Source organism: Mytilus galloprovincialis, chromosome 1, assembly GCF_965363235.1.
Source record: "Mytilus galloprovincialis chromosome 1, xbMytGall1.hap1.1, whole genome shotgun sequence".
Lineage (NCBI taxonomy): Eukaryota > Metazoa > Mollusca > Bivalvia > Mytilida > Mytilidae > Mytilus > Mytilus galloprovincialis.
Genome location: NC_134838.1, coordinates 6,477,952 through 6,538,899, shown reverse-complemented (window position 1 = coordinate 6,538,899; position 60,948 = coordinate 6,477,952). Strand labels below are relative to the sequence as shown.

Sequence of the window (60,948 nt, the reverse complement as noted above, 5' to 3'; positions counted from 1 at the left end):
GACAACCTGTGAACAACAGGTGCAAACAAATGCAGCAGGTTTAATCGTTTTTAAGAGGTCCAACCTTCACCCTAACCTATGGAAGTGGTGTAACATTACAATATTGAAAGACACACTATAAAATATCAATTGAAATACGTATTAGCATATTTATGTTTGAGATATAGGCCATAACTGCAATTTACTCATATGTTCTGCAACGGCAGCCTTGTGTATTGTTGGAGCAAATCCCTGGTTATAACTTTTGAACGAGACAATATAAGGAATATTTAGCTCAGCATTTTCAGAGAAAAGTTTTTTTTTTTAAGTTTACGACGACGAACGACAAGTGATGATAAAAGTTCACGTAGACCTTATATGACAGGTGAGCTAAAAAGATAAAACCCAAGTAAATATAGCTTTTTTTTCTTTAATCGCTTTACATTATAGATCTGAATAGTATAGTGTTGGCCCTTATGTGGTCTCCTTCCCCGATTTATGATGCATAAATGCTATTTTTTAATACAGACCTACTAGATAAACTTGCGTAATGCTATGTTCTTGTATATATTTTCTAATTTATTTTCAGTCTCGTTTACTTACCTATAATCCAAGTTTATTACATTATACCTACTCTTGGTGAGGATTAGGATTTTAAATAGCATCTTATCTATGTTCTGAAATATGCAAAATGCATATATATAGCAATTCAGACAGTTGATTTTTGTGTATGTAAAATCTTCACCAAAACGAATTTTAAAGTAAAACTTAGAAAGAAAATAAAAATTTTGTAGCATTTTAAACAATTTCAAAATAAATTCTGAAACTGATTGTCAATATCAAGGGTAAACCGTGAACAAGAAGACTGTTTCCCCACTGTGGTATGAATATGATCAGGAGTAAATAAAGTACAAATGTAATAGAATCATCAGTTTTCCAATTTGGGGCTTATTGAATTCGAAATGGTTTTAAAATTGGTTTTCACTTACAAGTTTACAAGGTAAAAACTTGTAGTACGTGGTTGTTTCGAATATGTAAGATTGGTATGTGTCATCGGGTCGATTGAAAAGTTAACAAACTTATGTACCGAGATATTCGTCAGGTACAAACAGAGGTTTAAATGACATTTTTACCTACATTAAGATTTGGTCACATGGACTAGAGAAGGAAGTTTAAAAGTTGAATTTTAGACTCCTGATTAATGTTGATCGGATTAATTTAATGGAACAAATTCATTTAATTTTACATTTAAATCCACTAAATGTGAAGTATCCATCTGCAAATGTGTGATGTCGTACTCAATAGTCACTTATATCTCATCCGGAAGGGACAATTACAAGTGTACTAAAAGGACGTAGTTTAAACTGTATATATGATGAGGTCGGAAACTTTGATACAGAATAGTTTCTGATTTTTAGGATTATCAATAAAATATATCCTGTATATAGAGTTTCATTTGGAACAATACAACATGGACGAGGTAAGGATTTGAGTTTTTTTATTTTATATATCTGAACGACAATAATATCATAACACGGAAGTTATACTGTTTTACAATAGATAAGACGTGAAATTTGAGAGCTGATAGTTATTTATGAATAAATGTCAGACACGGTCACTTTAATGCGACATCATTAAATCATTTCCTAGGGCATGTATATATTACGAAAAAACGTATCATAGTGAGAACTGACGAAGTATTCAAATCAGTGTATAACTTTCTTCAGTCATCATTGACTTTATAACAGTAACAAGTCAAGCATTGTTAAACTTTCTCCCAATGTGGTTTTGCTCTACATTTAGAAAGCTTTAATTTATTGTCATAAAAGGGGGGTGTCGAAGATACCAAGGGAAACAATGCACGGTCTATGAAAAACAGCATGACGAAAAAAATACCAGCAAAAATCCACGAACAACTACAATAGAAAACTTTAAGTTTGAGAAACATTCTCAACCAAAAATTCAAGCGATGAACTCAGGTGACCCGAAAGAGGTAAGCAGTTTCAACGCCTTAAGTACCACGGGTGCCGTGTTGCTCATGGTAAAAACCCGGTGGTAAGTCAGTTACATTCGATGTTGTCATATACAAGGAAAAGAGAACAGGATTGCTATCGCGACAAGTAGAATATATAATATCCTTGATAATCTTTGATAACTAGTATCTTTGATTCAATATAATGGCATAACGGTTAACCTAAACATGGTGCAACTTTCACAAAGTTTGGCAGTTTACCATGAATAACCATAAATTCAATAGCGTCAATGCTGGCAGCAATCCTTGAATCCTCTCATTATGACAGGAAACGCACGTTCTGGATTCATGTATCAACTCGAAGATATTGGATACAGAAATTGCTGGAATGATGCTACATGAAATACATATGACCTACCAAATTAGACTACTTTAAGTACTATAGTATTTACCTGGTTTGTAATAACATAAGCAACACGACGGTTGTATAAATGTGAAGCAGGATCTGCTTACCCTTCCGGAGCACCTGAGATCACCCCCAGTTTATGGTGGGGTTCGTGTTGCTTAGTCTTTAGTTTTTCTTTGTTGTGGCTTGTGTATAATTATTTGTCTGTTTGTCTTTTTCTTTGTTAGCCATATGGCGTTGTCAGTTTATTTTCGATCTATGAGTTTGATTGTCCCTCTGGTATCTTTCGCCCTCTTGTCTTTATGAACTAACATGTTACAATCCGACTGAGTGTGTTGTTGTAGTACAACGCAGGGTTCAGTTTCCGTCCCGATTATGTAATGTTTCACTGGACGTTAACGGTCATCAATCACTATTATTATCTTACCGGACGAGACTGTGTATCTTTACATCCCAATCATCATTGGTTTAATGTCAGTGTCGGACGGAGAAAGTCAAGGTACTCATATTTTCATACCCCATTCTTTATTAATGTTGTATGCCTGGAATCTAAATTTCAATAGTGAATGTATCCATTTTCAGAATTGCTGTTTATAGTGTTGAAAGCCTCACTGTGACTGAGGTGGAGAACAGCAATAAACACTCTGTCCCATATATTTGTGGGCTTGTTTGTGCATGAACTGATTTTGTGTCATGGATGGATTCCCCATATCCTTTGTTTTTCTATTTTATAGATATATATTCGTGACCATAAAGATGTTACATTATTCGATTATGTTTTGACTGAATTCATTGTGATCTTAAGGATTTAATTTATATTAGTATTAACTTAATGTGATTTATTTTTTGCAAGGAAGACCTCTGCTTTAAATAGACAATATCCTCATAATTCGTCATCCGTTGGTTTTTTTTTCAACTAAAAGTTTGTACTTGTCTACTAAATAACGTTGATGACTGAAGTTTTCCGATATGAAGCAAGTGGATGTATGTATGTATTAACTTCCTCATACCTTAATATAGGAGTGATAAACGTCTGCTGCATCTTAAATAAAAACTTTACCATTACGTAAGACCTACATTTATAGATACACTTATCAAGATCTAGACATTTCAATGGTCCCAAAAAACGCTTGGTTAATAAGCTCAGCCTATCCCTTTTCTATATATATAGTTTTGTTCATTAATATAAAAAAGAAGATGTGGTATGCTTGCCAATGGGACACCTCTCCACAAGACACCGTACGGCCTTTAACAATGAGCAAAATCCATACCGCAAAGTAAGCTATAAAAGGACCCGAAATTAGAAATGTAAAACAACGAGAAAACTAGCGGTCTAATCATTGTGCAAAAATATGAACGAAAAAACAAATATGTAACACAGCAACAAACGATAACCACTGAATTACAGGCTCCTGACTTGGGACAAGCTCATACATATAGAATGTGGCGGGGTTAAACATGTCCGTGTTGGACGAATTCAAAAACTAGTAGAAAGAGGAAAAGCAAATTTTTGTGTAATAAACTTCTACAGCAGTTTTCAACCCAGATCCCTAGACCTTCACAAGAAGATTGTACTTATGTTGATGTGATGCACCTGCTATTAATAATTTCAGCAAAGTTTATGAAAACACGTTTTTTGTCATCAACTCCTTCTCCAATTTTCAACCCAGATCCCGGACACTTCACAAGAAGGTTGCACATTATATGTACATGTGCAATCTTCCTGTGAATAACAGGTACATAAAACATGTTGAAGTTGTGCACCTGCTATTAAGGATTTGTATGAAAAATATTTGCATTTCATATTTCAAACATGTAAAATGATTCAGTATAGCGCATTCTCCCTTGGTTAAGAAATATTCTGCGCTACCTGATCATTTGAGAGTTGGATATACATTTCTCAGTTAAATTTCCTTGATACGTTTAACTTACTTTCATACCTGTTCTTATCTATACGATTTTACAATATCAGTAATTTATACATAATGCCCCTCTATTCTTATTCTCTACAATCTTGTGGAAAAAAGAATATCAGAATGAATATGGGTATATATAGGAAAAAGGGCCTATTCCTTAAGCACCCGTTAGAATGGTCCATATTTAGAAGAAATAATAAACTTAATACGCTGCTGATTTTATATATATATGGTGAGTGTTCTTAAGTTTTCTTAAGCTTAACCTTATAAAAGCGCTACATCACTTTTGTTCTTTTCTTCCATTTTAAACGAACAATACACCGGATTTTTTTAAAAATCTACGGTGATCTTTCACATTTTATTTCACTCGCATATATAATCGTACAGGCTTTCCTCGAAAAAGTTTTATTTATAGTTAAGGGATTTTGTGAAAGCGTCCATCAAGAAACATTTCCGTATGTATATGTATATTTAACTATCTGACATGGTCGAATGAATCACTTCACACAAGGAAGTGTTTACTGTTGGAAATAACTAATGTATGATATTCTCAACCTTTTTGGACAACTCATATAAAGGCAAAATTTGTAAGTATTTTTATCGCAAACTTATTTTAAATCTTGTTCAAATACGTTTATTTCCGCCATCTAGTTATAAACACTTAATTTATATGTTTGTTTATTCCTCGGCTTCTTTTCAAAAAGACAAGAGAACAGTAAATCGCACCTAAATATTAAAACAAGTATGGGTAACATATTTTTGTATTCGACAAGTGTAGTATGACATTGTTAATTGACGAGTTAACACTTCTGTGTCAGGAAAAAAGATTCAGAACTACTTTTCTAATCATATGAAAGTGGTCACTGGACACCTTAAAAATGACAATAATACCACCATTTTGTGTATAAACAAATACTCATTTAGACTGGGGCAAGTTTACGGACATGTTAATATAATGTACATACATATATGATATTATATGTAACAAATAATTAAGTCATGTAAACAGGTAACCCGTATGTCAACCTGTCACTGAAATGTGTTAGTACTGAACTTTGAAAATCCAGTGAATGAAAAGGGCAAGAGATATCAAATAAATAAAACTGTAAACTATAGTTTGGCATTACGAATCATATTATATAAGGGGGGGGGGTGGGGATCCCATTTGCTTATTAAAAAGTGTTTTAGTCTTCAATTGAACAAGATACGGTAATTAGTTTTCCTGTTTGAATTGTTTTACATTTGTCATTTCGAAGACTTTTATAGCCAACTGCATGTATACGATGTGGGTTTTGCCTATTGTTGAAGGCCGTACGGCAACATTTGAATGCTAACCTAGCTACTTCGTCCGTTTGCCTCTTGTGCAGAGTTGTCTCATTGGCAACCATACCCCATCTTTTCATCTTTATGTAATTGTTGTGTTTCACATCATATATAAAAGGAAGCTAGTATCATCTTTATATGGTAATAGGTGTGTTTCACATCGTATTGAAAAGGAAGCTAGTATTATTTTACCTTCCTGTTACTACTGAACAATGTTGTCAGATCCACGCATTATTGTGTGTTATACTTAATGATATAATACAACTAAACGTGTGTGTAGTTCAAGGCAGCCAACCTTGAAAGTATCAAAACAATTATTGTTCTTAATCAATCTTTCCACTGTCTTCAAAATGTTTGATGTTAATTATTTTTTCGGTATTTCAAAAAATTACAAAGAGCATTGCTTGCAATGGCAACACTAGTTTTATTTGTTGTTGTTGTTGTTGTTAATGAAATAAGTTTCGCCTGGAAAGAGAGCAGTACACTGTTAATCAAACAGTTCAGTCCCCTTTGATGAAATAGATCCTCGTATATTACAGTTCAGTCCCCTTTGATGAAATAGATCCTCGTATATATTACAGTTCAGTCCCCTTTGATGAAATAGATCCTCGTATATATTACAGTTCAGTTCCCTTTGATGAAATAGATCCTCGTATATATTACAGTTCAGTCCCTTTTAATGAAATAGATCCTCGTATATATTACAGTTTTCATATATCTTTTGCTTTCTAAATTTAAAGTTTTGTTGAATGAAAATCCAACGCTTCCGACCATCAAATTTCAAAAGCGGGTGTTCAAAAGCATGTTGTTGTAAATGATAAAGTAATGGAAATATTAAGTCAATTTGGGTAAAAACTTATTTAAACAAAAAATAAACCTTAAAATTTAACAATATTCATATTCCACCCTGAGTAAAGCTGCTAATGATATCTGAAGATTGATAGAAGTTGATAGTGTAAGTTTTGCAGTGTTTCTAGAATACAAGAATTTCAAAGCCCTAAAAGAAACAAACAAGGCAGTAGACAAATATATCAAACAAATGTATTATAAAAGTCTGGAGAGATTTATCAAACTAAGAGCTTTTTTTTTAACTAAATTACCTTCTAACATATAAACAACTGTCTTAACTCCAAAACAATACTGGCTTTGTTTAATTTTGTTTCTTTGTACAAAATAAGACTTGAAGTTGATGAGTTGATTATTATTCTATAATAAAGCTTAACCGTCAAATTAAAAAGACACAATGCCCTTTTATGTGTGTTGTAAGTGCTTTGAATGACATAATCATTTTATTCATTAGATAAAAACTGAAATCAGATATAAGACATAGAGTAATTCATGGGCGAAAAAGAATGTTGAAGCCTACATTGATATTGGATTATAAACAGAAAAATTATACGTAATTAGTTATATAATCATACTAGTGGCTGTCTTAAACTTGCAGTTGTGAGAGTCATGTTTTGCTCCATGTTGAAGGCATGAGATCGGTCATTTTTTTCTTTCGACAGAGTTGGAGTCTTGACAAGTTTGACACGTTTAGTTGGAATATTATATGTTATGATTTTACTTTCATTGGTGTCTTTCATATTTTCATTTTGGTGCAAGACCTATATTAGATTGTTATGGTTCCCCCATAACAATCAAAGTGGTTTGCTCCTCTGTTTCTTATACAACTTGGAATATGTAATCTTCTGTTGAAACATAAATAAGGTTTGTTTGTATTTCATTTATTTGAAGAATTGACTGTAGAATGGTATTTGTTATACAAAACCATTATCAAATCTGGGTACTAAAGTAATTAAAATGAACAAACCCAAAAGGGGGTTGGGGGGTAAAAGGAAAATACTGACCTCCAAAATATATTAAAACAAGAATGTGTCCAAAGTACACGGATGCCCCACTCGCACTATCATTTTCCATGTTCAATGGACCATGAAATTGGATAAAAAATATAATTAGGCATTAAAATTAGAAAGATAATATCATAGGGAACATGTGTACTAAGTTTCAAGTTGATTGGACTTCAACTTCATCAAAAACTACCTTGACCAAAAACTTTAACCTGAAACATGCACTTTCATTTTCTATGTTCAGTGGACCGTGAAGTTGGGGTCAAAAGTTTAATTTGGCTTTATAATTAGAAAGATCATATCATAAGGAACATGTGTACTAAGTTTCAAGTTGATTGGACTTCAACTTCATCAAAAACTACCTTGACCAAAAACTTTAACCTGAAGCGGGACAGACGGACGAACAAACGGACAGACGGACGAACGAACGGACAGACGGTCGAACAGACGGACGAACGGACGAACGGACGCACAGACCAGAAAACATAATGCCCCTCTACTATCGTAGGTGGGGCATAAAAAGGTGAAGTTCATACAACTTACAAACTTATATAATGTAGTGCTCATACTTACTCAAACGGTTAAGGGGTCGCATCAAGTTGCACCCACGTAGCATTTTATTTCATTTGTTATACTAAGTGATGTATCTCCACATCAAAATTGTCCCAGTCAATGGATGAATTTAATGTGTCAATCAATGGCCACAGCCACACTGTTTTGAATTTCCTTCTATATAGAGAGGAAAATCGAATATGCTAAACGCACGGAAAGAAGAACTATTCAAACTCATTCAAAATAACGGACTGTACTTCTATCAGCTTTGAATGGAATATTAATTTAGATTTGCACGTTAATGAAACTCCTGGTCTATTAACTCATTATATATGGTCTCTCTTTTTTTCTCTTTATCTTATTTGTTAATTTTTGAATTGCATTCAAGTTAAATTCTAAATTTACCTAAAAAATATATTTCAATTTCACTATTAAATCAAATGCAACTTTGAAGCCGGAAGATAAGTTATACACTTGTTATATATTTGAACTAAATATTACATAGCTGTTCTTTTAAACTTATATATTTTGTTTATTTGTTTAGGATGATGATCAAGACATATATGACGATGGAACGAGTATAACAAACCGGCGGGCTGTAGGACGTATAAAGTCCATGACGTCCATGTTTGAACCAGCCATGCAAGGACCAAAACCTTCATTACCATCTAAACCAGCAGCCAAACCACCGACACCAATACGGTCGCCCGATACTAAACCGACTACCAATGGAGATTTCCCATTTAACAATAATAATATACCAAAGAAAACCATTGGTGCAATTGCAAATGAAAACAGAGATGTAAGTTCAATGGTGAAAAATAGTACTTCCGTGCCACAACTTAATTCAGAAATTGTGTCAAAATTCAACAGTATTAAAAACAAACCTGGAATAGACGATAAACCTAGTCCGAAGCCGCCATGGCAAAAACAGCCAGATGTGGGTATAAAACCGCTAGAAAACAAAAATATACCATCACAAGGACTAGCTAGTATTTTAAAAAAGTTTCAACAGGTTGATAGTGAAAATAGTGACGATAAAGCTGAGCCTGTGAAACCATCAATACCGGGAAAGATAGACATTACAAAGAAGGATGTGATCTCTGGAATGTTTCAACCAAAGTTGCCTTCTTCTCCTAAGTCTGACAATAAACCTCCACCAACACCGATAAAACATGATAGTAGTAAACAGCCTCCGCCTACGCCACGGAAACCTAGTACCACGAGTACAACAGACCCAGAGGTTATATCTCCGAGCAAACCAAAACCATTATCTGTTGCCAAACCATCTCCCTCTGCCGGAGGGGATCCTCAGTCTGAATTAATGCGTGCAATACAAAAAAGGAAAGAAAAAAGTGAGAACGAACAAACAGACACTGAACCTCAGTTGAGAAACATGAAACGAGGCAAATCTATCAAAAGAAAGTCATTCACAAGAAATTTAGATAACAAAAAGTTTTTTCTAGTTGAAATTTCAAGTTCAGATAGTCCCAATAGACCTCCTCCAAAGCCATCGAAGATACTGAATATAAATTTGGATACTATTGTTTTAGAATACAAAAAGAATTTTAAGAGGAAATTTATGTCTTCAGAAGAGGGTAAGTCTTTTTCTATGCTTTTGTAAGGAATATGTCCTTTATTATACAAATGAATGGATAAATGAATGAATAATTATAATGTGCTCATGAACTTAAAAATCAGAGAGAAGAAAATACATGTACAACAGTTCTGCATGTTTGAACATCTTACAAAAGAAGAAGCAACGTTTAGGGATTGACTTGAAAGGGATATTTTTGATAAATCGACAAAGAATTTTAGAACTTTTAAATTTGTAAAATTCGTTGATAAAACATTCGGTATTTGAATTTTTACCATTCATTTCATGACAAGACATAAAGAAGTGGTCTAATTCTTTCATTTCTTGCAGATTCATTAAGCTTTCCTGTTGCACTCAACAAGCTATGACTTTCTCACTTAAATGTACTCGAATATACATATGCTATTCTACAAGAGGAACACATTAGCCAAATATTCGTGAAAACGCTTGGCTCAAACTAAAAGAAATATAATTTAGATTATACGGGTTGTTCTCACAATAAGAGATATATGAAAAGAAGATGTGGTATGATTGCCAATGAGACAATACTCGCAAGTTAGCAACTAAAGGTTGTCGTATGGCCGTCAACAAAGAGAAAACTTGTACCGCAAAGCAAGCTATAAATGAACCTGAAATGACAAATATGAAACAATTTTATGTACAAAACCATAAACGAAAAAAAATATGATAAATATAGTAACAAACGACAACCGCTGAATTACAAGCACATATAAAATGTGGCGTGGTTAAACTAGTCTATAAGAATAAGAATATTTATTATTCCAATCAAGGGCCCTTGATGGGCAGCATAACATGTACACATTAAACAATACATCATGATTTGTAACAGATATAATAATGATTATAAAAGTAAGGAGATGTGGGAGACATAGTTAAAAGATACAATTGTACAGGTTGTTCTTGTATTAGCATATTTATTCTTACAGGCATAAAACTTCGTAGAATATTTTCATATTCAGATTATTCTTTGATGTAACAAATATGTTTACAAGATACTTGTATACACAGATGTATTTAGTTATTAAGTCTTCCGGATTATTGTAATCAATAATAACGTCGGATATTTGTCTCATTTGCAGTCATACCTCATCTCCTTAACTCTATAAACTACATACAATATGAAAATAGATACTTCCATTTTTAGATGGACATATTTTTCTGTATATCCCTTAAAGATGATGTAAGAAACAACTGCAGATGGTCTTTGGGTCACAAAATAATTCACAATAGTTAAAACCCATATATCTTGAACCTGTATATACCAAATTACACATACACAGTGGTCAAAACCGATGTTAGTGATACAAGTTTGTTTCAAAACAACATTTTTTCAATGAGAAGTATTCCATGCAACAAATGATAATTATTGTTTTTTTTGCATTTATGATCCTGCTCAAGAAATTGACCCGGCGTGACATTTCTGAAAATATCTAGACCGTTTTGCAGTTGACTGTTTGAGAAATAGACTTTTTACAAAAATGAAATGTACAATTCCTTAAATACAAAAATTTGGAACTCCATAAACTTTTAAACCATAAAATAAAAGTGATTACTTTATGACCGAAATTTGATTAACATAGATATAGGAAGATGTGGTATGAGTGCCAATGAGACAACTCTCCATCTAAGTAGCAATTTATAAAAGTAAACCATTATATAACTGGTTGGAAGTTTCGTGGATCCATGATGCTTGCACTAAAACATAAGAAATTAGAATAGAGACAGATAGAGTTTGATTTCTTTGATGGAAATTACTTTTTTAAACTATCGACCCAATAAAAGTTTCGTTGTCTTTAAATTTGCATTATAACATTATACATTCCAGAGTCTGAGCGACCTCAGTCCGGAGGTTTTGTCGAAATGGATGAAGAAATTTATGAAGAATTACCTGATGATGAAACCGGTGTAGATTTCCCTCCTCCTCCTCCTGAGATTACACGTCAACGTCAGTCAACGAATAGACCGGTGTCCATGATGTAAGTGCTTCAATGATTATTTATGCTTGTGTAATTTGCTACAGCCCCCTCCCCAACTGGCATGTCACGTTAGTCAACGAATAGAACCGCTTCAGTGCTTGGTATTGGATGACCGCAAGTTTAGTTGAATGGTGAATAAAAGACAGGTGGAATAATTATCCGCAAACACAATTTTTCCGGTACGTGTGCACATAGATGTTAATATTTTTTTTAATTGTATATGTGTGTGTTTTAAAAAATATGTTCATGAGTATTCATTGGAGAAATAAATTAATAACAAGCGATAAGGAATGTTGTTTTACACTCTATAATATCCGCGTATTTATACGAAATACGTTCAGTTATCAGTCAAAAGCACAAGGGACTTGTTCAAATATTTTATGTGGCAACATAACACCGGTATGACATCTCAGGTCACATCCGATGTAAAAACCGAATATCATTATAATTCATTAATTGTTGGTGTTTTAACGCCCCTTTTGGGTTATTTTGTGACGATCAGTTTTCATTGGTGGAGTGCAAGGAGATTCAGAAAAGTACCGATCTTCGATATGGGAGTTGACAATCCTAGTCTATTAAGATTGCAGTCGAGTGCACCCAAGCGGGGTTCGAACTCACAAGCTCAGTGTTGACTGGCTAGTGATTACTTTAGTATAACTGCATTTCTACTTAGATCACTTGACTACCGAGGCCCCAGTAGCATTAAGTATTTGCAACAATTAGCTCACAATATGAATACAATATAAATAAATAGACATAAGGCCGTTAGTTTTCTCGTTTGAATTGTTTTACATTGTCTTATCGGGGCCTTTTATAGCTCACTATGCGGTATGGGCTTTGCTCATTGTTGAAGGCCGTGCGGTGACCTATAGTTGTTTTAAAATGTCTGTGTTATTTTGGTCTTTTGTGGATAGTTGTCTCATTGGCAATCATACCACATCTTCTTTTTTATATTCACTTTATATCGAATTCTATGCATAAAAGTAAAACAATTTTTTAAGTTTGACCTTGACATCTCTATTGGTTCACTTATTGTGTGTGTCAACGGGAATGTTTGTGTTTGATATCTGGCTAAATCTTAGGCCAAGACATTATTTTTTTATTTAGAAAAAAAACAATTTCAATTAAGCTTATAGTAAATGTTCTATAACTAATGTGTTTGTCATAGTTGGTACTTGTAGTTTTTATGAATTGCAGACCTCCTATGACAGAAGACGAGGAATGTGATGAAGTCTATGATGATGGAATCAGTGCTCAAAGTGATGAAGCGCCTCCACCCGTTATTCCGGGTAGACCACCAAGGCGAGGAAATCTTCCTGGTTTGTACACTACATTATAGTTTAGGCAATATTAATTCTGCTCATTCAGGTCCTTTTTTGTTTCTTGTTAAAATGGTCATAAAGTGTTCATTTATTTCTATAACAATTACAAAACATTCAAGTAACCTGGACTTTGATTGGTTGATAGCCAGATTAAGTGTAATAGAGAATGAAAACGGAGAATGTGTCCGAAAGATAGCAACATGGCCATACAGCAGAACACAGTCCAGGGCCACCAAATAAATGTGTCTAAGTGAATTTTTTATTTTTTTTTCTCATGTCAGATGAATTTCGCCCACTACTTAACTAAATATCCCTCGTGAACATTATATATCTGTTCAGAATTACAGATTTCAAATAATAAATATCTAAATAGTTGAACATTAATTACAAATGGGTGTTTTATGCAGAACTTCCATGCGTTCCAATACAAGGTATAGTATTAATTTAATTGCTGCATGGTTCGTTATTGACAGTTCTCTTGTTTAACCTATCAAAGTAGTTGTTATAACAGCATGTGTTCTAGCCGACATTCTGATAATAAAAAAAAACCCGCAGCCTTAAACAATTGATGTCATTTACATTTATCTCTAGCTAAATATGCTATCATCTTTTGAATAGTTTTCTTACTTTTACTGTTAGTTTTTATAGTGCAATTTGATTCCACTCTGATATGCTTCATTGGTCATTTTCTAAAAAGTAACACATTGCAGAAGTTTCGTCGCTTTTGATTTCTATCGGGGATGGGGGTTTTCTCCTCTAGATATTGATCTTTAGGTCTGATTCTTATAAATATTGTTATGATTTATTCTGAATGTTATTTTTTACATGCTTAATCTGTAGTGATCTAAGCGTACTAATCCATGTATGATACACCTACTATACATGTTGTGTACAAGTTATCATTTTGTACAAATTATAATTTGTACAAAGAAATTGTACACATTATAATTTGTATTTTGACTTTAAAGTGCCTGTACACATTATAATTTGTACAAAATAAGGCTTAATTCCACTTATATCTTGTACAATACTTTACATACAATAAATTTCAAATCAAATGATAAAAAATAATTTCAATTTTAATTACGAATCAATATGAAACACACTGATAACTCTATTTACAATATTATATAATAATATATAATGCCTTATTTGTTGGAGCAGGTGAGCGAACCTTGAATTACACAATACATTCTGTTTTTTTCATTTACACTTCGAATTGTTACAACTGCCTTTACATTTGCAAGAGAAATATAAACCCTGTCCACCAGTTTATGAAATTTTTTCACAGCTTCCATCAGGGAAAGTTGTAAATCTGGAATTTGTGTAACCGACAAAGAAGAGTCACTAATTGATTCTAGTTGGTTTCTTCTTAAGACTCCCGATAAGTTACCAGCTATTGTCCCTACACGATAGCCAAAATTTCCTACTTCTACAACAACACCTTGTATATTCCTCGGATAGGTCGGTGCTCGGTCATATTGTGGTATTAGGATATTAACATTGTCTCCAACAGATAACTTGCTCAGTTTCTGTTTTGTATTTCTTGTAAGGACATCTGCTTGGATTTGTTGACCAGACAGTCCGCGTTTTCTTGCACGAATGATTGGGGTTTCGACTTACTCTGATACAACTCCAATAGTTGTACTAGTTGATCCAGACTCTTTAGGTTCTCTTTCTGATTCCACCGATTCAGCATCTGTGTTTTAATTTCATTGTTCTACTCTGAAACCTCTTTAAACACTTTCTCCAAATCTTCCTCAGTTTCAAGATTTGGCAAAAGTTCCTCGGGCAAAGAAGATGAAGATAAACCTATTTATGGGTCAGAACCAAACAGAGCATAATAAGGCAATTGATCAATTACTCTGTGATATGATCTATTTTTCTGAAATTGCACGAAGCGCAAACCTTCAGACCACTGTTGTGTGTCATTGTCATTCATCCATGATTTGAGCATTTCTTCAATGTTTGCATTTGCTCTTTCTACAGACCCTTGACTTTGGGGATCTCTTGGTCGCCCATGAACTATTACTAATTCTGACCATACAGATTTCAGTTCAGTCATTATATGTGTAGTGAACTCTCTCTCATTATCGCTTTGGAGGATATGGGGTACACCAAAGAGAAGAAAAATGTCAAGTTATTGATACGCAACTTCAACAGCTCTCTTAGATTTCAGAGCTCTAAGCACCCTAAATTTGGAAAGATGATCTTGATAGTGAATTATCCATTTAGATTTATCGTCGGGGACAGATTGAAAGTCTACAAGGTCAACCTGCCCTCTACAGTTGAAGTAAGCAGAAATTATATAGTGGGTATCAACACTTTTTTATCACAATATCCATATGATAAATTATTGTACAAGTTATAAGTGAAATTTAGCCTTATTTTGTACAAATTGTAATTTGTACAAGCACTTTTTGTACAAATTATAATTTGTACAAAGTCAAAATACAAATTATAATTTGTACAAAGTCAAAATACAAATTTTGTACAAAATGATAACTTGTACACAACATATATACTACGTTCCTTGCAACTATTAAATTACTAACAGTACCCCATAGATAGTAGACTTTTCTTTATTATTATCTACATGAATGTTTCGTACTGTTGAGAAATCAGCATGGCATACAGGGTAAAAAAAAGTCATAGATAAGAGTAAAATATATTTCATGTTCAGAAATAGACAATAAATCATTTAAGTAATTGATACTTACACAAATTAAACAAATATGTTTCTAAGAGATATAATAAATAAAAATTGAAAATATTATTTGATTGTATAATGTACGCATTGCTTTATTGCTGTTTGACTCAAGTGGATTATATTTCATCATATTGAACAACATATAAACTTCGAATTATTCCGTAAGGGGACAATATATACATAACGGGACATGGAGTTAAAGGATAATGATAAGCTCTTTTCATGTTGCTTGCCAAGTCGACAGGAAGAGCGCACAATATGTGGACCAAACATAACAAACATGGTGTCAATATAATATGTTGATGATATAAAAAAAAAAAGATGTGGTATGATTGCCAATGAGACAACTATCCACAAAAGACCAAAATGACACAGACATTAGCAACTATAGGGGACCGTACGGCCTCAACAATGAGCAAAACCCATACCGCAAAGTCAGCTATAAAAGGCCCCGATATGACAATGTAAAACAATTCAAACGAGAGCACTAACGGCCTTATTTATGTAAAAAAAAAAAATGAACGAAAAACAAATATGTAACACATAAACAAACGACAACCACTGAATTGCAGCTCCTGATGTCAGTTTCAATGTTTATCACTTTCATTTCAATTTTTTTAATTTCTATTGTCGATATGATGATTTGAAGTTTTATCGAACAGCCTTAAAAATGTCTCCAATAAAATTCTAAAACGTCTTAGTTTTAGATAAAAAAAAAAAAGTGTTTTTAAAAACCGGAAGGAGGGTTACATAACATTCAGATACCATTGTTCTCAGGACAAGAACGAATTTTAAAATTTTATATTTAAATAAGGATTTGTAACGTTTACTCTCTTTACAATTGCACTGATTCGACTAAACTAGTTATAAACATATCCCACGCATTAAACGAACTCCACCACTCCTTCGACAAAGCTTTTACTTGAGGACAGGAGAAGAACAGCTGGATTAATTTTTTTGCCCTTTGAAAATGAAGGCCTTTAACTAAAAACTCATCATAGAAACCAGGATGTAAACTTAATATTTGTGTGTTGATAATTTTTTATGAAAAGGTCAATTTTAAAAGTTACTCTTCATTGTAAAAAAAAGTGTAGATATCTTTCTAAACATCTTTTGTGAGAAAAGTTTAAAAATCTATCGTACATTGCTTTAAAAAAAAAAGAGGGACGAAAGATACCAGAGGGACAGTCAAACTCATAAATTGAAAACGCCATGGCCAAAAATTAAAAGAAAAAAAAAACAGTGATGGCGTCCGTAAAATTACGAAGGGATGATTTCAACTTCAGCATTTGGAACTCTTGCTTTTAGAGCTTCCTTGTGAGCAGCAATCCTATATTCGACAAATGCTGAACATTTTCCGAGTAAAAGATAAACTGCTAGATTGGGCACTTGTACCCGGCATCAAATCTTTTTTTATCTATGTTAAAATCGTCCTGTTTAAGATTTTCAAATCAATAATTTGTTTTATATATATTAAGGAAATATTAAAACCTGTCAGACTTTAAAGTTGAATACATATCATATTACTGAATATGCATATTAAAACTTACTGCACACGGACTTATCACCGACGTCATGATGTTAGACCTGACGGTGATTTCACCCGGACTTATCACCGACGTCATGATGTTAGACCTGACGGTGATTTCACCCGGACTTATCACCGACGTCATGATGTTTGACCAATAGTTTATAAATTTGACCCCGCACAAGATACTGTTGAAAAAAGAAAAGTATAGGTTTTTACAAAAAAAAACCATTCCCACAATTACAATCCATTAAACCGATTATCAGCTTTTTTATAATGGTTTCAACTGATATTTTGCAGTATAATGAACTGTTTAGTTTATGTATTTGTAGAGGAGCCTTTACCTGAGCCACCCGTTCAGCCACCTTCAACGGTTAGTACTCTCAAATAGTTGTGTTATAATTCATAATGTTGGAATAAATTACATTCTTTGTCCATGTAGTATCATTTCCAAGAGCGTACACGAAAGCACTTTAAACGGTTAATGTTTCATGTTCTCAACAAAAACCTGAATCTATAAATTAAAGTATCCACACTGTATGTATTGGCCTCCTGAATTTATTATTACCAAGGAAACATAGCAAGTTTCCATTAAATTCTGTAAATGTTTAATAGCATTTCTGATTTGTTGACATGTACACTAACACCGTTAACGAGTTCATTGTCAATTAATTTGACAAAGCACGTATTAATGGACCAAAAAGTTCAACACCAATCTTTTCAAGCACACACATCAAATTGTATTTCTTGATGTTCTTGAGTATTCATTTAGTCCTTATCAAATTGCGTTCTTTGACGATCGTTTTGTTTCCATCTATAAGTATGATTATCGGCTCTAAATGTAGGTACCATACAATTGGATTAAAGAAAAGAAAATCCGTTTAATCAAGGATCTGTAGAGAAAGACTACAAATCATTGGTTCAATATAACAGTATTTCGATGACTTTGGATGTAACAATATTGCTGTATTTTTTTAATTTCATACTTTGTAATTAAACTTACAAAAATAAACTTGTAAAATAAATGTTGAAAGAAATCAAAGATGTACCATGATGTTATATTTTAATTTGTGAGTTGAAAGTATTTGTTTGTATTTCAGTGATTGCTTTTGGTGTTTTATTAAAAATAAATATAAGAATATACATGAAGTTAATTTCACGTTGTTTTTCAGGAACTGCAAACACTTTTAATACTATCTAATGTTGATAAAGCATAAATTTGATATGTTTGTACATTATAATTTTCAGTCTAATGTTATAGCAGACGATCCAGAATCTGATGGCGAACTGTACGAGCCACTTGACGACATTATCAAGTACGTTGTTCTACTTTTAATTTGCATGGACAAATAATGTTTAAGTTTGTTCTAATGTAGCTTGAAATATTGATAGAGCTGTATATAAAATTGAGACTTCTAAAACAATAATATGAAATGCATGGAGCTCGTAAAACTAATTTTACTTTTTGTAGTGAGGTGGCCAAATTGGAGGAGAAAGCAAATAATAATACAGTTTCCACTGATAATGATAAAACAGAACAATTATCAGAAAAGGAAAGAAAGAAAAAAGAAAAAGAAGAAAAGGTATTGTTCTTTTCAGTTATTATGCACATCATTATTGTTCTTAGGATTTAAAGTAAAATGTGGAAATTCTGTTTTGACATATGACCATATATCTTCAGCTTACAACTCAGTCATCATGTATTGTAAAGACCTTCTAATTGTTTCTCAATATCCTCAATAGACAGTTGTTACATAATAACGTTTTTTACTTTTTTTATGCAAAAATGGAAATAACTGTTTTAACACAAATTATATATTATTTCATAACAAATTAGAAAATTCATTTTAACAACGGAATTGAAATAATTGTCATATGAATAGATTAACAAATTTTACAAGGTAAAAAAGGTTAAGTGAAAATGTGAGTACTACAGACATTGACAAGTAATTGCTTTTAATAATTATGATGTTGGTTTTTTTTATAGAAAAAACAAGAAGAGGAAAGAAAAAAACAAGAGAAAAGAGCAAAAGAATTAAAAAGTAAATTCAAGGTAAATATAACAAGTAAAAATAAATAAGTACACTTTCATTTTCAGAATAAAGTTAACCGTTTTAAATCATGGATTATATATGATTATATGATTATATTTGCTCTCCAATCTTTGTAAATCCGTTAATACACTTCCAAAAAGGCAACCATACAATGTCAGTAGTAGAATAGTGCAAAACAAAAATCAAACAAAGAAAAGATACAGAATATGTAAAATATAGTAATTGATTTTAAAAAAAAATGCTGTTTTTGAAATATTTAATTATCCAAAAAATTATATTGTTTTTTCACTGGGAATCCAATGATCACTTTATAATATCTATCTAAATTAAACTTGGTTATTTGTCTTCATTTAGATCGAGCTAAGCGAGCTTGAAGAATGTAGTACTAAGGGAGCAATTAAAGAAGATGCCAAAGGCAAGGGAAAAGACTTAGCAGTCACTAAAGACCAAAGAGTTATAATTATATGTATGGATAAAAGAAACCCAAAAGGAAGATGGCTAGTCAAATTAGAGGAAAATGAAGGTAGTATGAAACTTCTCATGGAGACCTTTTTTTCATCAAGCACAAATATTAATTAAATTGAATTATTTTATGTTAAATGTTACACTTTTTTCTTGAAATGAACTGTTGTTATGATTGTTTTCGGAATAATATGTTTTAAAACGAACTTAAATTAGGTAATTTTATTTGTGAGTTCTAGTTTTATGGTTTTCCCCTTAAGTTGTGTATTAAAATTGGTATATGTATATGTAGGATTTAATAATGTCCTCCATGAAAAAATGTCCACCGGACACATTTTGACAATATTTACTTATTTAAATGTGTCCTGGACACAATTTCCTATGAAAACATGTCCTTAGGTATGAAAAAGTGTCCATGCACATGGACATTATTCACTACCATAATATTGTCCAGGTGGACATTTTTTTCACAGGACATTGTGTCCGCCAGGGCACTTTTTGATATGATTAAAGTATTAAATGATTCCATTGCCTTGTGATTACTGGACGCATTGTAACTTTAATTACGAACTTGAATTAATTGTTACTTTGACATAAAAATTGTCTCATTGGCACTCATACCATCCTTATCTTCATATCTATATTTTTTAATATAATTATATACATGTTAGATGCTGTTCTATTTTATTTTCCTTTGAAGACACAATTAAATAACATTCACTACGAAAATTTGTTCAGCAGATGGACCATATTTCATAACTGTTGCTGTAAAATGCTGTCCACTTAGGAGACAATATTTCATGGCAATGGACATTATTTATTTTCTATTGCCTTCTTATTGTTATTCTTTCATTGTCATAACCATTTGTTGGGAATTTCTTAGAACTTAAATTTCTCTATATTCACTTCCATCCATTATTTATTTGTTTACAATAGACAATAGACAATAGACAATAGACAATATTTTATTCGCACAAACACATTTACATTAAATGGTTATGGCATACAAAATTAAGACAATAAACTGACAATAGTTAAATTGTATATTGATCAATATACAAATTACATTTGTATATTGATCAATTTCTCACCAATCCTTCATATTTTAATTAAAATTTAAGTATAATAAAACTTTGTAATGACCTTTGTATTACTTCCCTTAGAGGACACAATTTAATAGCAACTACTATGAAAATTTGTCCTGTGAGTGGACACTATTTCATATTGTTAGCAGTAAAAATTTGTCCTTTTGAGGGACACCATTCCATGGCAATGGACATTATTAAATACCAAATTTCAATGAAAAAGTGTCCATGTGGACACTTTTTCATAGGACACTATTATGTCTTACATATACAATAGTGTAAGAGATAATCGTTGTATAACAATAACTGTATCAGGAAAGCAAAAGTCATAATATGAAACGTATTTGTTTTCAAAATGATTTTATGAACAGATATTATGTCTTTGTAGATACAATTGGTTATGTGTATTGTAACAATGTTTATTCTATTCTGTCTCTATTGTAGATACAATTGGCTATGTGGATTCTAACAATGTAGAGGTAGACAACAATCTCATTCGTAGTGTAAGCTTTGCTTTTGCTTAACTCATTTATTCTAATTTCTATTATCTCATTGAATCAGACGAATAGCACGCCCATCAAACCTTGAACAAAAATTTTTCTGTGTGCAACATCCACATAGTCAATTTCATTTAAGTGTAAGATAGCGAAAAATATTTAATTACATAATGAACACTTTAATAAAATTACAAAAATAACAGATAAAAACCATTGTCCGAATGTTGAAATGTCTTTGTAGTGTGGAACCTCTGCGAGTATCGGACTGATGGGTGTCTCGGATTCTCGGGGCTGTCCCGTCTATATATATTTATAAACATATTTAAATTCAAATTATCTTGCATTTAATGGAAACAAGAAAACAGTGAAGTTTTCATGATTTTGCTACTAGTTTTTTTCTACTTGTATTGTTTGCTCATTCATTATAGCACAAGTCAGGCTAGTCATCTTAAAATAAACAAGTCAGGCTAGTCATCTTAAAATAGACAAGTCAGGCTAGTCATCTTAAAATAAACAAGTCAGGCTAGTCATCTTATAATAGACAAGTCAGGCTAGTCATCTTACAATAGACAAGTCAGGCTAGTCATCTTAAAATAAACAAGTCTGGCTAGTCATCTTAAAATAGACAAGTCAGGCTAGTCATCTTAAAATAAACAAGTCAGGCTAGTCATCTTAAAATAGACAAGTCAGGCTAGTCATCTTAAAATAGACGAGTCAGGCTAGTCATCTTAAATTAAACAAGTCAGGCTAGTCATCTTAAAATAGACAAGTCAGGCTAGTCATCTTAAAATAGACAAGTCAGGCTAGTCATCTTAAAATAAACAAGTCAATACTATAAAGTTTAAATAGAATTTCTTTTTTAAGTTAAAAAATAATTTATATAGTGAATATGTTTATAGAACTGATGAAATAATAGTTTAGTGTAATTAATAGTATTGTGCTGTACATAATACCAATCAGTCATATTCTATTATAGAACCACACTTTAAAAGTAACTTATGTATCAGTTTGAATGCATTTCTTTTAAAACACTCATGAAAGCTATGAGCAGATGACAAACAATTCATTGGTCACCAACTCATTTTCTAACACCTCACACGATTTCAGAAACATCAGAATTGTTGCAGTACGATTTTCTCTGGTTTTTGGTAATGTAACTTATTGTAGGCCATTGTACAATAATGCCTTATCAAATAAATAACGCCTTGGTTTGGAATTTACGTTAAGCTTATCAAGCTCACTAGAGCTAACTGGAAAATACAAATATGGTCACCTGGACATCTCCAATTAGACAGTAAAGCAGATACTATGAATACAAAGTAGTGTTAGTCGGAATGAGGCATAGAGAGGGTATCGCGCTATCGGCATATTTTATAAACCCATAGCAAATCTTTGAGGAGTCCGTATGTGGCTCCTGTTCATAGTCATAATTTTCATACATATCAAGTATATTTAAATAATATTTATACTTTTATTATTAAAAAAATTTGGGAAGTGTTTCACGATTTTTTTGGGGAAAAGATGAATTTACGAAGAATCTGGTGCCATCTCATACTTTCGGTTAGACCTGCTGAGTTATTTATTTTCAATACAGTGCCAGTCAGGTAATTTATTTTCAAACTACCACATAACAAACCATTTATTTTTGTGATTATCATGGCTGAGTTATCTATTTTTTCAAAATCCCCCCCCCCCCCCCAGAATATCAAATGGTCGTCTCCTTATTGGTGGTTGCTATTAATATCTAAACACTTATACAGTATAATTCTCACGTTTAAATGACAAGTAGCACAACTTATTGTTAATTTTCCTTTCCATGATGCGAATACTCTGTTTGGTCCTTATGAAGTGGTCATTTCTCATTTGGTTGGACATTCGAGTGTTTGTAGTGATGTAACCAATTTCATTTCAGTGACCTAATACTTTCAACACCAAAACACTTTTTCACAACAAGGATCGTATATTTTAAAATAAAATGTTCATGATTTTTGTTTTATCCCAAACATAGGTATTATATACATGTATTAACTTGGAGGCGTTATTCCGATTGCAGGAACTTGATTACAATACGAAAAACAATGTATTTTAAACCAAGCTGTTCATGGTAAAACTCTTTATAAGGCAAACCTTGATAACATTTATCCTTTTGATATATTGTATTTGCGTTATAGACGTTTGCTAAAGATTATATATATATATATAATTACATATATACTAGTGTTGTGTAACCATCGTGTTTTGTTTATTTAATTATTACTTTCAGTTTTAAACGCGATTACAAGTTTCATTTATTTTCTGTACACAAATTTAATTATAACATTGCACATGATCATATTTTCTGCAATGTACATGGCGTTTATTGTATTATTACGTTCACAACCGTTTTTATGTTATTTTCGTCATGAGGGAAAAAGGGGCTGCTCAATACTTAATTTTGATGGACTTCTTTTTTTCCTCTTTCGGCTATAATGTTTCTTTTTTAAAAATCGTTTTCTCGTTTTAAATTCGCCCTTTGCATCCTTTTTGCCTTTTTGAAAGGTGAAAAAAAAACCTTTAGTTTGTGTCCGGAAGTAGTAACTCAGTAAGTATTTTTTGTCCTGAACTTCTAAATGTTTTATTTGTTTGGAGGTTTTGTTGACTGTTTTGTTTATACCAGATTTGATCGATTTATCAAGCGTCTTTTCTTAACCGGCTTTAAGCGTGCGTTGGTTTGTTTCCTTTGCTGTTATATGATCGAGGGTTGGGTTCTTAAAACACTGGTTTTACCAAGCCATATGATGGTGCATCTGTCCCACAATATGGATGTTAATGGATTCATCAATTTCACTTTCTTTTTGTCAAGTCATTCGGATTTCTTTTGACAATTTTTAATCAGAATATAAGAAAGTGCGCATTCCATAAACTGTAAAAGAGCACAGTTATTAGTTCATCAGAAAAAATGACCTATTAATATATTTCCCATTATGTTTTACCAATTCTTTATATATAAGGTTGAGAAACCATACACACCAATTCTATATATATATAAGGTTGAGAAACCATACATATTGATTCTTTATATATAAGTTTGAGAAACCATACACACAAGTTCTAATCTAATGGACTGTTCCTTTTTCTAGGTGATGCTTACTTCCCAGAAGCCACAAACCGAGTAAGTATTGTAGTACTAGACCTTTTTTTATTATCATATTTAGGAGTAATACCACAATTGAAGTTCCTCTATTAGTCATGTTAATGTTATACTTTTTAAAAAATTGTGCAGAATCTGTCTTTGTTTCAAATATCCTTTTATCCTGTCCATTACTGCAGACAAAATCTCACATAAAGTTTCATTGCTTTCAAGTTAATAACCATCTTGTTGACCTTCTTTTTCTTCTTTAGATGCTAAAGTAATCATGAATGTAACCTCAAGTTTCCAAAATATTTTATGAAAACACCAAAAAAAAATGAATGATGCTTTGAAACACTCGAAATATACGCTGATGAATCAGAATTGTTTTTCTGCAATGAAATACAGGGTTAAAATCTTACAACTGTCAAATTCAAGTGAATATATTTTTTCGACTCTTTTTCGGAAATGACGTACTATGATTGATTTGGTGGCATTACACATATAAAGAATCTTTGAATAAAAGAATCTTTGAATACAAAAAGGAATTGTTTTTTGTTAAGAGATGTTTTGAAAGACTAGTAAAGAGATTGCAATAAATAACATTTGTTTGTCTAAAGAAGAAAACCATATTGTTTGTTATAAATTTTAGCTTTGCCGAGGATGGTGAAGACTATGAGGTACCAGAACAAGATGGTAATATATCTATTTTTTTTTAGATATGAAAACTTTTCTATTGTTCATCAAAATACTTTTGGTATATTTTCAACTCGCTGTTGTTGTTATTACCATTGTTTTAATTCAATGAGAATCGTCATGAACATGCATGGAATATTTGCCTCTGGACGTTAACAAAACATCGATCAATCAATTAATTCAATAGTGAAGAATGTAACATATTAAAGATTACTGTTATTGACATAGGGGATATGTAAAATGTTGGAAACAAACATAAATGTTGTACATGAATTGTGTATTTCACATGTATGGTATGGTTTTATGTGTATATAACATTTATACACATTTATTTATACTATAAATAAAAGTTCTTTCTTTTCGTAAACTTAGTATTTTATAAAATACAAAAGAGGTAGGCAGAATTTTATTCTTTATCTATTTCTAAACACATTGATGTAGATACTAATTTGGGAGGCTGCATGTTGTCTCAGTTTTTTTGCCGATGTCACATGTTTGTATTGTTTAATTTTTGTTATTTGGTAACAATTCCAGTGTATGAATTTTTAATAACAATTCCAGTGTTTGAAGTTATTTAGTAACAATTTCAGTGTATGAATTTTTAATGACAATTCCAGTGTTTGAAGTTATTTAGTAACAACTCCAGTGTTTGGAGTTATTTAGTAACAATTCCAGTGTTTGGAGTTATTTAGCAACAATTCCAGTGTTTAAATTTACACTAACAAATTTCTTACGGTACCTTGCATATTTGCTTTACTCCTTTAAAACTAAATCCATAACCTGTTTTATTCTCTTTCAAATAATGAAGGGATGATAACTAGTCTATCAAAACTCAACTGTATGAATATTCGTTCTTTTAACAATAATAATTTAAATACTAATTCTACTTATGAGCTAGGAAATTAAAACCTTTAATTCCGATGAACAGCTTAGCTCAACCTTCGTCATGAACACTTACAACCAAAATGTAGCCCAGAATTTAATATAGGTATGTCAAATATACAAAATTTAACATCTACGGTCAAGTTTGTCTGACTTACAACCTGAATTTTTTGTAAAATATACAAAACCTACAAGCTTGGAATTTACATACCTGTTTGCTTGCAAAATCATGGTCACTGCCGGATCTCGATGTGTGATATTCACTCAATATCTGTTTTCTTTTTCAGAAGTTTACGCCGAGGCTTTATAAAGACACATTAGTAAAGAGAAGTCTAGGAGTCATCCACACTATAATGATCTTACCAAACCTTGTGTTGTTTTCTTCATATTTTAAATGAAAGAAAATGTTCCTTTCATTTTAAATGATAAACTTCTTTAGGGACGACATCAAAAGATCGATGTAGGATAAAAAAAACTTAAATCAAATAGTTTGGGGGGGGGGGGGTAAATTCTACAAGTTTTGTATATCTAAAATCGATTTTTACATATATCCCTATTGGTAAATCAATTTTTCCTACATTAAGTTAAGAGGGGGTGGGGTGTCAGTGAAAAAACTATGTGAATTAAGTTTTTTATCCTACATTGAACTTTTGATGTCGTCCCTTAATATGCCAATATGTTTCTTTCAAAGAATTTGTAATTTCAATGCCTACAAATGATTGTGTGAATCAGTTCATCATTGATATAAAAATTACTACTTATAATTACAATGCTTACAATGACTGTGTGATTCAGTTCATCATTGATATAAAAATTACTACTTAAACTATTAAATCGATGGCAAGCATCATCATCTAGGAAATTTATATTTTTGACATAATAGACTTTTTGGGATAAGTGGAATATTTATCTGAAATGTGCCATAATTTCTTTTTTCTTAAAAGGTGCTTTTTTGTGATGTCATTAGATACAAAGCTAGGTTGTAAATTTCATTAATGTTGCAAACTGCTAGTTGTTAGAATAAAATACACATTGGTCTTCATGAAGAAAAGCAGTGTGTAATCAAAGCAACACAAATTTCCACATATATCATACAAATGACGAAAAGTGAAAATATTTTTTGATTTAACAATATTCACATTATCGTCAAAAGAAATGCATGTTTTTACACTCATTGTGTTTTTTACACTCATTGTGTATTTGAGTATATGAACTATCTCATAAAATGTATATTTAATCTCAATATTTATTTTTTTATTAACAGTAGTAATATGTAATTATATGCAATTGTGTATTTAATAATGTACATTGTAGATTGATAAGGAACGAGTAATAAGTATGGTTGTAGTACAGTGAAAAGACTTTATATTTAATCAGATTTTCAAAATCCCAATTAATATATTGCTGAGACACACAAGAAAATTGAAATAGCTTTTAGAAACATATTTAAACTGATTTTTAAAAAAGATTTACAAGTGTTGCCTTCTACTTTCCAATGGATACCTTAAAAGTATTATATGTTTGTCTTTTTTCATTAAAACAAAAAAAAACGTTTCTCTTTCTAATTTAAATATAGATCTCTGATTTCGTTATCCTTATATTTTTCGAAAGATCTTAATTTTAATTAGATATCAGTTTTCAGACGGACCATTTCATATAAATTTTACTATGCTATTTGGTTTAAAACTTAAAACAACTGCACACAAAAACGTACACCTAGATACATATATAGATGATGTTAATTGTCAACTTTCCTTGGTCTCATTTCTTATAATTCCAGAATGACAGTTGTTCAGAAAGAAGTTTAATATTTCCAGTAGTTGGAACATTAATTTTCTTTATTTCTTTAAGGGATCCCGGATATTCTAATAATGTCATTTTGCTCAGAATTGAAATTAAAAACATTGTTGCATTATAACTCAATATCTTAACTTGTATTATTAAGTCTGTAAATAATGCTTATCTAAAGAAATAAAGTACAATTTAACAAATGCTCATCAAAGAAAATGAAAGATTGTGATAAGTTTAGTCTAGTAAATTGCTTCATTATAAAATGCTAGTATATATGCCTTGCTATGTTACTACATTCCAAATTACAAGTGTGTTATTTTATTTTTTTAGATAAAACATGCAAAATGTTTTTTATATGTTGTTCTTTGTTTGTTAGTAAATATTTTCGAGATACATCAAATATTTCAATTAGATTTGATTCCTGTATATCGTGTGTGTTACATTTTAATGTTGTTTCGTTGTTCTCCTCTTATATTTAATGCGTTTCTCTCAGTTTTAGTTTGTTACCCCGATTTTGCTTTTTGTCCATAGATTTATGAGTTTTGAACAGCGGTATACTACTGTTGCCTTTATTTAGAAACAAACACAATAGGCTCGAAATAGAAGTTAATCTTAAACTCCCTTAAAGTCCAATAATTCTTGGTTAACTCCTTATGTTGCCTGAAAATCATTTAACTACAGTTAAATATGATACGGATAAAAAAAAAGGATGCCACATGTAGAGCAGGATCTGCTTACCCTTTCGGAGCACCTGAGATCACCTCCAGTTTTTGGTGGGGTTTGTGTTGCTTAGTCTAGTTTTCTAAGTTATGTGTTGTGTACTGTTATTTGAATGTCTGCTTGTCTTTTTATTTTTTAGCCATGGCGTTTTCAGTTTAATTTTGAACTTTTTTAGATTTGGTGCAACTGTTTTGAGTTTTCAGTTAACAATATTCTTCAACTTGGTTGTTGATTTCATCATCCAACTGTTGATTCAACGCTTCCTGTGCTCACTGAGTCTTGACGTATCATTTTATAATTAGAACGTTTTAGGAGGTTTAAAAGCCTTGTTACTTTGAAGATGTTTTAGATACCCATTTATCATTGTACATCGCCGGATGTGTTTATACAGTGAACGACATAAGGGTGCCACATTTGGAGCAGGATCTGCTTACCCCACCTCAGATCAACCCCAGTTTTGGTGGGGTTCGTGTTGCTCAGTCTTTAGTTTTCTATGTAGTTTTTTTGTAAACTTTTCGTCGGCATTCGTTTTTTTTTCAATGGCCTTCTTTGTTCATCTCTCCTGGTGATTTTTGAATGCCCTTTTGGTATCTTCCGTTTTTGTGTTAGATAAGTTTGTATATGTGTTCGCGTCAACAGTTGCGACACATCCCCGAAAAATATCAGGAAGTTTTAATTTAAAGAAAAAAGTTTTCAAGGTGTTTAGATGAATTACTTCCCTAAGGGAATACAAGGTAGAAGCAACTTAGATAATTACATGCTGTATAGATTTATGCAAAATGAAGTCATATTTGCATTGAAAAACATTATATTTTACTTCGATTTATGATTTGAATCATGATCACCACATTATCAGGCTGATGTGCATTTACTCGGCGATGGAACTAGTTTTTAACTTTTTTCTTATGTGCGTCATTGAATAGTACAGTTTCGTTTTCCCCCTAAGAATTGCATATGGAACACTTTTTTAAAACTTGTGCATTTAAATAGATTTTTTTGTTTAATCGAACCTATAATAAGCTATAGAGGAAAGGAAACAGTAATGCCATGTGAAATGTGTGTGTTTATTTTATAGTATACAATAGAAGAAATTGGTATTGAAGAATTCTTGCAAAAGGATATATAAACTACCTTTTGTTTATACTTCATGATTACGATTTTAATTTACAGATATTAATTTATTTAGGATAGAATATGCAGAAACATGCCCATTGTATATTGAAAAGTTTTAAAGCGGAAATATTAACAAATTGTATTCATTTTGTGTGCAAAACACACAACGGAAAGACAAGAATAACTTCATGTTTTTTATTATGTTTCAATTTTTTTATTGATATGCACTGTGATATAAGATATGGTCACAAATGTCATATTTCTAATGATAATTTTGATGAGTTTGTTATATCAGATTAAATAAGTTTTGTTTTAACCTTAGGGTTGTCATTTAAACGACATTTTTTAACATTGCCACATCAGCGGGAGGTTTGGCTAGCAATAAAACTATGTTAATTTTTTAAAATGGCCTGAACATAGTCAGGTATATGGCAGTTGTTATCAAATATTGTTACCTTGGTCGCAATGAATTACATTGATTTCCCAGTGAAATAAAAACCGATAATTTCACATGTGAAATAAACGTGGTTATTTCCCTCTCTGACGTCATACAACAATGGGCGTTGTCAAGACGTCGACGCGAATCAAAACAAATTGTGAATGCGTAGAAAAAAAGATATAGTTCCTTTCATGTTTTTACTTTAATTTCTTTAAAAAAGCCATTTGCCAATGTAATAAAAAGAATAACTAATTAGAGAATTCAAATATCGAAAAATATTCAACTCGTGACCGAAAAACACTGATAATTAACTCATGCGCTACTCGCATTCGTGAATTAATGTGTTGTTCGGTCACTCGTTGAATATTTTTCTCTATTTGAATTCTTCGATTAGTTATTCTATAAGTCCCTTTCTATGTATGTTAGCCTTTGTTTTTTTTGCAGTCAAGTGTTTCTGTTGTTTCGTTGTTTTCCTCTTATTATTATCTTGTGTTATTAAAATTTGCTGTTACAAAATGATAGGTATTATTATAAATTAAGGAATGTATCTCCCTCATGCAAAGCTCTGATTCCTTCCACGGATTTGGCTATACTTTTCGACCTTTTGGATTATAGCTCTTCATCTTTTATATAAGCTTTGGATTTCAAATATTATGGCCACGAGCATCACTGAAGAGACATGTAGTGTCGAATGTGCATCTGGTGCAAGAAAATTGGTACCGTTAATTTTATTACTACCACTGGGTCGATGCCTCTGCTGGTGGATTATTAGTCCCGAGGGTATCACAAGCTCAGTAGCCAGTACTTCGGTACTGGCATGAAAATACGGATTTTTTTGTGCTATTAAAATTTGCTGTTACAAAACGATAGAAATTATTATAAATTAAGGAATGTATCTCCCTCATGCAAAGCTCTGATTCCTTCCACGGATTTGGCTATACTTTTTGGATCTTTTGGATTATAGCTCTTCATCTTTTACATAAGCTTTGGATTTCAAATATTTTGGCCACGAATGGTACCGTTAATTTTATTACCCGGATTTTGTTTCTCTAAATTGATTTATGACTTTTGAACAGCGATATACTATTGCTGTCTTAATTTGACTATGTCAGGAGAGTGAATAAACTTTTTCAGAAGTCATTAATGGTAAGTTATCTCCAATACCATTTAAAGTTGTGATTGCTTTGCTCTGTATTCTGCCCCACTGTTAATCTCATTAATGTTTTTAAAACTGCTAGTTGGTCTGCATGAAGCAGTTTGTATTCATAGCAATAAAATACACACATACCCACTAAATTATTGCGTTGCGTTGTGTATTTTGATCATAAGCTTAACTAAGGTGTTAAAGATAGAACTACGTCTGCCATTATAAGTTTCTATTCAATATTGGTCTATATGAAGCGGTTTGTATTCATAGCAATAAAATAGAGGGGGGCAAAGGGGGTCCCCATAACAGCAAAACAGTGAATTGATTTGGTGAAAAACAGATAACAAGGAATTGAAAAGGGACAATAACAGATAACAGTAAATGAAATATGAAAATAAATCTGTCCAGGACCAATCCAGTAGATGACTCGTAGATCTTAGTATATAACTTGTGGTATGGACCTAGAAAATTGTAATTTGTGTAAACAAGACGTTTCGGCCGTTGAGGCAGTTCTGCTTTGGTTGATTTTTTTCCGTAACTTGTACAATAAGTTATAGTATGGATGTTGAATTTTTCTGAACGAAATTACTAGTTTCTGTTTTTGGTATACGGATATTTTTAATCTAAGGCATTTGAGGGATCAATTTTTAATGATTTAGTTTTTTTTTATTTAATTTTTGAAAGTAGTGCAGCCAGTGACACTTTATTATCAATTTGATTTTTAGATTTTTTATTTCTGAAAAGCAATATATATACATTTGTACTTTACAAGTAATAAAAAAAAACACTGATGAACAATATATTTTTTTTATTTAATGACCTCATGATAAAACTTACTTATAAAATACAAAAATACCCAGTTCAGTGGAGACAGGACATGTAACTGACACACGCATGCCAGTTATGGTTATTCTGATAATAGAAATTGACTCAAGTGACAATTCTGATAGTAAAATAGAAATTGGACCTAGTGAAAATTTGGATGACACCAAGTGAAACACCAATCATGCATCTTATGTGAAATTATAGAATATGGAAAATTTGGATACACCATTGTAGAAGCTGTAGGATTTTTAAAAGGGTATTTGTCGAAAAATTAAACTGAAGACACATCTTTATTTGCATCAATGGTTTCTGAGCTTCAATTTTCGCCATGTGAAGCAGTTAAAAAGCTTTTAAAAATATGGTGGTCAGGGTTCTCTTTCATTTAAATGGAAAGAGAGGGAGTAGCACTTATAATATAAATGCTAAAAGAAAAAGATGTTGTATAATTCCCAAAGCCATAATTTAAACCCATACCACTTAGTAATGTAAAACAATTCAAAGGAGAAAACTAACTGCCTAATTTATCCACAAAATAGTGAACGAGAAACTTAGTAACACAGTAACAAACTACAACCACTGAATCCAGGCTCCTGACTTGGAAATAGGCACATACAGAATGTGACTGCGTCAACTTAAGCATGCTAGTTGGTGTCCAATCCTCCCCTAATCAGAGACAGTGGTGTAATAGTACAGCATAAAGATTATTATGTGGTCATTGAATAAAAAAAATCTATAGGGTGTACCAATGCTTTTTTTTATAACAAAATCCATACTATAAGTTATTGTACAAGTAATAAGTGAATTATAATTTGTACAAAATGCTACATGTTCACAGACAACGGAATTTATTACAAAGGATAATAATAATATATACTGGAATGGTCCTGGATCCAATTGATTTTAATATGTTTATGTGATGTATGTTACTGAAATTCTTCTGCAAATACAGGGCCACCCGATATTACCAGTAGAAAGACCCCAATAGATATACATTGTAAGAAGATGTGGTAAGCGTGCCAATGAGACTATTATCCATTCAAATCACAATTTTCAATTATCTTCAATTTCTACGGAAGATTGGCTGTCAAAATGCTAACATTCCAATTTTCAATAACAGTTAACAGCAAATAGATTCTCACAATAACAGATAACAAAATAGATAATAGTCCTATAACAGCTAACAAAGAATAAGACAATAACAGCTAACAGTAAATATATTTTCAGAATAACAGATAACAAAGAATTAAAATGCCCCATAACAGCATAACAGTTAAACCCCTTGCCCCCCCTCAAAATACACACATACCCAGTGTAGATTATTGCGTTGCGTATTTTGATCGTAAGCTTAACTAAGGTGTTAAAGATAGAACTACGTCTTTTTAGGAAAGTATTTAAACAAATTCTAAAAACGTTCTACAGATTCCTAGACTTATAGGTTTGTCTTTTTTCAGTACATAAAACAAACGAAATTCCTAGTGATTTTTCACAGGCAAACCCCGAATTTGGTTAAAATGCCAATGATGTGAAAGTGTATGATTAGAATTTGGTGTTAATTAAAAAGTATTTCGATATATCCTCATTGAAAAGTACAACGGTCAGCGACGATTGGTCATCATGGACAACATTATTTTTTTCTGTCAATAGCTAGAATGACGGAGCTGGCGTATGGGTCTTCATGGCTTCCGTTTCTCTGTCGAATTTGAATATAGATCTCTAATTTCGTTATCTTCAAATTTTTCGATAGATCTGCATTTTAATTAGATTGTCCGTTTTGACACCGAAAGCTACCTACTTGGTTTATATGTGCATTAAAACAACTGCACACAAAATCGTATCTTTTCAATTTTCCTTGGCCCCATAAATGTGCGAGGTTTGGCTAGCCACTAAACCAGGTTCAACCCACCGTTTATCTTAAAGTGTCCTGTCAAAGTCAGGAAAATGGCAGTTTTTATCTTATAGTTCGTTTCTGTATGTTTTGCATTGTCTTTGTTGTGTACCCTCGGTCTTAATTTGTTACCCGGATTTGTTTTCTTTCGATCGATTTATTACTCTCGAACAGTGGTATACTACTATTGCCTTTATTACAGTTCTTGAGTATTACAATTGTTCAGACAGAAGTTTAATATTTCGTGTTTTAGGTTTATGTTTTTTTTTTTATATTTTACCTTATAAAAGTTGCATAAATATCCTCATTTCAATCACGCATTAGTATGTATGTTGATGTTCTAGTTGTTGGCACATTATTTTTCCTTACATCTGTAAGTGATCCTAATATTCTGGGTCTTTTCGCTCGAAATCAATATTACAAACATTGTTGCATCAAACTTCAATATCTTAACTTGTATAATTAAGAATGTAAATAATACTTTTCTTAAGAAATTAAGTATAATTTAACAAATGCCCATCAAAGAAAAAGAAAGATTGTGACAAGATTAGTCCAGAAAATTGCTTCATTATAAAATGCTAGTATAGATGCCTTGCTATGTAGCGACATTGAAAATTACAAGTGTGTTATTTTATTTTTTCAAATAAAACATGCAAAATGTTATACTGTGTTGTGTTTGTTAGTAATTATTTCCAGTATATTTACACAAACAGAAATATCCCACTATTGACAGCTATATATTTCGCGATATGCGAAACACTTGTTTCCTGAATAATATTAATAATGTACGCTCTGTGTCAAGGTTTTCAAAGAACAAATGTGCAAACGGTTGCGGTTAGAAACATACACACTTAAATGTAACGGTAGGAGGTAACCTTAAACTCGAAGGAAAGTAAAAAAATATCGAGTACTAAAATAGTAACTCCTTAATTGTGTTCCCTGAAAATCAACTAACTATGGGTATAAATGTAAAATTAAACTCTTTTAGATCTGGAGCAACCTGAGGGAGCAACTGTTTGTAGTTTTCAGTTAACAGTCTCAGTCAACTTGGTTATTGATGTGACCTTTCAACTGTTAATTCAACGCCACCTGTGTCCACATAGTCTTATGCAATTTGACGTATCAGATTAGACTAAGTTCACGCTTTAGAAGTCTCAGATTTTAGATACCGGTTTGTCCTTGTACATCACCGAATGTGTTTATACACTGAACAACTTGACAAGTGCTACAAGTGGAGCTTACCAATCCAGAGCATCTGAGATCGACACCAGTTGTGGTGTGGTCTGAGTCATGTTACTCACTCTAGTTTTCTATGTACTGTTTTATGGGTGCGTTACTCTTTTCGATGACATTAGTGTCTTTCGAGTTTATCTCTACTGATGAGTTTTGAATGTACCTTTGTTATCTTCCCCATCTTTTTTCCCAGATAAATATGCATATGTGACATATGTGTTCGCACCACCAGTTGAGAAATATCACCAAAATATAATAGGATATTGTGAAATTTCAATTTAAAGAACACGTCATGCTTTCAAGCTGATTTTAGAAATTACTTTCCAAAGGGAACTCAAGGTAAAATCAACCTATATACTTACATGCCATATATTTATGCAAAATTAAGTCATACTTGCATTGAAAAGATATATTTTTCACATGACACTTTCATGTAAGATTTGAACCACGATCACCACGTTATCAGACTGCTGTACGTGCATTCATTCGATCGGCGATGGAACCAGTCTTTTTCTGACAAATGTGTGTCATTTAGAAAAACAGTTTCGTTTTCCCCAAACAAATACAAAGGAGACATCATTTTAAAACATACATATTTTTCTTAAAATAGAAAATATAAAAAAAACTGAAATAAAGCTATGGAGGACAGGAAGTGGAAATAGTATATCCAATATGTGTGTTTTTTTTCTACAATAAAATTTATCAGTATTGTAGAAATTTTGGAATCAATATAGTAACTGTCTTATGTTCACAAATCATGATCCCTGTGATTTCAATTTACAGATATTTTATATAAATTTATTTAAGGAAGATTGTGCTGAAACACACACTATTAAGTTTTATTTTTATTTTCTTTATATTTAAAAGTTTTAATGCAACAACAATAGGTATGTGTCCTTTGACAGGGGCTCAACTGGGATGAAGGGCAGCTTATTTGAAATGCCACTAGAAAAAGATGTATTGACTAGGAACAGAAATGAAACCTTGCAACAGGCCACTTATGGATCTTTAAAGAGTTGTTACAACTAAACATGCAAAAAAATGGCACTCTCTACACTAGGCTTTTGATTGAACATCCTTATTCTGAAACCATTTGGATGCTCAATCCATAGAGTCAAACGGATGCCAAACTTTGGCCAGAGTGTTACTGCTTGTCAGAAGAAGAACAAGGGATGACCATATTTCTATACACAATTTAACCCTTGAGGCTCATTAGATGTTTTTTTGGTTATTTGTCATGTTGGTTCTCTGTCTCATTAGTATGTATCCAACATCACCTTGTATTCACAATATGTCCAGCCAAGAAATACTTTATAACACGAGGTCAGTCATAAACATCATCTTCATCAATGTTTTTTAATCTGTTTGGAAAAAATTGTTTACAATTAATTTTCTACCTGGGAAATAATCGGAATATTGACAACAATATATTAAGAAAGGATGTCTGTACTGAGCATGTCTCACTGGCGGTTCTCTTGAAGTATTATTTCAAAATACAAAACTATTACATTTTATCACAATGATGTTTTATTGAGCCAAACTATGACAATGATTTAATTACAGTCAATAAAATAGTTTGTCAGAAAATTTGATAAACAAAAAAATCTAATGTGTGCAAAAAAATTCTTTCACGCATTAGTGTGTATGTTGATGTTCTAGTTGTTGGCACTATTTTGCTTTACATCTGTAAGTGATCCCTAATATTCTGGGTCTTTTTAGGGAAATTTTTAGACACCAAAAAATTCAATTTTATGTTTCTTTTTTGATTGAAAGGAAGCTGCTAAAAAGAGGTTATTTGCGTTTTTTTACAAGTCCATGTTGTAATTATCTTTGAAATTCAAAACTAATATTTCTTTTATTATAAATTAAATTTCGAGAAACAAATTATTTGTTATCCAAGAGAATAATGCAAAATAAAATAAGTCATTCAAAATAAAATAGCTTGCATTGTACTGCACACAATATTTACAGAAGTATTCCTTACAATAGATATCTATACATAACAATATATTAATAACAAATAATTACTGTATACATTATTGTGCTTTGAATTATTATATAAAAAACTAGATGCCCCACGAGAGTATGGCATGCCCATCTTACTAAAATTGTATAACAGAAGCTCCAAGATACCAGTATCATAAATATTCACATACAATGAGGGGCGTAATGGGGGGTATTTGCACAGAAGAATGCGAAATAAAATCGCCATTTCACAATGAACAAAACAATTAAAAATTTCTTGCACATTGATTTTTTCACCGATTTCACAAAACACGGTGAAAAACGAACCTTTTTATCGGCTGCACGTGAAATAAAAATGGCAAAACACATTGCATGAAAATAAGCCTTCACCACCCTCTACAATGTTTCCAATGAGGTTCATGCCTTATTATATCTTTAACAAGGTTTTAAAGGAGAAGTTTACATTTACAAAATGGTTTATATTATTCATCATATAATAGTACTTGAAACAAACATGCAACAAAATTTAAGTTATTTGGTCTAACCTCAGTCTATCTGGACTTTTGAAAACAAAACTTGACATGAAATTCATAAGTCAAGTTCAACATTTTGGCCTCAGAACTTTATCATATAGATAGTTTCAATTATGTTGTTTTTCCAATATAAACTATAATGTTGTTATGTACATGATGTCATAGTAAGGTCTTTCAATTTATTAAAATTTGAAAGACAATAAGGATAATTAGAACATTCAGTATAATAGATTAACTAACACATTACATTTATATACATGTATTATTTTTCCGTAAACAAAGAAAAAAATCCTCATAATACCATTATCAATTCAAATTGAGATGTATTTCAGTTGCAACAAAGTTTTACATATTAAAAATCATTAAGACATTTAATTTCCCCAAATTTAAGTATTGTTTTTCACAGATAGTACAGATGCATAATTATTACACAAGTTATCAATGATCATGTAAGTTTCTGTTGAATGCATTGTATGCACTGTCCAAGTCAAATAACATCTGTCTTACTTGTCCATCATCTAACTCCTCATGGGCTGACATTCCACTCAATGTATCTAACCTAAAAATACAGTGAAAATAAATGTATTTTTTTTTTCTATGTACTAAATCTTATCTAGAATATATTCTATTTGTTATTGAGATGAAATGTTTCCAACTATCATACTAGTTCAATTTTTTTTGGGGGGAGAATATCTAGGAAAGATACTTTTTTTCAAATAATTTTAACAAATTTGAAAATAAAATGAAAGGAAATATCTTCCTAAGGATTGAAAAAGATCACTAAGCAACTTTATGCAAATAACTGTCATATCATTATCTAGTCAACTGAGATAATAGGCATGAGTGATCTCCCTTTTTTTCTGTTCCACATCGATTTGAAAACTTCTTCCTCCCAATGGGGATTGACCTATCCTACATTGATATCTGACTTGGTTAACTTACCATTTTTTAACTTTATCTCTTCCCTCAAAGTTTTCAGGAAGGATGCTTAGTCTGTTCATAGTCTCGTTCAGTTCTCTCAAATCTGGATGTATCTGTGATAAAGAACATAAATATTATCAAGAAAACAGCACATTTTAAGTTTTATAAATGTTTATAAGCAATAGTGGATTTTTCTTGTAGATAAAACAGTGCCAGTAAATACAAAATTATGTTCTGACACATAAATTTGACCCTACCTGTACAAACCTCCACGAATTATAAAATGCTGTGTTACATGATATAATATATCTTAAGTATCGACCCTGTTGTACAGTTCTCTCTTATTATTTTTTTGTCTAAAGGTTAATCAGATTTGTAACTTTCTTAGCAATTTCTTATTTGTGGAGGAAACACAAGCATACAGAGGGAACCAAAGACCTTCAGCAGGAGAAACTGGCAATCCTTCTTAATTTAGATCAGAGTTATTCACAACTCTCTCAAAGCAGTGCTTAAACTGCCAATTACTGGCTAGTACTATTTTTCTTTAAACTGCTTTGACCAATTGCCACATTTTAAATTGTTATTATAGATTATCGTTGATTATCTCAATGAGATTGAATTTCTCGCTTGACCCGGTACGGCTAAAGTGAAAAAAGCAATCGAGTTGAGATGACCAATAGTAATCTGTTTATGGCTATTATACCTATAATGACATTGTCAATTTCATGTCAACTTCATTAGCAACGCCACATGCCCCCTTAGTTTCTAGCGATAATTTTTTATATCACTCGACTCCGCTGAGAAAGGAAATTGTCAGTCAGCAAGATCAAGGGAAAATTTCGTAAAATAGCGATAAATTGTGTTACAAATGATATGTCATATATTAAACTCACATTGACAGGCTATAGCTAGTGATTAATGTAGCTGAACTACTTTGACCGTTCTGGCCACCATTTTGTTAAAAGTGTTACAAATGATGTGTCGTATATTAAATTTCATTGTATTTACCTCATCCATAGCTCTGATTTCTAATCTTAATTTATCCATCACTGTAATAAACAACTGAAAAGACAAAAAAAGTTGGTTGTGAGAACAAAATTGAGCTAGTAAAATCTACTCCCAAAATGAAAAGAAAGAAATTGATTCATATTGACTTTAATTGTATAACATATTATATAAAATGTAGGATACAAACAGAAATATAGTCAAACTGAAAAATTGACTGATCAGATTGAAAAGTCATCAAAGGCAACAGAATATAAAGACAAAAAGAAAGAAATTTGGAAATAAGAAATAATTTTTTTGTATAACTTCAAGGTCATTTCAATATATTCTGACATTAAGTTAACAGACATTAATAGTTATACAAGGTCAGCAATAATACATCTTCTGTTTATTAAGCTATAAAATGAACCATACTGAGACAATGTCTGCAATGCATCTACTGGTATTGCCTTTGTCATCTTTAATTGTGATTGGTCGATCTTCTTTTATCCTTTCTAGTGCTGCAGGACAGTCCAGCTAAAAATAATTGAAATAAGATTTGATAAGTTTTTCTTCAGATTTAAAAGCTTTATTTGTACTATTCAACAATACTTTCTTAAAATGTTGGGTTTACTTAGCAATATGCATCTTTTTGTATCCTACAAAACACAGGAAAATAGTGAAAGCTAATGTTTGATCAAAGTATAGGTAACTTCATTAAGTTCATGAACTTTCATTGGACACTGAGGGCCTACTTTTCAGAAATAAATCATTGTATTACTCTAATAAAAATAAAATGAACAATATAAACATAACTGAAACAAATTTATGTTTTAAATTTTTAAAAGACTTTATCTTACCCTGTATTTTTTCATGAATTCTTCAACTGTTTTGAATTCACTTTGTACTTGTTTGAATGCAATTTTATACTGTACCAGCAGTTTAGAACAGGCAGCTGTGTATCTGTAATATAAATATTTCTATTAATATTTTTTCAGTTATCTCCACTTTGTTAACATTTACAGTTTTGTATAATTACTTACTGTGGAATCATTTATTTTGGTGGTTACCAATTTTCATGGTTTGAGGAAAACTTGCATATTTGTGGATATTCAATTTCGTGGTTTTGGTCAAGTCTACATACATTCATTTTAACAGAAAATTAGCAATTTGTTAAACATTTGAATTTCGTGGTTCTCCTACCTGTAACCATGAAATCCTCCAAAACTACTATCCAACAAATATTAATCAATTCACAGGCTACTTATATATCAATTATCATTTTATCAAACTATTGACACACAGCTATATGTCTCTTCTGTCTATAATTTCAATAGTTCATATAATGCTTATGTTGAAATTTAAATTATGATGAAATAAGCTTAATTGACTACATGAATAAACAATGGACTCCATAGTAGCAAAAACAGCTTAAATAAAATTTTGAATAAACATGACAAACCAATACTTATATGTACTAAAATCAAGCGTGTTTAACTTGGAGAGTTCAACTTGAATCACAACAACTCTAACATACAAAGTTGTGGGCAAAATTTTTGTCTCACACCTTTAAACATCACAGGAAGACCAATGATGGTTTCCTTTATTTTTATACTGATTTGTGTATGAAAAGAGTGATAAGTAATTTGTTCAATTCAAAATACCTCCTTTCATTTATTTGAGATGTATGGTTTTCATTTTACTATTATCCAAATATAAAGTATAAATAAGCATCAGTCTCATGCTATTGTAAAAAGACAAAACTTCTGAAAGATAAAATCTTAGTTTAGGCACTTACTCTTTAGCCTGGATTGCATCTTTGATGTAAGCTTTCTCTATACTCTGCAGTGTGTTGATCACAGCATATAAATCTGCCATATTGTCATACCTGTAAAGTAAACATATCGTAAAAATCCTTACCTCCTCAAAATTGAAAAAAAGACATATACTGACCGACTTTAAAAACCCAACACTCATTTTGTTGATTTTTTTTACCAAATCGTTTGATTCTCATACAACTACTATAAATGCTAACCATACTTCTGTCTCTTAAGAAAAATCAAAACCTAACTTACCTGTGGTTATTGATCATATCAGATTACTGAAGTCGCACAAATTTTTTAAAGCAAATTTTGGAACCCATAAAAGATTTTTTTCAATTTTTTTCCTTCGTGAAACAGTTCTTTCAATCCTTGGCCACACTTAAATCAGTTAAAAAATTTGGCATCTTCATATTGCCAAGACTGAGGAATAAAAAAATGAATCAGCCCACAAGAATACTGCAAACAGAAAAACATGAACGTGCTGCAACCATGCAGTTTGACGTCAGAAACTCGTCTTACTGTCCTTCTGACAACGATACAGGTAGACAGGATTTAATGCTGACCATCAATGACCAAATCAACATGTAGTGACAATGCAACGTCAATAGAAATTGATTATGCAACGTCATTTGGGAGACAAGTTTACGGCCGCAACATCAAATGCTAATCAAATTGCCAAATGCTATAGCGCATAGATTCATGCCACTAACGTTTGCCATAAACTGGACTGCCAAAAAATCGACTGAAGAAAATATTGAAAGCCCTAAACTTTTAACCACATAATTGCCAAAACCCATTGTAATGGGTGGAACAAAGGCAAATTCAGAAGTGGTAATACAGAACCCAAGACATGTCAAACAAATTGGTTGACCTTTCTGACAGTCATTTTGGCGTTTGTTACAGGTATTCATTACTTTTAACGGTGCCACATTCATTCAAAAACTTTAAAAGAATAATCTAGTGTTGCGTTTCTAAAGTCGGTCAGTATATTTTAATACTGTTTCATATCGTTTTATTTACAACATTTGCATTATATTTCTATATTCCTTTATTTATTAGCTCCAGCAAATACCTTTATCTAAATCCCAAACTTGAAATTGTCCTTTGATCAATATGAAAAAAAGTTTTACAATGGTAAAAGCATAAGAAATAGATAAGTATACCCTCTGTCTTTAATACACACACCATGAAACATAATAGAATTTCATAAAATCGATTTTGTTTTGGAAAAAACTGTTTCCAATCATTTAAGAATTGAATGCTTCTTTTTGTAAATTCATTGGGGTGTAAAAGAGTTGATCAAAGTACATTTTGTATGACGCGCAGAAGCTTTATTGTGGGTCCTTGTGTCATCATGAATATTAAATTTCATTGTGTAATGAATGTCTATTTCAAAAGGATGCAAAATTGGTGTTAGCCAATCAAAATAATGCAATATAATGAAACATACATGTAATGTAGTTATTTCAATATGTATTATAACCACACAACGTCTGAGTGACACTGACAGAAATACTATAAAATGTACCATTTAGGAATCAGATAACACTGTTCCAAAATGTCTTATAATAATTAACATACAATGTGTTATTTTTTCATTTTTTTTATTGAACTTACTTTTCTCTATCCCTTGCAGTTCTGTATAACTTGACCTCCTATAAATTTTAATAAATAAGACAAATTAATCATGATTGTTGAAGTTCATTTTTAACCAAATCTATTAACACCAAAAGATTAAATAATCAAGGACAAACAAGATTTCAATAAATACACATTAAGAAAAAAAGAAATTGGAATTTTCAGAATGGTAACTATATATATACAAACATATACTGTGCTGCATTTGAAAAAACAAATGTATAATTATTTTTTGATACAATTCAGAAAATTATGTAGTTTTTTAATAAAAATGCTTTTCCTTATGTTGTGCTGTTTCACCAATGTAACAAGTTTAGAGTGTTGTCACTTCTTAACATTTTTAACCTGCCACCTTATGTATGTTACTATCGCAAGTCAGGAGACTATAATTCAGCGGCTGTATTTTTTGTTGGTGTCTATCATGTTTTTTTTTTCTTTTATTGCATTGTACATAAATTAGGCGGTTTCTTTTCTTGTTTAAAATATTTCACATTTTGTCCTGTCAGATGCTTTTTAAGCTTACTGTATGGTATTAAATTTTTCTCATTGTTGAGGGTCATACAGTGACCAATAGTTCCCCATATGATTTCTGAATTATTTGGTCTCTGGTGGATAGTTGACAACCAGAGACCAAACAACTTGTGTACACTAGCAATCATACCACATCTTTATTCTGATATTTATCTATAAAGTACCAATCTTTACCTCATATAGAGCTGAGTTGTTTGATGATGCTATAATATAAAATAATCATTTTTACATTCATCTTTCCAACAATTTTGGGTTATTATGGTTATGACAAAAATAAATAGATCATAATGTTAATCAACATCTTTAACATTTCACTTTTTTCTGTGTTGTCAAAAGGAAACACATGTATGATAAGCCAATTCAATTAATAAAAGACAATTATTATGAAAACAGAGATTGAAACGTTTATTCATGTGTGACATTCTTGAGATCTGCTTATCAACATAAAAGGCAACTTATTTCACTTTTCATGAATATTTAAAATAATTGGTTGACTGTCAATACACACATATTTGAGTTTTCTTTTCATGTGAATACCACTGTCAATCTTATTTAATTATTGTAAGTTTATTGTCTCAATATATACTATATGCCATAACCATTTAATGTATATGTGTTTGTGCAAATTAATATTGTCTATGGTCTGTTGTGTACCTATTATTTAACGGTATAATCAGTGAAACGTTTCAAATTTTCAGTCTTCTTTTGCAGAAGCAAACTTTGCGAAAATTAAACACATGTAAAAAAAAATGTATCCCGTCAATCTGGCCACAAACTGCTCCTGTTCCAGTCGATCTGGCCCAACATACATCCAGCTCTTTAATAAAATAATGAATAATCTATATTAACTTCGGAGGATTTGGTGACAAATTTTAATCAGGATAAATGGAATTTGAAAAAAGTATTGATAATATTGATGACAACAGGTATTAAGTCATTTGTAAGTGAAGTATGAATATTTTAGAGTACCAGTGATCACCAGTAAGATTCATTATTTTAAATAAATATGAAAATGAGTGTGAATGTGTCTTGTTTGAATAGCAGCTAAAGCATATAAATACAATGTATGAATTTATTTTTCATGATAACTGTGAATGTCATGGCGACTTTTATTTTAATTTTAATTCATCTACAAATGTTTAGAACAGCTAAATAGATATTTACAGTCCAATGGAACCTAGAAAAATTTAACTCATCATGAAGACTGGTTTAATCTAATCACATTAGTCTATAATTGGTTTGCTTAATCAACAATTCTCTGATGATTGTGAACTAAGGTAATGCAGCTTGTAATCACTTAATAGACCACTTTCGAGTTCATCCGTCACCGGCAAAAACTCGTCAATTATGCACGCCTTTATGACGTCATTTACCAGATAGAGGGGATCGCCTGTATTCCTGCACTATTTACGTTCATCAAGCGTCTTAGTGATCGTCTTTGTGCAGGATAAACTAGAAATAATGGTTGTTCTGTAGGTACTTAATGACAATTCCCTAATGACAGCAGTGCTGATTGTCAATTTTGAGAATTTAATTTGCTGAATAATTCGTACAATATAGGATTATAGTTTTCCAACCACTCGCTCAACATTGAAACGGAAGTGACGACGCCCCTAAACGCACAAATGACGTTCACTAAAACCAGAGTTTTTGACGGAAATGCATCGAACTCGAAAGTTGTCTATTCAATACAAATTCTGATTGACAAAAGTAAGGTAATCAACAAGGTCTTTATTCAATTTAGTTTGATCTTTTTATTTGATGTTATAATAATTAGTTGTATTTTTTTTTTTTCGAGTAACATCTGAGACTACATTTGTACTACACATGTGTTTTTATAGTCACAACATTTTTTTAAATTGTGGACAATCTTTTTTACCGTACACCTTTTACATTATTATAAAATGTAAAAACATTTATGAATTACAGTTAATATATATCTTCGTTATTATTTCAATCCTTATAAATATATTTCTTAATTGGTACAGGATCCACTTTAAATATGGCACTTAATGGAAAATGGGCGGGATCAACTTGAGCCAGAATGAGGTGGGGCTGGATCGACATGGTAGCAAAAAAAACATTGGCAGAATCTATGAGGGTAGTAATGAGGATACCTTCATGTTGTATAACAGTAAAAAATTTTGCCAAATGACGCTAGCAGTAATTTTTAGTGCATGACGATAAAATGTAAACTTTCTTTTAGACGAGAAAAACCGACTGATTTTGACAAATCACGTTAATTTTTATCCAAATAACGGTAAATAACGGTAACAATAATTATTTGAGACATCTGACGAATCATGATCAGTATATTTTGACAAATCACAGTAAAATTTTAACCAATTGGACGCAAATGGTAGCCGAAAATGACCGTTTGATGCCTGACGGTAAAGGGCATTACCACCCTCATCTACTGGGCCAAAACAATTTTGGAAATGTGCAACATCAAACAAGGGCTAGAAATGTCAAATCAGTAAACAGGTCTGACCCTAAATTACTTGTTCCTGTAAAAAGAGAAGTAAAATTTATCAAAGGGAGATGGTGTATATTTCTTTACAAAATTTACAGAACAGAAGCAAGTGACTGTGCTTTGACAACTAATTATCAATAAAGGTTCTACTCCTTCTTGAAGACAGAACTGTTTTACCTTGGTGACTAGGTGGAACTTGTGCAAACATTGCCTTTCTTTGTTAGTTTATCACCTCAAATGAAATGTTTCTATAAATGACGTTTGGTTCTGATCATGAGTCATGTCCCTTTCCCTTTGTAAGTACAATTTATTTACAAAACGAAGTTTGATTGAATGCCGTCTGGGCTTTTTTTATCTGCCTCAAAAATATAAAAAAAAATCAAAGTTAAAAATTTATAATCGAAATTTCAACTATAAACAATTATTATTGTGAAGTAATGTAAATCAAATGTTACAATTTGTTGTTTTGTAGTTTCGTTTTGTTTGTAATTCGAAAATTTATATTTACCACAACAAGGAACCAAGGAAAACAATCACCTGTGAAGTTAGGCTGTGAATTTTTGTATATTGTAACATCAAGAAAGCATGGGAAGCTCACATAGCGTGTTTTCAGAACAAGAATTAAACGATTATCAGGTATACTTGATTTAAAGTGAAGTTGAAAGTATCCTAATGAAAAAAATAGCCTAAACTCAACCGTCACGATATTGTCTATTTTTATACAGAAGTCAAAAGATAGGATGACATGATATAAAAAAGCTTGCAAAATAAGTTAATTACATTTTATGACATTTTTCTTTTTGAAGAGAAGCAAATACTATATTAAACACTTATCACAAATAGTATGGTAAATAGAAAATATTGAATTTTACTCTTGACATTGTGGATGACAATTACAAAGAACCAGCAAAATAAGAATCTGGGCCTGTTTGCCCAAAAACATATTTGCTCCCATTCACATCCCCCTTTTACACCATATCTGTATCCAATGAGTTTCTGCCAATATTGGCACACCTCCGGATATGGAGTAATATAGATTCCACAACTGCAACAAGTGTATTACGATATTTCTCCACTCAAGACAGTTAAATTTTAATATTTAAAGCGCAAGGCTTGCCAAGCTTTTTAAATAATTAAAATTTAACTGTTGAGATTGGAGAAATATCTTAATACACGAGTTACAGTGGTGGAATCTGTTTCTCTTATGATTTTTATCCTTCCTTTTCAAAGATTTGAGGACAGTTGTGTACTTTTGATGTGACGTCATCAGACATGGTCGCCTTTTTTCATGACGTCACAATAAGAAAATTCAGAAGAAAACAAGAAAATTTAATGTCACAATTAAATTTCAACCAATCATTTGCTAGAGAACAGATTTTCACTAGGGAGGAGAAATATTTTTCTCTCCCGGTCAGGAAATGTGAAAATAGCACAAAAATTAGAGAAAAATAACTAGTTCCAACACCACTATAGGAAAGATAGAATATTATTCCACCAATATATTACTATACACATTCACACACAAAGTGTATCCCCAAAATCTGTTTGCACCCTACACGTACATATTTTTATTGGTTTTGTGTGTACTAATTTTGTAGTCTAGTTTTGGTATCAAGTGTAAATTGCTTTAAATATTTTTTTTAATTGTTTCAAAATATAGTGACATTCTGACAATGTTTTTTTGTGTTGAATAGATCTTAATCATGTTTTGGTAAGGGTATTTGTTTTCTGTAAATTATTTTTTTTTATTGTTCCTTTATAAATTTAATGAATTATCAGCTACATAAGAACATAAGAAGTGTTTATTTCCATGAGTAAAGAAGAATGAAGGTGCCAACATGTACTTCTATACATATATACTGTATATGTTTAATTGGTGTTGTATGACAGCTACCAGTTGCCATTTATGACATTTATTTCTGTATGAAAAGAAGCTTGAAAGTACACTATTAGGGTAAAATAGAACATAAATTAGATATATTTCATTTATTTTTATTCATCCTTGAGCCTGATATCTTACATTCCAACAGTTATTCAAAACAAACATCATAAATATTAACAGTAATAAAAATTAAATTCAGGAAAACAAAAAGATTTTGGTACATACATATAAAAAAATGTCTACTTATTCAACTGGAACTGGGTGTGAAGGTGTAAGGTGCTGACAGAGCTGTTAGGCAAACATGTACATGTAGGGTGCAAAGGGACAAGATACAGCAAAATAAAAAAAATCACTTCATTGCCAGGGTCTGTAAAAAAGCCTATAGAAAGCTTTCGAGACGCGACGGCCATACTTCCATGACGGCCCTAGGATGTGTCGGCCATACCGTCATATCGTCCATGGGACATATCGGCCACACATTGTGAGACGTATCGTCCACACTTTAAATTTTTTTTTATTTAGTTTATTACATAAAATATACTACAAAAAATAAGTATTTGTTCATAGGAATAACATAAATATGATTGTGTAGTACTATAAAAATCTTCTCAATCTCAGTCTTGGTGAAATAAAGCACTAAAATACATAAGCATGCAGTTATAAAAGTCACAACATAAACATGCAGTTTTAAAAGTCACAACTGAAACAAAAGCACTAAACATACCAAAATTCACTATATTACGATCATGAACTCATTAAAGTTACTATTTTAACAAAGCACTAGTATACACATAATAAGCACAACCAATAAGTTCATCAAGTCACTACAATTAACACTTTAATCAGACTCGTAGAAGGAATCTTCAGAGTCGGACTCTGAGAGGGTCTCTGGTTGAGGAAAGGTGGTGCATACAAATGGCCTACGGAACGGAGAAAGTCTGATGTTCTAATACTGTCTTCCTCGTACTGTTCCCACAGTGAAGTAAGACGGCCTTGAAGCTTCTTGGCTCTTTTCATTGTACCGTTCTCCACTACCTCGAACGTTACCGGTATGTCTTCTACAAAAGAGTCGGACAGCTCTGGATCTTCAATATCACTGAAAATAATGAAAATTACATTAGTAACTTGAACAAAATTTAGTTATAAATTAGAAAAAAGAAATCTTGATGGCTTTAACAGTCTCATCACATACAAACATAATAAGAGATTTAAAACATTTAACATATAAACCAGTTAAAATTATTAAATTCTTCTTTTGCCTGAAAATAACTTTAAAATAATGTATTAATTATAATTACCTCTCAACAACTGGATTTTCTCAGCTTGGGAGTTTTTTTTTATAGTGACCTTGAATTGTATTTCCTTTACAATTTCTTGACAAAAGCATAATTAATACTTGTGTTCATCAAAGAAGTAATAATAAGCAATCAACAATCTTCTTAAATTTCCAACTTAATCTTTACTTGATTACAGCTGATTACCTTGTTTTATATTTCAAAACTGAACTCATTGTTTTAATTATGACAGAAATTAGTCTCCCATTCGGATACAGTCATTAATATTCGTTCATTTTGTTCTATTTGCTAAACACAAGATATCAAACAATCATTTAGAAAACCATATGATATTTTAATATTTTATTAGATTAAACACATTCATTTACGATAAATATATAATGAGTAAACAAATGATATAACAAAAATAAAGATGAAAAATAATGTAAAAACAGTATAGTTTATTTAAAAGTTATAATAACCATCTATAAGTATCAAAATAATTCATCTATAACATCTAAAAAAAAAAAAAAAAAAACATGGACGATACGTCTTTACAAAGTATGGCCGTTTTTGTACTATGGCCGTTTCATCTTTTCGGGGTATTGCCGTTTCATCCTATGGCCGTCATGGTAGTATGGCCGTTACGTCCTGCATCGTATAGAAATATGATATTTTGCCTGCTTGAATGAAGATATTTTAATCAGAGCAGACAAAAGTGTTACAGCATATTTTCAATTTGCTTATGCTGGAAAAATAGCCACTGCCTATTATGAAATAAGTTAAATGTTTACAGTGCTAAGTTCTACATTTTTCTCTCTCCAAATAAAAAAATTAAAAAGCATATTTGTTGAGATGAGTTTATAACATGTTACTTATTTTCTTTCAGGATTTGACATATTTCACTAAGAAAGAGATTCTACAGTAAGTAATGTTTATAAACAAGGTTAAAAGGTCATGAATCTTTAATTTTATTGTTTAAATACTGTAAATTCAGAAATTATTGTATTCAATTATTATTGCGATTTTGTCAATTTATTTTTTGCAAAATCCTGTTCATGGATTCAAGATGTGAGTTTAGAATATTGCGATTATACCCCTGTTGCATTTTGGGAGAGATCCGTTTGCGCCAAAAATGCGTCCTTTTGCGCCACAACTTTTTTTGTCCAATGCTACGTTTGCGCCACCTGTTTTAAAATTACATGGTATCATTTGCGCCAAAAATAAAACATACGATTGCGCCATTTATAGAAGAAAAATCACTTCCTTCCTCCTTTATTCGGATTTGGAACCGGCAGTTTACACGGCAAATATTTCCTTTTCTGAAACATACTTTCTTCTTACCGCCTTACTACTTCCCAATTTAATGTATGTAGTAGCTTGGAACTTCACTTTATTGTCCAAAAAGACAAACATTTAAAGATGAAATACATAAAACAGTTCATAATAATTCCTGTGGAATACTTCTGTTCTATTACTGATAGATAGAGTTTCAGCCCAAACGGATGGTGGGATCACAGCACTGTGTCATCAACATATGTGCATGGCTAAAAGAATTATCAGCAAAAGCTTCTATTTTCTTCTCTTTTTTGGCATATCTTGTATTAAATATTCAGCAAAGCAATAATGTTTCTTATCTCTCTGTACATGGACTGTCTAATGCACTTCAAGTCTCCAGAAGCTCATTTTCATGGTGAAATATATCTCCGAACATATAATACTTTTTAAGCCAAACATAAGAATAAATATTAATCATTAATATTTATGATATACATGTGTACATGTAAAGTGGCGCAAATGAGTTCCGAATATTGGCGCAATTGATACATTTGGAAAACAAAATATTGGCGCAAATGATACCCCTGAAAAACGGTAATTGGCGCAAAAGGAGTGTTGCCTGCATTTTTGCAATAATAAAAACATTGCAATAATTTCTGAATTTACATAGAAGGGAAATATTGCTCTTCAATGATAAGGATTTTTCCTACTTTATTTGTATTTGGCAATGCACTTGTAAACTATATTAAATAGATAGAAAGAAAACAGCAAACTTTATCAGCTAGATTTTAGATTTACAAATTAGCAATCATACTTGTTGTACCTGATTCAATATGCCTGCTGTTTCCATTGAGGGGAAGGGGCTTCATCAATTTGTTTAAGTTTGTCATTAGACATGTTAGATAGTTTATAGGGAAGCATTTATAGTAAGTCAATAATATTTTGTTATATTTTGTATGCAGTTATACAAATTAGCAAAGGCACATCTCATTTAAAAATCTTACAACACTTTTCATTAAAAATCCATTTCTGAGGTCAGTAGGACATGCATGAGATACATTTTTCATTAATTCTATTCATATTTTTTATTTTTTTTTTGTTCCTTAGTGTTTTTAAGAGATACAAGGATTTATATGAGGACAGTGCTGATGAAAACACCAAAAAGACATCAAGTCTGAATAAAGACAAGATTTTAAAACTACCAGAGTTAAAGGTAACAGTTTAAAAAAAAACTATCTTTCTACAGATTTACAAGAACATATAGCTTTCAGATTCAGTGCTGTTCTTACACACAGCTTTTGATGTACAGATTTGGACCTGAAAATTTGTACTGCATTTCATCACAAATTTTTTATTAGTTCTTTTGGCAAACATGGGTTCTTTCTGAAAATTATTCCTCATCAGATAAATATAAATTGAAAACCTTCTAGGACCCTGTGCCAACAAATGGAGTAATTTAGACATATATTTGAATTATTTATTGTATTGATTCGGTAGGTATCTTCTTTTGAAAGACAATGCAATAATCTATTGATTTGTACAAATTTGATTGGTAGAGAATTTCTCAATTGAGTTGTTGAATGATTTACAAAAAAGCTGACCTATAGTTGTTAATGTCTGTGTCATTTTGGTCTCTCGTGGACAGTTGTCTCATTGTCAATCATACTACATCTTCTTTTTTATATGGACAATTTCTGAAGTATTTTTGTAAGTGATTTTTATGCCACGCAGTAGCAGATGGGCCATTAAGTTTTACCCTTGTCCATCCGTCCTTATGTACGTCACAAATTGGGTTTTTGATTTGCCTCAACCAAATGTTATGAAACTAAATCACAATGTTTATAATTACAAGACCAAGGTTGAATTTTGGTGGTGTCACTTTAACCGTTCCAGAGTTATACCCCTTTACAAATGGAAAAATTGCTGCATTTTTGTTTCCGTTCTCTAACTTTAATTTGCTACAACCAAATGTTATGAAACTTATACACAATACTTATAACTACAAAGTACAGATCAAGTTAGAATTTTGGTGGCGTCAAATTGCTGAATTTTTCGTTTCTGGTCTCTAATTTGAGTGAGCCTCTACCAAATTTTATGAAATTTATACACAGTTTATTACCACAAAATATAGATCAAGTACAAATATAGATGGTGTCACTTTTACTGGTCTAGAATTTTGCCCCTCTTCAATTGAAAAAATGCTGAATTTTTCGTTCAGTTTCTCTTTCTTTAGTTTGCATCAACCAAATGTTATGAATCTTTTACACAATGCTGATGACCACAAAAGTCAGATCAAGTACAAATATGGATAGTGTCACTTTTATTGTTCTTCAGTTGTGTCCGTTTATAACTTTATGATATGCATGTGGGGCATCATCTGTGTCCCATTGGCACATTCCCCATTTATTTTATAAAATATACATATCAAGGTTGTTAAGGATGATATACTATGAATGCAATTGTTGTCTATATACATGTATAACAAGTGAATGGCAGTGTTCCCCCTACAACTTTCAAGTAGCATCCTGGATAAACATGTTATACGGGTATGATTGAATAACATCTTGTTTCTAGAAATTTTAACATCCCACTAATAAAACAAGGTTACAAGAAAACTATTTTGGATATTATCAAATCCTAGAAATATACCATCACAATACCAAGATGCTGAAAAGCCATTGGGAGAACACTGGGTAATGTTTGTGACAAATTCTTTAATATATAATACATGTAATAATGACGGATGGATTGTAACAATATGTTAAATAAAAATACTGATAGATTTCTAATTTTTTTAAAAAATTTTGTATAGTGCCTGCGTTTTAAACAGCTATATCTCCTATTATTCATTAGTCAATATCCTTTTAGGTAAACCCTTTCAGTGACAGAATTGTGAAAGTGTTCTCCTCGAGTGGAGATGGAAACATGACGTTTGAAGATTTCCTCGACATGATGTCTGTTTTCAGTGATGGTGCACCCAAGAATGTAAAGGTTGAATATGCATTCAGAATTTATGGTATGACAACAATACATTTATATCTTGCTGTATACATTGTATGTTTATATTCTGATACATATATTTAAGTGGTATATTTAACACACTTAACAAAATGATGTTGTGGTTGATTTCAAGGTCCCTGTGCATAATGAATTAATTGCCTGCAATAATCAAACATACATTATGTGATGGTGTAAGGTAAAATATATGTGAAGTCTTTAAGTATACATTTTTGTACTAGGTACATCATCTTCACTAATGGTCCATGAACTTTGATTTATTGAATATCATCTCTGCATTTCAGCACATACAATCTTCCAAGATTTTTATAATTTTAAGTAAGATTTATTGTTAATCCAGTTGTATATGAAAGAAAAGGGCATTGCATATGATTGAAAATTAAAGTAACCAATCTTTTCTCAAGTATTTATGGTGTTGTAGTTGATGTCACGGCCCCTATACATAATGAAACAATTTACCTTTAAATCTGAACTTTACATTGTATAACATTACACTGTGTAGGTTTTGAAGGTGCAAAGATACAATTTTTAAGAAGAGAATTATTTTTACCATACACATGATATGCTTTATTTTGTTCATGTGTAAAATAACATGTAACAAGATATAGGAAGATCTGGTGTGAGTGCCAATGAGACAACTCTCCATCCAAATAACAATTTATAAAAGTAAACCATTATAGGTCAATGTACAGCCTTCAACACGAAGCCTTGGCTCACATTGAACAAAAAGCTATAAAGGGCCCCAAAACTACTAGTGTAAAACCATTCAAACAGGAAAACCAACGGTCTAATCTATATAAAAAATGAGAAACGAGAAACACGTATAAATTACATAAACAAACGACAACTACTGTACATCAGATTCATGACTTAGGACAGGTGCAAACATGTATATTTATGACATAAAAAGATAATTTGTTCTAACTTTTAATTGTCTCAATGTCTGACTATTTCAAACTATGACATAAAAAGATAATTTGTGCTAACTTTTAATTGTGTGAAGTTTCAGACTTTGATGAAGATAATTGGTGCTAACTTTTAATTGTCTGACTATTTCAGATTTTGATGAAGATGACATGATTTCTGATCAAGACCTGAAAGAAGTGGTAGACAGATTAACAGGGGAACAAAAGCTCAGTAAAGATGAGATGCAACAACTTATTGATAATGTAGGTATCACATGTAAAATTAGAACAAAAAATTGACAGAAAAAATATAGTTAGAAATGTGTTATACACTAAAACCTGTTTTAAATAAATATAAATAAATTATTTGCATACAAAGTACTTTTCAGGAATTACTTTCATCAGGAACACTCAAAGCCAAAAATGTAAAAGCCAAGGATTAATAAGTACTCTAAAACAAGGAGAGCTATAAAAGGACAAAATAAACAGCCAAACCCATCTACTGTCAAGTTTGCTTGAGGGAGTTGAAACCATTGTTTCTTAATAATACCAAAATTTATGAATGGATATTAACTCGGTTTTAATTGAAAACCTGTCAAAACTGAATTTTATATCAAAATTAAAACCAGAATATAAGGAAGTAAAGCAAGCCCTTTCTAAGAAGTTGGTTATATAGGATTCATATACAATGTTGTCAAATCATGACAGAAAGAGCCAAAGAATCATGGCTTTTTTTTATCACTGTTACATTATATTTTCTGTTAACCTATCTCTCTTTGAACACTTCATGATAAATGGCTCGTATTAAATAAAGTTGTATATTTCTACAGATTCTTGAAGAGGCTGACTTGGATGATGATGACTCCCTGTCCTTTGCTGAGTTCGAACACGTTATATCAAAGGCACCAGATTTTATCAAGTGAGTTTATATGACTGTAGTTGAACCATATTTTAAATGCTATATGTGTAACCTTTATATTACTTACAATTACTCATGAATATATTTGGCAGTGATCATGCATAATACCTTTCTTATAAATGCATATGAAATGGCTACATATAAATGTTAAGGTGTGTGTCAATGATTGATTGATTTACTTAATGTACGGTGGCAAATGTTTCATGCATTTTCAGCAAGAAAGATATATGTCAGTGAGATGACAAATTAATAACAATAACCGAAAGACATTTAGAGGGCAACATATAGCCTTTAAAAATTAACAGGTCTACAGTAGTGCATGCTAAATGGTCTCATGTTAAAACAAAGTAGTGAATAAATTAAACAGAAACTGAAACATCTGCCAATAACGCAAACCATTAAATTATGCAATAAAACAACTACTGAATATGTATATCTTATCTCTGACTAAGATAAGCTTATTTACAATGGCTTAGATTTGGTTTAACAGTATGGGATGGCTTGTTGTGGGAGTCCAAATTTTTCTGACACAAATACTGTACCGATAAAATTATTCTTCATTTCAGCTCCTTTAGAATTCGGCTGTAGAATGGATTATTGAAAAAACAGAAAAAGATCTGTGATAGACGTGACGATCAACCAGACAACTGTTATAGTGTTCACTCTGTCTAGACTATGTAGCATAATAGTTATACAATGTCATCTCTTTTAGTACTTACAGAAATTTTAAATATACAATATTTTTGTACAAACTTGTCTATTACATTCATTATCTTTATATGTTTATCTTCACAGTAAACCATCTAAAAAAATAGCAAGTAATTAGGTTTTTTTGGGATTTTTTAAACCAGAAAATGCATCTTCATAATTTAGAATTTTCATTTATGTCTTGATATATTGAATTTTTATCCTTAGAAACTATGATTATTTCTATTCTTGGATAGGTCACTTTAATCTACATTCCATTGAAATTTCTTCATTCATTTAGAAACTCATTGTTATTGAGGGTATCTGTATCTTATGGACACATTTTCTATTTATCTGTTTTCTCACAGTGTTACATTTAAACTTTTAAATAGATTCATTGATAAAAGCATTCATTATATGTACATATTCTATGCAATAAGGTGAGTGTTCTCAGGTTTTTCCTGGATTTTTTTCTTTTCATATGTGTATAGATATAAATTTTATATTGTGACAGAAATAGTTACAAGAAAAAATAAACAGCATTCTTTACAATTTTTTCTCTTGGTATATTTTATTATGACAATTGTTGTTGTTCTCTGTATTAACTGTTTGATTTTATAACAGTTTAGTAGAATATTGACACATCAAGTATGTTATCTTCAATCATTGGATGATTTTATAATTTCTAAGGTGGTTCTCTCTGAAATGAATTTTACCAGAGTATTAAAAAGATAAAGGATGTCATATACATTTACTTTAAATGGAAATAACTGTATGTTTTTAAAGTATTAAAAAGTGCACTTCTACTTTGAAAAGAAAAAAATACTGTTACAAAATATGTTTTAGAATTTAATGATTTGTGTAATATATTTTTACAATGGTGAATGTTTGAAAAAAAATACTAAAAAAGGAAATTAACAAACAATATTCAAATTTGAACAATTCTTTGTTTACAATTTTCTCACCAACTCTGTACATGAGTGTTTTACAATTGTGTAGTCAAAAATTTAGTTAATGAATATTCCAAAGCTCTTAAAGGGCATTTTACAATTTTATATTGAAAACTGAGGACTGATTGTTGAAAACCTTTCATTTGGTTGAAAACGTTTAAGATTCTATAGTTGTAAGTAAATGCCAATTTGTTTTCAAATTAATTATATAATGTGTTCCATTGTGCTTGGAAATAGCTTCTTTTACAGATGAATTATAGATTGAAATGTTTTACTACCTTATTTTAGCATTGTATTTGATCATATTTTTCATAATTGTACTTGGTTTATATATTACCAATTGTTACTTGTTGAATTCCATATGTACTATGTTTAATTTTATTGTATGTTATATTTATATAAAATGTATATTTATTCTATAGATCTATAGCCACAAGGTTGTGAATAATAATGAGGTATTACATGTAGTTACCTTTTATGGTTAATATTTTGGTACAGAATGTTATTAAAGCATTTGAAGTCATCGGAACTCTACTATGAAATCTTTCATAGAAAAATTAAAAGCAGATTCTATGGATTTATTTATTTTCATCAATACTTATTTATTTTTGATTAAGGACAAATTGTGTTTTTGTGTATACTTGATTCTCTGACACATTCACAATACAAGTCTTAAAGGAAATTCATATTCACAATACAAGTCTTAAAGGAAATTCATATTCACAATACAAGTCTAACAGGAAATTCATATTCACAATACAAGTCTAACAGGAAATTCATATTCACAATACAAGTCTAACAGGAAATTCATATTCACAATACAAGTCTAACAGGAAATTCTTATTCACAATACAAGTCTAACAGGAAATTCTTATTTTGTTGATCACTGAAATTCCTGCTTCACCTATAACAACATTGAATACCAATAGTTCCACAGTGCATCAATTGAAATATCTATAACACCTTTGAATACCAATAGTTACACAGTACATCAATTGAAATATCTATAACAACATTGAATACCAATAGTTCCACAGTACATCAATTGAAATATCTCGTATTTTAATCACAGAGGACGCATATAGGCACTTCATATAAAAGTTGCCTAACTCTTTATCAGACATTAACAACAACTGAAAGACTGCCAAGGAATCTTTTTTATGTGACTTTTTGTATAATATTTGTATTCAATATGTACTTTATTCATCATACTATTTTCTTATATTTGAGAAGCAATAAACAATCGTTTGTTTTTAGATTTCATTTTATCAGATAAAAAGGAAAGCCAATACAGATATCAAAACCATTCCTTTTGGTATCAGGAAACATTCTTTTATCTTATCAGGAAACATTCTTTTATCTTACATTTTTATATGACCGCAAAAAAATTGCTGTCTCATATTGGTATCTCGTTGTCGTCGTTCGAAGACAGATGGTTTCTGGATAATAACTTTAGCATAAGTTAACAGAAATAAAAAAAATTTTACACAATGTTTAGGGTGCTATAAACAGTTTCATATAAAAAACTAGGGGTTATTCCCTGACTAAAAATAACCATGGAGGGAAACCCCTGTTTATTTACTTAATTGGTGAAAAAGTATCATGTTTTTTGTATTTGATTGTAAAAGATAGTTAATTAGCTTTCAATTAAAACAGGTTGACTGATTGAAATAATTTTAAAAATTATATTAAATATACATGTTTTAAGGGGAGACAACACTGTAAACATCCTGTATTTTAGGCAGTGAAAAATGAAAACTTATCTGCAGCCACTGTAGCTCTTCGGAGCAGGAGACCGTACCCTGAAACAAGATTTTTTTAAAGGCTTGGTAAAAACCTATAAATTTCATACAGTTTTGATTATGAAAAATGTGCACGTATCATGTCTTTATGGGTATGAACATGACCTGCTTTCGGGTGTTTTTATGTTCAAATTAGGCATTTTTTTCCCATGTTCTTTGGATGGAATTTTTTAAATATGAAAAAGTACACTTTATATTTATTTCATTATAAACTAGAGAACATTCTGATTCCAGTGATATCTAGTTTTATACAAGTATCTTTATTAATCAGTCCACCACTAAGGGTCACTTATGCATGGTCCATCAAAATATGACGTCATAGAAAAAAAATGTTGATTGCACCCTTATAACCACAAGAGGAAACTTGGGATTGATTTTGGGGTTATGGTCCCTAAGGTTTAGGAATTAGGGCCCAAAGGGCCCAAAAATAGCATTTATCTAGTTTCAGAACAATAAATTGTGTATAAGTATTTCAATTGTTCTGAAATTGTACTACAATGTTTAATACCATAAGTAGAAGGTTGAGATATATTTTAAGGGTTATGGGGCAAACAGTCTAGGAATAAAGGGTCAAAAGAGGTAAAAAAACAAGCATTTTTGTAGTTTTCAAGTCAATAAATTGGAGTTATCTTTCTTTGTCCAGAATGGTTGTTGAATCACCTAAAACCAATGCTTTATATAATCTTCAAAAATTGGAGTTATCTTTCTTTGTCCAGAATAGAAGTTGAATCAATTTAAATCAATGCTATATACAATATACAATGCAATATTCACTTTACTACCAACTGATAAATTAAAGCAATCTATACCATTCCGTGATTACAAGCATTTTGATTACCATTCTAGGGTTATGCCCCTTTACAAGTGGAAAAATTGAAGAATTTTTTAGTATCTGTTCTCTTAACTTAAGTTTGTCTCAAATAAGTTTAATGAAATGTGTATATAATGCTTATTACCTCTAAACTCAGTTTAAGTTCAATTTTTGGCAGCTTCACTTTTACAGTTCTTGAGTTATGTCCCTTTATAACAGTATATGCTTTCGGGGGCATCATCTGTGTCCTTTTGGACACATTCCCCATTAATTTTTTTAGAAGTTACTATTAATATATACTGTTAATATTAATTTTAACCATGACTGTGTGTCATTTTATATTTTAATATTTTATGATGTATTTAAATGAGTAGTTATTGTTGCAAACTTCATTAGAAATTTGAATTGAGATCATTTTTGGAATAAGGAAAAGGGGGAAGTGAAAAAAAAATTGGGGTGGGGGTTTAATTTCTTTTTCTCATTTCAAATTTCAGAATTTTAAAAGAAAATTGCTTCAAATATTTTTTCTTTGAGAGGATTAATATTCAACAGCATAGTAAATTGCTCAAAAGCAATAATTTTTTTTTAGTTCATTAGACCACATTCATTCTATGTCAGAAACCTATGCTGTGTCAACTATTTAATCACAATCCAAATTCAGAGCTGAGTCCAGCTTGAATGTTGTGTCCATACTTGCCCCAACAGTTCAGGGTTCGACCTCTGCGGTCGTATAAAGTTGTGCCCTGCGGAGCATCTGGTTTGAATCTTTTATGTCTACAGAGAGAAGGTAACCCTCAATATAAGTGCTAATGTAAACTCTGTTACTCTTACAGACAGTACATATTAATATTCAGATAACTGTGTTTTATCTCTTGAATGTTTGTAAGATACACATATAAAATAAGAAGATGTGGTACGATTGTCAATGAGACAACTCTTCACAAGAGACCAAATGACACATAAAATTAACAACTGTAGGTCATTGAACAGCCTTAAACAATGAGCAAAGCCCATACCGCATAGTCCGCTATAAAAGGCCTCAAAATGACAAATGTGAAACAATTCAAATATCATAAACAAGCATGTCCATTTGATAGGGTTGATCTGACCTCAACCTTGTTTTTTAGTTTCAAGGATCAACTATTATGTTCCATGATAAGTTCAGTTTCTTAGATTCCATAAGAAACAATTCAACTAGGTTTGGTGTATAAAATATTTGTAAGGTGTACATTTTTGTTGACCTTAATCCTCTGATTTTGACCATGATTTATTGATCAAAGTTAAGTTTTTGTGGTTTAGGTGTTAAATATATTAATGGCAATACAAAATATGTCAAATAAAGACACCATCATGGTCAAAAGATCAAGACTGAGACTGAAAATAAAAATGTATTCTAGTTGAAACAAAAATTATCATGTCTCTTGCTAGAAGCTAAATTGTCTGCTGACAATGGAATAGTATTAA

General features: G+C 31.2%; 3 protein-coding genes across 10 annotated transcripts; 2 read left to right on the top strand and 1 right to left on the bottom strand.

The window, feature by feature from the left end:
• Nucleotides 1-1,026: 1,026 nt before the first annotated feature.
• LOC143064010 (uncharacterized) lies at nucleotides 1,027-28,077 on the top strand. 8 transcript variants are annotated; one of them, XM_076236520.1, is made up of 15 exons: nucleotides 1,027-1,459; nucleotides 8,543-9,596; nucleotides 11,442-11,592; nucleotides 12,790-12,911; nucleotides 13,322-13,345; nucleotides 17,485-17,525; nucleotides 18,401-18,468; nucleotides 18,624-18,735; nucleotides 19,140-19,205; nucleotides 19,561-19,729; nucleotides 21,198-21,232; nucleotides 24,370-24,401; nucleotides 25,012-25,055; nucleotides 25,428-25,449; nucleotides 26,225-28,077. In XM_076236520.1, exons 1-15 carry the CDS (start codon nucleotides 1,451-1,453, stop codon nucleotides 26,256-26,258), a joined length of 1,983 nt encoding a protein of 660 aa, XP_076092635.1. In that variant the 5' UTR covers nucleotides 1,027-1,450; the 3' UTR covers nucleotides 26,259-28,077. The 8 variants fall into 8 exon arrangements, with proteins under 8 accessions (XP_076092635.1, XP_076092622.1, XP_076092630.1 ...); XM_076236507.1 differs by having other exon boundaries at nucleotides 21,198-21,256; XM_076236544.1 differs by lacking the exon at nucleotides 1,027-1,459 and adding an exon at nucleotides 4,721-4,860 and having other exon boundaries at nucleotides 21,198-21,256.
• A 9,754-nt stretch (nucleotides 28,078-37,831) lies between these two features.
• LOC143064003 (vacuolar protein sorting-associated protein 28 homolog) lies at nucleotides 37,832-46,262 on the bottom strand. Its single transcript, XM_076236496.1, has 9 exons — nucleotides 46,136-46,262; nucleotides 43,660-43,688; nucleotides 42,934-42,971; nucleotides 41,292-41,381; nucleotides 40,354-40,456; nucleotides 39,929-40,030; nucleotides 39,518-39,571; nucleotides 38,531-38,622; nucleotides 37,832-38,147 (listed from the first exon to the last, which is right to left on the bottom strand). The coding sequence occupies exons 1-9, from the start codon at nucleotides 46,164-46,166 to the stop codon at nucleotides 38,027-38,029; spliced, it is 660 nt and encodes a 219-aa protein (XP_076092611.1). The 5' UTR covers nucleotides 46,167-46,262; the 3' UTR covers nucleotides 37,832-38,026.
• Nucleotides 46,263-46,439: 177 nt separating this feature from the next.
• On the top strand, nucleotides 46,440-55,934 carry LOC143063997 (calcium and integrin-binding family member 2-like). The gene is made up of 7 exons (XM_076236484.1): nucleotides 46,440-46,594; nucleotides 50,004-50,038; nucleotides 51,500-51,605; nucleotides 53,261-53,408; nucleotides 54,470-54,579; nucleotides 55,146-55,234; nucleotides 55,801-55,934. Exons 1-7 carry the CDS (start codon nucleotides 46,544-46,546, stop codon nucleotides 55,820-55,822), a joined length of 561 nt encoding a protein of 186 aa, XP_076092599.1. The 5' UTR covers nucleotides 46,440-46,543; the 3' UTR covers nucleotides 55,823-55,934.
• The last annotated feature ends 5,014 nt before the right edge of the window (nucleotides 55,935-60,948 follow it).

Coding starts and splice junctions, on each gene's coding strand:
- LOC143064010 (XM_076236507.1), top strand. Junction 9,597..11,441: donor ATTTATGTCTTCAGAAGAGG/GTAAGTCTTTTT, acceptor TATACATTCCAG/AGTCTGAGCGACCTCAGTCC. Junction 24,402..25,011: donor TCCCAGAAGCCACAAACCGA/GTAAGTATTGTA, acceptor TATAAATTTTAG/CTTTGCCGAGGATGGTGAAG.
- LOC143064003 (XM_076236496.1), bottom strand. CDS start 46,166: ATGTTTGCACAAGTTCCACCTAGTCACCAAG. Junction 42,972..43,659: donor ACAACTCAGCTCTATATGAG/GTAAAGATTGGT, acceptor TAAAATTTATAG/GAGGTCAAGTTATACAGAAC. Junction 40,457..41,291: donor GATGCAATCCAGGCTAAAGA/GTAAGTGCCTAA, acceptor TTTATATTACAG/ATACACAGCTGCCTGTTCTA.
- LOC143063997 (XM_076236484.1), top strand. CDS start 46,544: ATGGGAAGCTCACATAGCGTGTTTTCAGAACAAGAATTAAACGATTAT. Junction 50,039..51,499: donor ACTAAGAAAGAGATTCTACA/GTAAGTAATGTT, acceptor TTTGTTCCTTAG/TGTTTTTAAGAGATACAAGG. Junction 54,580..55,145: donor TGCAACAACTTATTGATAAT/GTAGGTATCACA, acceptor ATATTTCTACAG/ATTCTTGAAGAGGCTGACTT.